General features: G+C 32.7%; 4 protein-coding genes and 1 long non-coding RNA gene across 9 annotated transcripts; 4 read left to right on the forward strand and 1 right to left on the reverse strand.

Annotated features, from left to right (window-relative positions):
• Positions 1-28,073: 28,073 nt before the first annotated feature.
• LOC105790876 (uncharacterized) lies at positions 28,074-29,425 on the forward strand. Of its 4 annotated transcripts, none has more exons than XR_008198544.1 (3): positions 28,074-28,330; positions 28,424-28,500; positions 28,877-29,425. XR_008198544.1 is itself a non-coding variant. In XM_052634426.1 (2 exons), the coding sequence occupies exons 1-2, from the start codon at positions 28,479-28,481 to the stop codon at positions 29,212-29,214; spliced, it is 309 nt and encodes a 102-aa protein (XP_052490386.1). In that variant the 5' UTR covers positions 28,074-28,478; the 3' UTR covers positions 29,215-29,425. The 4 variants fall into 4 exon arrangements, 1 of the variants encoding a protein (XP_052490386.1); XR_008198543.1 differs by having other exon boundaries at positions 28,074-28,314; XR_008198542.1 differs by having other exon boundaries at positions 28,074-28,500.
• Positions 29,426-31,608: 2,183 nt separating this feature from the next.
• Positions 31,609-32,787, forward strand: LOC105790873 (non-specific lipid transfer protein GPI-anchored 6). Its single transcript, XM_012618664.2, has 3 exons — positions 31,609-32,091; positions 32,181-32,276; positions 32,453-32,787. The coding sequence occupies exons 1-3, from the start codon at positions 31,686-31,688 to the stop codon at positions 32,578-32,580; spliced, it is 630 nt and encodes a 209-aa protein (XP_012474118.1). The 5' UTR covers positions 31,609-31,685; the 3' UTR covers positions 32,581-32,787.
• A 4,102-nt stretch (positions 32,788-36,889) lies between these two features.
• Positions 36,890-37,966, reverse strand: LOC128042849 (uncharacterized). Its single transcript, XR_008198313.1, has 2 exons — positions 37,515-37,966; positions 36,890-37,422 (listed from the first exon to the last, which is right to left on the reverse strand). It is a non-coding gene; the product is annotated as an uncharacterized LOC128042849 (long non-coding RNA).
• Positions 37,967-48,549: 10,583 nt separating this feature from the next.
• LOC105790874 (uncharacterized) lies at positions 48,550-51,261 on the forward strand. Of its 2 annotated transcripts, none has more exons than XM_012618666.2 (2): positions 48,550-49,155; positions 50,188-50,490. In XM_012618666.2, the coding sequence occupies exons 1-2, from the start codon at positions 48,652-48,654 to the stop codon at positions 50,254-50,256; spliced, it is 573 nt and encodes a 190-aa protein (XP_012474120.1). In that variant the 5' UTR covers positions 48,550-48,651; the 3' UTR covers positions 50,257-50,490. The 2 variants fall into 2 exon arrangements, with proteins under 2 accessions (XP_012474120.1, XP_012474121.1); XM_012618667.2 differs by lacking the exon at positions 50,188-50,490 and adding an exon at positions 51,036-51,261 and having other exon boundaries at positions 48,563-49,155.
• Positions 51,262-57,098: 5,837 nt separating this feature from the next.
• On the forward strand, positions 57,099-58,804 carry LOC105790877 (probable polyamine transporter At3g13620). The gene has a single exon (XM_052620343.1). The coding sequence runs from the start codon at positions 57,206-57,208 to the stop codon at positions 58,604-58,606; it is 1,401 nt and encodes a 466-aa protein (XP_052476303.1). The 5' UTR covers positions 57,099-57,205; the 3' UTR covers positions 58,607-58,804.
• The last annotated feature ends 2,144 nt before the right edge of the window (positions 58,805-60,948 follow it).

Genomic DNA, 60,948 nt, shown 5'->3' on the forward strand with positions numbered 1-60,948 from the left:
GTGCGACCCTATAAACCTCGAACTGAGCTTACCTTTCCTACTAAAATGCATAACTTTCTTCTAGGGTGAGACCTTCTAAAATACTTTATCATCAGTCTAAAGCTCGATATCTTTTCTTTTCAAATCAGCATACGTTTTTTGATGGTCTGAAGTAGCTTCCAAATATTCTCGAATAATTTTGGCTTTATCCTATGTTTCACATATAAGATCGGTCCCTACCAACTTTTTCTCGCTTAGCTTAGACTAGTACAACAGAGTTCTACACTTTCGACCATACAAGGCCTCGTATGGTGCCATCTTGATACTCGACTGATTACTGTTATTACTAGGCAAACTCAGCTAATGGCAAAAATTTCTCCCAATTACCTTCAAACTTGATTACATAACATCGTACATGTCTTCGAGTATCTGTATTACCCACTCTGAGTGCCTTTCTGTCTAATGATGGAATGTCGTACTGAAATTTAATTTTGTACCTAGGGCTTCATGCAATTTACCCCAAAACCTGGAAGTAAATATCAGGTCTTGATAAAAAATAATGGGTAGTGGCACACCATGTAATCTAATAATCTTAGAGATGTACAACCCAACTAATCTCTCAAGTGAGCAATCTATCCTAACGGATATGAAATGTGAAAACTTAGTCAATCTGTCAACTATTACCCATATTGTGTCTTTCTTTTTCGGTGATCGAACCTGATGCTTGGCTTTTACTTGCTGGCATACTGAACATTTTGATACAAACTTAGAGATTTCTCGCTTTATTCCCGATCGCCAATACAACTGTTTTAGATCACAATACACTTTAGTGCTATTTGGATAAATTGAATAAGTTGAGCTTGATACAAAATGTCCTATTTCAACCATGAACCATTCGACACACACAAGCTATTACAAAATATAAACTATCATTATCACCAATGCTGAAATTGTTAAACTATGCCCAAAGACCAATCATGAGATTATTGTAATCACATACTCGTTTTACCTTGTTTGTTAATATAAGGCATTGCCATTGTTATTACAGTTTCTTTTTCTGTGTGTGTAAATAAACTGATTGATAAGAAAGTCCTAAAAATGATATGATTATTCTTAAAAGGTCCTTAGTTAAGTATTATTATGGGCTTGGACAATAATAATGTATTGAGACTAATGTGTAGTTAATTGATGACAAAGTGTTGTTGTTGAAATAGGGATGTCAAAATCAATACATGAGTATGTGTTGGAGAACAACATACTAGATTGACCCACTATGAGTATGTTTCTTAGATTATTATGTAATAGTTACAACATTACTCAGAGTGATAACTATGTATATGATCCTTAGACTTGAGATCATCATTGTCCCAACATCGTGAGTTGTATATTTTGATACAGTCAAACGTCTACCATAACAAGTTGTACTATAAAGACTGATATTGGATATGCCACAATCTATGTAGTGGGATATGATTGAACAAGATAGGATTTGTCATTCCTACATAATGGGAGCAATATCTTAGACCACTTGATGGAGTGATACTAGAAATGCATGGCCATGCTCAAATAAGTTGATATGAGATATCACACTTATTTGTTTATTGTAGTTTACTTAGAATATCAAGAAATATGATATTGGACTATACAAGTGTGACTATTCCATAACTTGCGTCCAATCTAGATATAAAGGATAAAAAGGATATGATACATAAAAATTTATCACAGAAAGGTTATGTCGATTCACGACTTCTTGTAACTTGGGTAGCAATGATGCATTGCTAGATGCCACTCACTGCTTGTAACATTAGAAATGTTTTAATATTACTACTAAATTTAGAAGAGCCTACAGGGAAACACCTTATGGTTAAAGTGAACAGAATCCAAACAAAATTGGTGTTATGTTTAGCTGTCACATGATTTAAATTAATTATTGGATTAATTTAATTTGACAGTTAAATATTGAACATATTATGTGTACAAACTTGTTGTACAGAATAGAGAACACAATTAAAATTAATATATGAATTTGATTTATATAAAATTTAAATATTAACTAAATATAGCTTACCAAAATTATTAAAATAAATAATTATAATAATTTTGGAAAAATATTAAAACATGGAAGTTAATATCCTTTTGGAAATATATAATGTTTTAATAACTTTTCATATGTTTCTGTAAAAGGATAATTTCGTTTTTAATATGTGATATTAAATAAAAGGAAATAAGATCCTGATTGCGTGTTAGGGTTTTATAGCAGAATTGAGTATAGGGTCTAGCAGCCGTTTTTAATCTCTCTGAAAAGATTTGAAGAAAATTTCATTTGATGTTTGTTCTTTGACTAGGTGGACTACGTAGTGGTCGATACACTTTTATTGCAGCTTGGATTGACATCATTCAGAGGGATCCAATCAACAACATTATTCGTCGTTTTTTAGTTTCAAAAAGGTATATTTTCAAAAATATTTCAACCTAACTCATTTATCGTACATGGATCCATGGTTGATGATCGCCGGAATATCTTTTTCGCTACACCACGGGGTATACCAGCATTCCAATAGAAATTGATTATCTGACCACTTTCAACCAGTTTCCATTTATCTAGAAAATTTAGATAATTTTTCTATGACTCCTGAATTTTCTGTAGAAAACAAGTCTAGCTCTCATTTCGACTATGATAGAACTCTCACATTCTAGTATCAGGTAAGTATTCATTGCTTTCATAGCAAATAGAGATTTCTGGCTCAACACATCAGTAACCATGTTAGCTTTGCCCAGATGATAGTCGATAATCAAATCATAATCCTTCAACAGTTCAAGCCATCGACGTTGTCTTAGATTCAATTTTTTGCGTTAATAAATACTTCAAGCTTTTGTGATAAGTGAAAACGTGACATTTCTTTCCGTACAAATAATGTCACCAGATCTTCAAAGCAAACATGACCGCAACTAACTCTAGATCATGCATAGGATAGTTTTTTCTCATGAACTTTAAGTTTTCGAGAGCATAGGCTAGCACTATTTCATCTTACATCAAAACACATTCTAATCCGTCAATGGAAGCATAACTATAAGTAACGAATTCCTCTATGGATTCAGGCCGAGTCAAAATTGCAGCTTCTATTAGCATGGCTTTCAATTGCTTGAAACTTTGTTGGCACCTTTCTGAACAAACAAAATTGACATATTTTTGCAAAAAAAATTGTCAACGGTAATGCTATTGTCGAAAAGTCTTTAACAAACTGTCGATAATATCTGGCTAAATCTAGAAAGCTATCTACCTTACAAACAATGCTAGAAGGCTTCCAATTCATGATTGTTGAAATCTTGTTCGAATTGACATGAATACCATCAGCCGATATTACATGTCCCAGAAATCTGACCTCTCGTAGCCAAAACTCATATTTATTGAATTTTTCATGCAACTGTTTTTCTCACAGAGTCTACAAAACTGTTCTCAAATGCCGAGCATGTTCAGATTTATTCTTTGAATTTATCAGAATGTCACCGGTAAACACAACAACAAATCTACCTAGATATAGATAAAATATTCAATTCATCAAATAGATAAATGCAACTGAAACATTGGTTAAGCCAAACAACTCAAAGCTCATAGTAACTAGATCGGAGGTCAATCTTTGAGAATATGGAAGATGCTTTCAACTAATTGGACAAATAAGTAATATGGGGCAACAAATATTTATTTTTAATGGTGACTTTGCTCAATGGACTATAGTCGACAACCTTGTTTAATGGCCTATAGTCGACAACCTCATTGTTTCGTATTTCTTTTTCACAAACAAAACTAGCGCACCCCAAAGTGACACACTCATTCGAATAAATCTTCAGTCCAATAGTTCTTGCAACTGTGCCTTCAACTCTTTTAACTTAGTTGGAGCCATTCTGTACGAAGCAATTAAAATCAAAGTTGTTTCGGGTGCCACTTCAATTACAAACTCAACTTCTCTGTCTGGCAATAACCCTGGTAACTCTTCCGGGAATACATCAGCAAATTCATTAACTATCTTACCTTATCAATCTTCGATTCTAATTCTTTGTTTTCTAAGATGTAAGCAAGGTACCATTCACAACCGTTTCTGATAATTTCGATAACAGTGATATAATATTGGTTGCACAGTCTGTTCTGTCAACTTCAACATTAATTAGTTTCCTAGTCATGCATCTTAGTATAATTTTTTTTTGTCTACAATTAACAACTGCATCATAGAAGGTCAATCAGTTTATGTCGAGAATGATGCCAAACTCATCAAATGACAGTAACATCATATTAGTAGGAAATTCACAGCCCTTAACTCTCAATGGACAATTCTTGTATATGTTGTTAACTAAGACACACTGACCCAATGAATTTGTTGCTCTGACAACATATTATGTCAACTCTACTAGTCAATTCTTTTTCGTTACTAATGCAATGCATATATAAGAATATATTGACCCAGGGTCAATCAATGCATATACATTAATATCAGAAAGAGAAAAAGTACCAGCGATGACATCTTGAGCAAAAGCTTCCTTACGAGCTCGAATTGCATAAGCCCTAGCTAGTGCCCTGATCGTACGGTTGTATCTCTTATTCTGCTATGACCAACCGCAGTGTTATTGTTATTTCCCAGTCATCGTCCTTTCAAAGGAATAGTCACAAGTTTCACATTCTGTTCTTGGACCCAATCCGATATGTTTGGACAATCCCATTTCTAATGATATTTCAAACCATACAATAAACGCGCCCTACTTTTAACTCGACATTCGCCTATGTGGTTTCTTCCATAGTACACACACAACGACCTATCCAAATTGCGGACACTGCTAGTACTGGCCACTGATATTGCCTGGGGTTTTGTATGGCTCTGTCTTGACTAATCTTTTCTAGAAAATGATGTCGGCAAAGAAAAATGACTACAAACATCTCTTGACTTCTTTGGTGAGGGAGTTTGAAATGGTCTCGCAATGTTTCATTTATTAAAATCTCAAAGCTTCGATTCATTCATTTTCTTTTCATTGCAAATATCTTCAATTTTCTGTTCACGCTTTGATAAAACGAAGAACTCCTTTAATTCAATTTCCCCTACCAAAATTTGAATATCGCCATTCAATCCCTATTTGAACTGTGTACACATTTCAGCTTCTGAAGGCGCGATCTCTCGGGCATATTTGCTCAGTCAAATAAATTCTTATTCATTTTCTGCCACCAACTTATTCCCCTACTTCAACTCTAAGAATTCTCCCTTTTTCCTTTCTCAATACAGCTGACTGATGTACTTCTTGAATTCTGATTGGAAAAAGTCCCAATTAACCCGGTAATTCGGTACTACCGCTGTCAAAGTGATCCATTATTGGTATGCTTCGTCCTTCAATAATGATACCACACATCTTAGATAGCCCTCGGGTGAACACAAAATTTCCTCAAAAACTCACTAGGTATTCTCTAGCCGAAATTCAACACTGGCTGGACCATCATTAATTTTACCCCAAAACTCTTTAGCCCTTATAAACTCTAAATTATATAGATTTTTTATAGTTGTTTATATCACCTTTTTACTTAGAATTCATGTTAATCCCTAGTTTTTGAATATTTAATTGGATGATTTTTGTTCATATTGAGACAATGGGCATAATTTTAGTGGATTTATGAATTAAACTTTGCATAATTTAACTATCTTATGTTACATAGTAATTTATGTGCTTTAATTGTTGCAGTAGGACCATTGAAATAATTGGTGTGGGAGCTTATTTAATCATACTTGGACATGAGTTATACTCCACCTCAATTGGATGACAAAGACAACAAATTGAGTCAAGAGAAGTCAAATAACTTTAGGTCACAAAGACAAAGAAAGTGTTAGTTATTTGGGTCACAAAACCGTCCAAGTAGGGGGAAAAGTAGTCCAATTCGGCTAAGGCATCAAGAGCAGAACAAATTAGCTTTAGGATAATTAACTTGGAGATCCCTACACTTATGAAAAAATATGAAATCAACCCCTAACTAATACCCAAGAAACTGTCTAACCCCTTGCATGATTCATGCATGAAATCAAGCATAAATCAAGCAACCATCAACCTCACTCTCCACATTTCATGGTTGACCAAGAAAAAGAGAAAACAAAGGGATCTCCAAGCTATATTTAGCAAACTCCGATGTCATGCTTCTACTATAAATACCACTCCTCACTTCACATTCAATCATCCCTCGTTCATCTCTCAATTCACATTCCTCTCCTATTTTCTTCCCTCTCTTCCACGCATAAGCTGTCCATTTCTTCACCTTCCTTAGCTAGCATTTCCCTTAAGGAAAAACATTCTTGGCCAACCACATTAAGGAGCATTTTGCGAAGGAGCAATCACGAAAATCGGAGGAAGCCACCACGATCGGTCTTTGGGGAATCACTGAAATCATCAAGAGTTTCTTCTTTCCTATTCTTTAATTTTGTTCTTAGTTATTCAACATGTTTGGAAATTGTTGTGATGTGTTTTCACTGACAATGATGACTTAATTTTGTTTAGCTAGAATAATTGCGATGACTGGATAAAATTCATTTAATTGGAATGTGCATGCTTAATTTATATCCTAATCAGAATAAATTAAAGGTTCGTAATAGACTAAGAGAACTTATTACCTTACATAACTTTAGGTTTATGTGATTAAATTGTTTCAAACCCAATCCATCCCTATTATTTCACATAAATTCTAAGGAAACCTTAGTTAAATTATGACATTAGTTTATGTATTTTTTTCTAAGTATAAGATTCGGTTGAACATATATGAGATTCCCAGTTAATGAATGATCAAGTTGCCATTGAATATTTTCTGAACATTGTTAAACATGATAAAAATGAATTGTGTCAAGTGTTGGAATTGTTCTAGCTTATTCATGTTATTTTTGTTGAACTTGTGAAATTGCTGCTAAACCATCACCCTGTATTTTATTTCATTTCATTTGCATTTAGGATAATTTGCATCTAGTTAATTATTTTAATTATAACACCTATCACTTCAATATTTTCATGTTTTCTTTACCAACTTGTAAATTCATAATTTTGCAATTATTTGATTAACAGATACAGTCCCTGTGGAGACGATAACTCTTTTACTTATTACTTGATAATGACTGTGTACACTTGCCCAAACCTACGCACTACAGCCCCACACTTTTGTATTTTATCAATCAGAGGCCAAAGAATGGTATGTTATATGGTCAATGTGAATCTCTTGTGATGCCATTCGGGTTGACGAATGCACTTGCGATGTTCATCGATATCATGAATCATATTTTCCAGCCTTATTTGGATCAGTTTGTGGTAGAGTTTATCGATGATTTTTTGATATGCTCAAAGTTAGACGTTGAGCATGATAAGCATCTAAGAATTGTATTGCAAGTGCTTCGTGAGAAGTAACTTTTTGATAAGCTCAATAAGTGTGAGTTTTGGTTATTTGAAGTGTTCTTTTTTGGCACGTTATTTTGACCGAAGGAATTCGGGTTGATCCCAAAAAGATAGAATCTATCCTTCAGTGGAATCATTGAAAAATGTATCAAAGATTCGAAGCTTCGTTTGCTTAGTCGGATATTGCAGGAGATTCGTGAATGGATTTTCCAGAATTACTATGCCAATGACAAGACTCCTGTAAAAGAATGTGTCATTTGTGTAGAATAGTCAGTGTCAAGAGAGTTTTGAGAATTTAAAAATCATGTTGATAGAAGCACTGATCTTGACCTTACCTAAATCGGGGAAAGAATTTGCGATATTCAATGATGCCTCGTTGAATGGCTTAGGTTGTGTCCTAATGCAGGATGGTAAATTAATTGCATATATGTCCCAACAGTTCAAAATGCATGAACGCAATTACCTGAAGTACAGTTTAGAGCTAGTTGCTTTAGTGTTTGGTCTAAAGATCTAGAGACACTATCTGTATGGTGAAAAGTGTCATATCTATACAGATCACAAAGGTCTCAAATATCTTCTGTCCCAAAAGAAGCTAAATCTAAGACAATGTTGTTGGATCTAATTGCTGAAAGATTATGATTGCGTAATCAATTAACATCCAGGAAAAACGAATGTTGTTATTGATGCTTTGAGCCAGAAGTCAACAATTTAATTGAGAGCAATGCTTACCCAATTAGGTATTTGCAATGATGACAGCCTATTAGTTGAGTTGAAAATTAAACATGTGTTGCTTGATTAGATAAAAGAGGCACAGTCTACTGATGATAAGTTAGTGGAGAAGTTAAGGCTTGCCCAGGAGGGTGATAACAAGAATTTCAAAATTAATGTAAATGGTTGCCTCTGGTTTCACAATCGAATGTGTTCCGTATGATTTTGACCTAAAAGGAATGATTTTGCTCGAGGATCATGATGCATCTTTTGCTATGCACCCTGGTAGTGCGAAATTGTACCATGACTTGCGAGAATCATATTGGTAGCCCGAAATGAAAAGAGCGATTTTTGAATATGTGGCTAAGTGTTTGACCTGTCAGTGAGTAAAAGTTGAGCATCAAGTTCCCACCAGGTTGCTTTAGCCCATCTTGATTCCAGAATGAAAATGGGAACAAATTGCTATGGATTTTATAGTTGGTTTACCGATATCACCAAGCAAAATAAATGTAATTTGGGTGATAGTGAATCGATTGATGAAATCTCCTCATTTTCTGGCTGTTAAAATTGATTGGTCACTCCTGAAGCTGGCTAAAGTGTATATCTGCAAGATAATTAGACTTCATGGTCTACCTGTGTCTATTATCTCGGATTGAAACACTTGTTTTACCTTGATATTTTGGAAGCAGTTGCATGAATCATTGGGTACGAGGTTGAATCTCAGCATAGCTTTCCATCCTCAGTCTATGGTCAGTCAGAGTGAGTTATTCAGGTGATGGAAGATATGTTGCAAGCTTATGTTATTTAATTTGAATCAGGCTAGGAACATTACCGCTAGCCAAATTTATGTACAATAATAGTTTCCAGTCGAGCAATCAGATGACTCCATATGAAGCATTATACGGCTCATACTGTAAAAAACCCTTATGTTGGTCAAAATTAAGTGAGAAGAAGGAAATCAGGCTAGAGTTGGTTCGGGAAGCAAAAGATATGGTAAAGCAAATCAGAGGCAGATTGAAAGCAACCTTTGATAGACAAAAATCTTATGTTGATCTTAAGCGAAAAGATATCGAATATGTTGTAGTGATAAGGTATTTTTTAAAGTCTCTCTATGTAAAAAGATCTTGCATTTTGGTCGCAAGGGAAAGTTGAGTTCTAGGTATATTGAGCCTTATGAGATCATTAAGAGAGTTAAACAAGTTGCATATCGTCAGCTCTACTGTCAAAATTACAAAAGATTCATAATGTGTTCCATGTATCTATGCTCTGACAATATCAGTCTAATCCATCTCAGATTATACCAGTAGAAGCAATTGAAGTTCAATCTGATCTATTGTATGAAGAACAACTGGTAGAGCTTTTAGCTCGAGAAATAAAAGAGTTGAGAAATAAGTGCGTGCAATAGGTAAAAGTCCTATGACAAAGTCATAGCGCGGAAGAAGTGACCTAGTAACCGGAAGAGATAATGAGATCTCAGTATCCCCACCTCTTTCCATGTAAATTTCGGGGATGAAATTTCTTAAGGGAGAGAATTGTAATTACCTAGGTTCTAGCGGTGTTGAAAAATACGATTTCGAAACCCCATTTTCATAAATGGAACCCATTTTCATAAACTAAGTCCATAAATATTAAATAGAAATATTTAAGGGGTTAGTATAGAAATATATTAAAATTCAGATTAGAAATTTAGCTGAAAAATTGGTTAATTAAGGCTCAGGGACTAAATTGTAAAAGTTTAATCGCTACAGATTTTTAATTAGGAAAAGGATTGGGGAATTAAATAGAAATTATCCAAAGGAATAATATGGCTAGTAGACCAATTGTAAATGGATAACAATGGGATGTGATGTTGAATGTCATTAGATTAGGCTAATTAAAGATTAATGGTTAATTATAATTATAATTGATCTAAGTATATATGTATATATATGGAATGTTGGCGGAAAAAGATGATAAACATCATCATCTTCAATCTTTCATACCGTCCTCTATTAGAAAGAAAGCTTTAACCCAGTTTGAAAATTCGACCATTAATTTAAGTAAGCATGTAACCATTTTTCTTTGGAAATTGAATCATGAGAGCTTGATTTAGCTAGCCCATGTATCAATTTGTTCAATTAGTGAAATTTTTATAAGTTTACATTATAGAGAATTGGATGAATTAGGTGTGAAATTTATTGAAATTAATCTTAAATTATGAAAAAGACTAAATTGTAAAGTTTAACAAGCTTGATTGTAAGCTTGATTACATTAGGGACCAAATATAATAAAATGAAAAACTTGTTATAAAATTATGGTTGGAATAGAAAGTATAAGGTCCCTAATGAGTAAATGTGAAATTGGATTTTAATCCAAAGCTCTATATCGAAAGTTATGATTGTCCCGAGTTTAGGGACTAAATTGAATAAATTGAAAAATATGATTAGCTTTGCATTTGAATCTGAATTGAATGAAAATTGATATTCTATAATTTTTTAATTATTATTCGTAACTAAAGAAGACGTCGGGTTGTCGAGAGGGAAAGGAAACGCGAGTGCCGACGTCGAGTGGTACGAAATTTTGGTTTGTATTTCTATGATTCGGGATCAATTTAATTGTTGCATATTTGTAATATTTTGCATAATATGACATTGAGGTGAGTTGACAATGATTATTTAAATGGAATTGCTGTGTTTGAGATTGAATATCAAGATAGTGGACTAAATTGAATAAAATAGAAATTGTATGAATTACTTAATATATGTGATCTGATATGGAAGTAGGTTGAAACATGTTATATAATATATTGAAATAGTGAAATTGATGATGTACTGAGAAAGATAGAATGTGAATTGAGCTATATGATGAAATTGGAAAATTGGTTACCCTATTAACTGTTCGGGCAGAGTCAAATATAGTTGGCATGCTATAAGATAAATTGAGTACAAGTTATTTCGACTATATGCCGATGAGCATTGGGCGCATTTTTCTTCCAATGTTTCGACGAGTGTTAGGCACAACTATAACTGCAACTATACCAATGAGCGTTGGGCGTAATCTCCTTACTTTGGACGTTCTAATGAGGCACTAGGTTCCAAATTGGTGTGTTGGTTGGGATTCGTGTATCCTTTCAAGACTGAGTCAAGTTAATAGGGGATATAAATTATGAATTGCTCAAATGATGCTTGAAATGAATTAATTTTATGAAATTTTACTGCAGGTACATAAATGCGATATATGATTATGAAAGCATATGAAAGACCATGCGAACCAGTTAAACGAGCCTAAGGGCCAATATGGAAAGATAACGAATGAATTGTAATACCCCAACAATTTTTACAGTAAGATATTATCTTTGATATAATAAATAAGGAAATAAAGTGAAAAAAAAAGGGAAATTTTAGAGCTATGTCAACATTGGGAAGTATATTATGACATATTAGTTCAAGAAATGATTAAATCGCAAAAGTGAGAAAAGTTTTGTTGCCCAAGAGTAAATACTCAAAATTTGAGGGGTTAAAGTGTAAATATGAAAAAGTTAAAGGACCAATGGTGTAAATATTTTAAGAGTGGAATGATCTAGAAACTAAGTAAAATGGATGGATTAGGACCAAATTGAAAAATGTGAAGAATTTTGAAGGACTAAATTACAATTTTACCAAATTAAATGATGACTCAAGGATGGAATTTTAAAAGATTATAAAGGGCAAAATGGTCAATTAAAGAGAGAGAATTCTAGAAGGTAGTGATGATGTTGGTGATATTTTTAATTAATTAATTAGATAAATGTTATTTAATTAATATTTTATTAAGATTCTTAGTATTATTTTATTATTAAATGATTAATATAAAAGGGAGGAAAGATGAAAAGAATTCATCATCTTTCCCATGCACCAACGTGAGAAGAAGAAGAAAGAAAGAAAGTTTTCTTTTCTTTACAATTTGGTCCTTTTTACAAAAAATCTACCATTTTCACTTAGAATTCAAAGAAATTTCCGTAACCACCAGGAGACAAAATTGATAAGGAGACTATGGGGAGCTAGAATATCAAGTTAGATTCAAGAAATAGGGGCTGGAGGAGAGAGAAAATCAAGCTAAAGATTGAAATCAATAGAGCAAGGTAAGAACATCCAGATTTCAATATATTTTTGAGTTTGATATTATTGAAAAAGTATGAAATTGATGTTAATGTAGGATTTTATTATATGAGGTTCTATGTTATTGATATGTTAGTGAAGAAAAATAAAAGAAAGTGATGGGAAATACTATAGAGAAAGGGAATAAGGGTGTTATAAATTTAGTAATCAACATTTTGCACAAAAACAGTTTTGGACAGCAGCAGTAGGTTAACTTTGAAAAAGCACCATAAATCATGGAAATTGAATTAGAGGATTAAAAAAATATGGAATTAAAGATTATTTTGTCTAGTTTCTCATAGAAGAAACGGTGTAAGTAATGGAATTGTAAATCATGAGATATAATGAATTTTGTGAGACAATGTCAGAATGAATTCGGGTTCCCCTGTTCTGACTTTGGACAATCATCAAAACTTGCAGAAAAATAATTAGGGGTTAAAATTTACATTATTAAAATCCTTAATGAGTATATTTTTAATATAAACAAATAGGAACATCATACGAATCCCGTATGATGAGATAATTAATTTTTAGTGAAGAAGGGTCGAAATTGTCAGACAGAAGAATAGGGATGACTTTAAAGAATAAACTGTACTTATTGGCTAAACTAAAAATTCTAAAAATTTTATGGTAAGAATATATGTGAGTCTAGTTTTGGGAAAATTATCGGATCTTAATTTGGAGTTCCGTAGCTCAAGATATGAATAATTTAGTGGTTATTACTCAAGTGGACAGCTTTGAACGAATATATAAATAAATGGTGAAATTATAGATAATGTTACATATAAGCATGTTATATACATTAAGGGTGTGGAATGGAGAGGAGGAGGAGGAAAATATATGATTATTCAACTAGCATGAGTTTTCATTAAAAATGGCCAATTTACCTATTTTAGGTTCAGGGACTAAATTGAACAAATGTGAAACTTTAAGGGTAAATTTGTAAAAATGTCAAAAGTGATCAAATTGCATGAAATGAATTGTTTTATTATTTAAATTAGTAAATTGAATGAAATATTAATTTAGATCAAGATTGGGTGGAAATTCGAGAAAAATAGAAAATTTCCAAAATGTCCCTGAATTTTGCTATTTCTGCAACTTAGCCTGGTAAGTTCGTATGAACTATATTTTGTATAATTTTAATAGAAGTGAATGTTATTTGGTAATGGATATTATATATATGTGTGTTTTATTATTGGAATTGAATTATTACTAGTAATAGGTATAATTATTATATGTTTTGAAATAATTATCGGAAGCTCGATTGGGTTGGAAGCTTGTTGGAGATATATCACATTATCCGTTGGTTCTATTGGTAATTTTGGATGATTTGATTCTGGTTATAATGACTTGTATAAGTTAAATTGGTTAATGATAGCTCATAAATGTTTTGATTTTGATTGATTATAAATATGAATGCTTGATGAAATGAAATGTCTGAAAATTAATTTGTAAACTTCGGTAATGCTCTATAACCCTATTCTGGAGAAGGATACGGGTTAGGGGTGTTACATGAATTGATTCCATTCAGAAATGAAAAGAGAATATGATTGGATGCATTAAATTGAATAGAAATGCAAACAGTAATTATATTGGTATGATATGTTCATCTAGCTTGTGAATCGAGGCAATGTATAGTTGATCCATTTGACGTAATTGATGCATTTGTGGTATATACATGTTGATATGCTGATTGAGGATTAGCATGAATTTTATATGAATTGATTGATATTAGAATTTGGAATTGGATGTATTCAATTGATTGAAACTTATATTATAACGACTGAGCTTTATCGCTCAATGTACAGTTTGTTTTCTCCGTGCACAGGTATAGGTGAATATCGAGAGTATAGAGATGATTCTAGTACCCAGGAAGCAATCATCGACTCAGAAATGTTTTTATAGTCCTCGTTTGCCTAGTAATTGAAATGTTTGTCATTGAATTTGTTGAAATTGAAATGTTTAATTATTATTTCAGGTCATCCAAACTTGTACCAAAATGGACCTTTTGGAAACAGAGATTTACGTTATGATGATATACTCTCAACGTCACGACGAGACCTAGTCAGTGGGTTGCGTCGTGATGAGCAACCCCCCATAGTTGCAACGTCAACTCGATACTTTGCAATCTTTACTATGTGGTCCTATTTCAATCTCGGGTTAGCAAAAGAGCTTTTGTAAGCTCGTATAAGACTCGAAACTGAACACATATCATATTATACATATGTGTTACGCATCTTTGAATGTTTAATTGTATTAAATTGAATATAATTGATCGTAGTTGCTCAGACCCGATGATTGGGTCAGGTATTAAGGTGCTACAGAGCTAAACCTAAAAACCCAATCGAAACAAATTGATATCACTCTTACATGTAACTAACTTCATGGTATATTATAGTATATACAAGTAGCATTATATAATTAAGGTATATTAGTAATAATGTGTAACCCTATATGGCATATGCAACTATGTTATTATTATGTGCATTTTTATATTAATGATATGTAACTTTAAACCCTATATGTGCAACTAACCTTATGGTATACTATTGTTATACTTATATCCTTACATCAATTTAGACCCGATTGGACCCTCCATTAGGCCACTTAGAGTCCAATGAGTGGTATAATTGGGCAGGAGCCCCCACTTGCCTATATGTAACACCCCAAAATTAGCCTAAATGCTACGGTCGGATCTCAAAGGTTACACTATGTACTCAAAAACTAGATTATTCACTTTCTAAACCATTGCTTATTATTTTTTTTACAGAAACCCATTTCTAATTATTTATTAGAAAACTTAACTATAGTCTAAAATGTATTTTTCAAAACATTCATCTATTTCTACAAAACAAAAAAGTCGTATCATTAATTTGGTTACCTTTTCAAAAACTTAATTAATAATTTGGTTTGTAGTAGAAAATCTATCATTTTTTTATTTTTGAAAACAAACGCCAAATTTATATTCCAGGAAAACATATAGTTTGTTTAGGCCAATTGCTGAAAGTGCCAAAATAAAACCAAAAAGAAATTCCAAAATTTTATAAAGCAAGAATAAAATTTATGTTAACCGACATATACGAAATACCAATCCGAGTTCCCACACAACGCCCTATACTAAGTCTGCTGATTACCTGAGAAGGGAAAATTATTAGGTGAGCTTATAAGCCTAGTGTGCAACTCAACCCATACAAACAAAACAGATAGCATAATCGCACAGAAGTCAGGAATCGAACAGAATACACAACATGGCATACTATGCAATGTAACATAATGATCAGATCAGATACAGATGGTATGGCATATCATGTAAGGCAACACATAATACAAAACAGATATAGATCCGACCCCCATCCGCTACACACCATCTTTGTCCATCCCTACACACCAAATAGGGTAATAAATACCCATTTAACCCTACACACCAATAAGTGAGCGTATGTCACTATGCAAAAAAGTGCAGTCAAAGCTGCTAGAATAATGTGGTAATCTACCAGAATCAGACAAGTGTGGTCAAGCCACCAGAATTTAAGTCAAGTTCCCAGAACAGATATGTGGTTAAACCACCAGATGAGGCAAATCATTAAATTGCCAACACTTCCTCTGTCACATAATAATCTCACCCCAATGTACACGCAACAATACCATAACCGGATATTTAGATGTACACAGATCAAACATGCTTACATATCAGAATCATGCTAATGACATACTCAGAATTTTTAGATCAGATACAAAATTACTTCAATTAACATGCTTTCAGAAAGTACTCATACAAAGGCAAAATCACAGATTCATATACCAAAAACATAAATATCACTTAGCAAACCCTACAATATTACTGACCTCATAATGCACTTCGATATGCTCCCTAACTAAATTTTACTAAAAATGGGCCCACATGGCCTGGCACACAGCCCAGAAAAGGATTAAACCTCAACTATTTTATGTTATTATCTAGAAAATCAATCTGAGCTCCCGTGCGCCACTCGATCCTAAGTTTGCTGATTACCTGAGAAGTTAGAAAACGAAGGGGTGAGCTAACAAGCTCAATGTGTAACTCCACCCGTTTATACAGAAAAGACAATAAAATCACACAGAAGTTAGAAATCGAACAAAATACACATCATAGCATACTATGTGATGCAACATAATAATCAGATTATATACAAATGGCATGGCATTTCATATAAGGCAACACTTAAAACATAATAGAAATAAATCCTACCCTCATTCGCTACAAACCATCTTCATCCATCCCTATACACCAATTAGGGTAAAAAATACCCATCCAACCTCACACGCATATAAGTGAGCATGTGTCACTTTTCAGAATAGTGCAGACAAGTTGCCAAAAATTGTGCGGTAACCCACTAGAATCATTTAAGTGTGGACAAGCCACCATATTTGCAGTCAAGCTGCCAGGTCAGATATATGTGGTCAAGCCATCATATTTGCAATCAAGCTGCCAGAACAAATATATATGGTAAAACCATTAGATAAGCCAGATAATTAAACTGCCAACACTTCTTCTGTCACATAATTATCCCACCCCAATACACATGCAACAATATCATAATCAAACTTTCAGATGCACACAAATCAACATACTTACATATTCAATTCTACTAATGGCATACTCAGAATTTTCAGCTCAGATACAGAATTACTTCAATTAACATGCTTACAGGAAATACTCATACATAAGAAAAACCACAAATTCATATACTAGAAATATGAATATCACTTAGCAAACTCTACAATACTACTAACCTTGAAACGCACTTTAAATAGTGACCCTAACTAAATTTTATAGAAAATACGACCACACGGCCGTGTGGCGTTGATAGTATACTTTTCAGCTTCGCGTTGTTCGCTATTTTTTGGAACAGAAGATACACACTTGATTGTTTTTTCGATGCCAACGCAACAACAGCAAATCTAATACCTAAATGACATCCAACGTACGAATTAGTGACAAAAACAAGTATCGATTAACAAGAAAACAAAACTTCCTAAAATTTCAGCCAAACACAGTAGGGCATTTGGCCCTAACCACTAAAAATAGCCTCCAAAATGACATTCAATTACTTACCCCTTGCTAAATCAATTCCTGAAACACTGCAAATCGTTGGAGGAGTATTTGTCATGCGATTCTCCCCTAGCAAAATCATAGAAATAAAGTCATCATAACAAAACCTCTCAAATAACATCTTCCAAACACATCATTCTTAACATAAAATGAACATTATTCTAATACAAAAACTTAACACACCCTCTTGAATTTCGAATCGCACACTCCCAATTAGCAAAATCAAAAACTAAAAATGCATAGGGCAAAACCACCGCAAAACAGACATGAAAACAATAAGGAAGGAAATATAAGGAATTGTTTTAAGAAAATCTGAAAGAATCAAAAGAAAATAGAAAAGTCAGAAAAAAAAACGTCAAGGAAGAAAAGTTTCTGTAACAAAAAAAAAGAAACAATGAAAATTTGGGGGTTAAGTGAGAGTGGGATGTGTGTGAGAGTGTGTGTGTGAGAGGAACGTGGGAGAATTTTTTCTTTGGGATATTTTTAAAATTTTCTAAAAATGAAATCCCACTAAATCCTGACCTATTAGATTTTCCAGAAGTTGACTATCTGAGTGGCACAGACAGAGATAAACAAAAAGAATTTCACTTTGCATACATAGGATTCAAACACGGGACCTCTAGGTAAGCTGAAGCTTTACCACTGAGCCAGCAGGCTAATTCTTGTTAATAGATGAGTGAAAATAATAGATAAGCTCGATATCCAAAGTCAGGGGTTGGAACAATAATAATAAAAATTCAAGGAAAGAGATTTGAACACAGGACCTCACACACACAAACCCAATACTTAACCACTGAACCAGATCAATTCACTTGACACGATTTCTCAATATTTATTTTTAAACAGGGCGTGACATCTCTCTCGGTTCACTAAGCCAATTTCTGCTAACCTGGTTTTTGGGATGTGACAACTCTCCCCTCCTTAAAAAGAATTTCATCCTCGAAATTCATGCTGTCACACCATTTACTAACCACAAAATTCATAACTCCTTATTCCAAACTGACCACCACTCTTCTTCTACACAACTTTGATTTCAATGCAATCCAGACAATACTTCTCCTCAAACCTTCAACGGACCTCCTATTCACTCACATGGACCATCTCAAAGAACTAATTACAAAATTATTGCTAACAATTTCCTTTACCCCGGATTCTCAGATACACCACTAACAGTAGGCACTTGGGTACAACTAGTTCTTAATAAAAGTAAGGTACAATTGGAAAGGATTGTAAAAGTACCTGCATTAACACCCGATGAGTCTCGAACCTCTCGACGCTTAATTGCATAAATCAATCTCTGACTCCTTTTCTGGGTTAAAGCTCATATTTGACTAAGAGAATAATGTGAACAATCCCTAACACGGTGCTCAACAGACCCACATCTAAAACATGCCCCCATTTTCATCCAACACACGTTCGGATGGTGCCTAACAGAGAAAGCACAAATCGAAACCCGATCCATACCCACAATTGCCTCAACTTGCTGAGGTTTGTCTGCTCTGACCTACTTCTACGGTTGCGAATTCAAACTAATAAGACTAAAACTCCTCTTATTCCATATTGTATTCCTTTCCTTTTCCTCGCTCTCCAAACGACCATTCTCTTTCACCATTATTGTCTCATTCGACCGGAGTCACTCAATCACTGACCCTCGGTCCATAATTTCAAATTACGCCCTGACGACCCTTTGCAAATCTCTGAACATATCTTGGGACACAACATCGTCTCTGGCATACTATTTACCGCTCTAAGAAACAAACATCTCCACAATCACACTTGTTTCCAGATTGGGCATGCTACCCAAAAAAGAGGACTCGATTTGAGTCACTCAGCTATGTCCACCACGCCCTGGCGTACCATGATCACGTGTACTCATTTTACTTCTCTACAGTTCAGAAATCTAAATTTTAGCTTAGAATATTTTTAAATCCTAAGTCTAAAGTTTTATAAGAGTTTTTACAAAATTATCACAGTCTTTAGCTAGAGTAGAATAATCCTAGCACTACAATTTACTAGTTTGTCTAGTATAGCTAAAGTAGAAGTACTTACAGGATCGACGCCGGAGTCTCAGATTCTCTATAAACCCAAATATTAGAATTAATCCAAAATCCAAATTATTTAAATCAATTTTCATGAAAAATTTTGAACTAAAAATCATAGCCCAAGTTTTGAACCCAGGCTCTGATTCCACCAAAGATTGCACTTACAAAACTTAGACTAAAACAAAATCGCAAATTCTCTATCAAAACTCATCAGCAAAATAATGATTCACTAGGAAAAACATTAACTAGGAATCAGTAGAAGAGGAACAACGATTGAACTTGCAAATATGAACCAAAACAAATGAGGAAAAAAGAGGGAAATGGGAGAAAGAACGATAGAGGAAATTTATTGGAACAAAAGAAAAATGGCCAAAACAAAAAATTGGAAAATTGGAAAAAATGGGACGGCAAGTTAGTAGAGAGGTTTTAAGAGATATTATTTTAAAAAAACAAAATAAAATCTAATCTAATTATTACCCTATCAGGTAGCTAGGAATTAAAATTCCACCCAGACTCCTCCACTTGGACGACACAACTAGCAAGAACAAAAATTAATTCAACTTTGGCAACAACAAGATTTGAACTAGGGACCCAAGAGTAAGCTGAAACCTTACCTCTAAGCTAGTAGGCTCATTCTTGCCAACAAACTGAAAAGAATAGATTATAACTTACACGGAAAGAGCCAGGAGTAGGAATAAAAGTAATACAAAATTTTCAAAGGAAAAGGAACACCAGACCTTACACACACCAACATAATACTAAACTATTGAACCAGATCAATTCACTTGACGCAATTTCTCAACATTTATTTTTAAACAGGGTGTGGCCTCTTTCTCGGTTCACTAACCTAATTTCTACTAACCTAATTTAGGGATGTGACATTTAAAGCACGCTCGACCACACCATAAAAAAGTGTTACCAATCAACACCACAGAACAAGATGACAATGAGAATGAAGAACGCAAGCAATGAAAACTAAAAAGTAATCTTTAGGAAAACAAAGGAAATCGGCACAACCATTGCTTTATTGTAACAAAAAAAAGAATTAAAAAGAGGGAAAAACAAACGTGAGATGGAGGGGGAACAAACTTGGGACTACAAAAGATGAGAGAGGAAGAGAGTGGGACGATTGAATGAGTGTTTTGGAGAGAAAAATTCTCCAAAAATAATATTTTTTTTTTTAAAACCAACCACTAAATTTGATAGTTATCCTTATCAGATTTCCTAGGATCCAAATTCAACCCACTTTCAAACACATGAGCGGCACAGGGGAATAGCAAAAATAATTTCGCTTTTCAGGAACAAGATTCAAACACAAGACCTTTAGCTAAGCTAAAGCCTTACTACTAAACCAACAGACTCAATCCTGTTAATATATGAGCGAAAATAATAGATAAGCTAGATATTCAAAGTCAGGGGTTGGAACAAAAATAATAAAAATTCAAGGGAAATGATTTGAACACAAGACCTAAGCACATACACAAAACACTTATCCACTAGAACAAATTAATCACTTAACATAACTCCTAACTAAATTTAAAAATAAAGCGTGACCATTCTCAGTTCACTAACTCAATTTCTACTAACCCAATTTTTGGGATGTGACACTATAAATACCTCAGGGATAAGGGGGACTCCTTTTCAGCTCTTGGCCCTAAAACGGATGAATCGGTCTTCTTCGGCATCGCCCTCTCTCCTCCTTCTCTACTTCAATTGATATTGTGTATCAACGATTATAATATATATAATTAGCATTATATAATTAAGGTAGATTAGTAATGATATGTAACCCTATACAACTAATTTATTTTAATGCATATTGTTATATTAATGATCTTAAACCTTTAAGTTCAAATCTTGTTTTGGGCCCCAAAATTTTAATATTGCAATTTTTATTTTTTTCAGAACAATCATAATACATGCTCTAGATTCATTTATACATTCATAAAATGAACTAAATAATTAAATTAATATCATAATCCTCCACAAGACAATTTATAAAATCATTTTAAGTTAAACTATTAGGTTGATAAATCACTCAAAGCTATTAAAAGGAAAGTTAATAATACATAAATCATTCATATACCTAATGCTTTCTGTATCATTTCTTTTAATTTGTTTAATTAGTTTCTAGCTTTAATTATTTACCATAATGACTTATTTGACCCTTCAACTTTGCAAAAAAGTCATTTTAGCCCTTCATTTCATTTTTTGCCTCTTTTAGCCCTTAAACTTATGTTATTTGTCAAATCACCTTAAAATGGATAGAAAAGTAAACGTCTGCTAACCTTGCTAATGTGGCATACACGTGGATGCCACGTTAGCAATTAATTAATTTTTTAAAATTTACAAAATTAAAATTATTAAAAAATTATAAAAATCATAAAAATATTTTTTTATTTTTTAAAAGAGTAATTAATTACTAACATGGAATACACATGGATGCCATGTCGGAAAGTTAACAAAGTTAATTTTTCCATCTATTTTGAGGTGATTTGACAAAAATACAAGTTTAATGGCTAAAATAGGTGAACAATTAAATGGATAGTTAAAATGACTTTTTTTATAAAGTTGGAAGACTAAATAAATCATTATGCCAATTAGTTATAAGCGAGTAATTGTAATCTTCCATATAATGGATTAAATTCATACCTATTAAATATTGACAACTTGTAAATAATTTTTTATAAATAAAATATTATAAAGTTTAATAAACTATTTTTCTAAAATTACAATTATGCTAATTATTATATTTAAGAAATGGTTCGTTTACTCTAATATAAAACTACACTTTATAACCTTTTTATAAAATATTTCCATAACTTTAACTTTTAACTTATTATATGATCGTATCCGGTTTTAATAATAATAATAATAATAATAATAATAATAATAATAATAATAATAATAATAAGGAGGAGGAGGAGGAGGAGGAGAAGGTTAAATGATTTAGTCCATATTCTATTAGGACTATTCTTTTAAAAATATTTTTTTGTTTGATTTAAATGAAATGAATTTCATATGAAAAAATTAAACTTAAACTAAAATGTATGATGTGAGTGATAACTTTAATCTGAAACTAAACTGAACAATCACTACACCAAAACAGACTTTTAGCGGCGTTTTTAGTGGAGTTTGGATAAAAAACTCCGCTAAAAATCAATCTTTAGCGGCGCTTCTAAAAAAACGCCGCTAAAGATCGAGTATTAGCGGCGCTTTTCTAAAAACGCCGCTAAAACTGAGTTTTAGCGGCGTTTTCCAAAAAGCGCCGCAAAAGCCTAAGCCCAACGACGTCGTTTTTGTGAGTTTTTTGGGACTTTAGCAGCGTTTTTTTCAGAAGCGCCGCTAATGCTCAGGGTTTTAGCGGCGTTTTTGAAAAAGCACCGCTAATACTTGGGTCTTTAGCGGCGTTTTTGAAGAATCGCCGCTAATGCTTGGGTCTTTAGCAGCGTTTTTGAGGAAGCGCCGCTAATGCTTGTGTCTTTAGTGGCGTTTTTGAGGAAGCGCCGCTAATGCTTGGGTCTTTAGCGGCGTTTTTGAGGAAGCGTCGCTAATGCTCAGGGCTTTAGCGGCGTTTTTTAAAAAGCGCCGCTAATTCTCTATTTTAGCGGCGTTTTTGGAAAAGCGCCGTAAAAAAATATTTTATTTGTCTATTTATTATTTAATTGATTTATTTATATTAATTAAAATTCAAATTATTTTTAATTGAATATTCAAAATCTTCAAAAAAAACAATGACACGTAGAAATAAGTTGAAATAAAAAACATAGAAAAATATTTGTTTAAAATGGAAAAATTAAAATACTATTTTTAAAGTTTTTGGGTACATTATTGAGTGTTTTTAATTTACATATTAAATAATTTCTTATATAATCGTAAAAGAGATAGTATTAATTTTAAAATATTGAATTAATTATCACTATAGTTTAAGGTTTTGGTTTTGGTATATGGTTTAGAGTTTAAAGTTTAGGACTTACTATTTTAAGGTTTATGGATTATGGGTTTAGGGGTTATGATTTATGGTTTATGGTTTTAAGGTTGGGGTTTAAGGTTTAAAGGTTATGTGTTAAGGGTTTAGGGTTTTAGGGTTTAGGTTTATGGTTTAGGGTTTAGATTAACTAGTACTGCTTTCTAATTGTAAAATAGATAATATTAATTTGGTTCTTTAAAATCGTGTGAAGATTTGGTTCTTCAAAATCGTTTTGGTGTATTTAAAACCGTTAAAGCTGCATTATATTTGTTGAGGAATAATAAAACAATAATCTTGAGTTTTAAATATTTTCAAAGAATTTGACATTAAATAGTTTCTAGCGTTTTAATAAGTACGAGGTTAATTTTCATTCTTATTCGCTCGAGGATATCCCTTTTTTAATATGATTTTTACAATATTTTTTAAAATTTTCATTTTAAACAATGCCACTTAAGGCTTGACATCTCATTTAACTATTAAATTAATGATTTTAGTAATGGAGGGACCATATTGATATAACCTCGTTAGTTTAAGGATGTAATTAGAATATTATAAAGACTTGGGAACCAATTTAAAATGAAAATTATAGTTTAGGGATGCATGGTGTAATTAACTCTATTAAAATTTAATTTTAACTAAAACCTAACTTGAAGAGATCATAGGTTACGTTTTGTAGGACCTATGTATTCTATTAACATGCATTATATTTGTTATAGCCTAGCTTAACTTGAAATACGAGTCTTAATTTTTACCTAAATTTTGTCTTTATTTTATATAGCTAACTCAAATCCATTTTAGACCACTCGTATTATTATTAATTTAATATATATTAATTATATATATTTTCATTTATTAAAATTTTAAACATAGACAAATTAATACATATTTTAAAAACTTTTCTAACTTCAAGCTCGTTTTACCGAATCACCCATTCCATTGTTTAAAAACAATACAAAATAATTTTATATTTAAATTTAATTAGATCTAGCAAAATATACGATATTTGTTTTCTAACTTAATAACTTGGTTTTTTATAAAAATATAATTTATAAAAATAGTAATAAAAATATTTTATAAAATCACTTAACTAATAATTTTTAATCGACAAAATAAGAGATTTTTAGCAGAACAAAACGACGTCGTTTTATTCAAAATGAAATGAATAGCGGCGTTTTTATAATAAACGCCGCAAATAATAATATTACTTTGAAAAAATCCCGCCATTTTATCCCCAAATTTCCCCCATGAAACCCCTAATTTTCCCCCTAAAACTCTTCACTTTGCAAACACGCCGTCTGTCTTGCTTTCTCTCCCTCCCTCCCTCTCTGCGACATTATAAAAAAAATCCCAAAAGAAAAATTTAACAAAAAGCGATTATATTCAAAAAGAAAAAAAGAAAAGGAAAATGGAGGCACCAAAGACCATTCGGCATGAAATTGGAGGAGCCCAGAACGGCGCGCTGCGATTCGGTCTCCACGGCGTTAAAAGCGACCTCGTCGGATCTTACCCTCTCCAATCTGCTTACGAGTAAAATAATCATTGAAGTATCAGGTATTTCCAAATTAGGGTTTAGCATTGGCGAAGTCGGAAGTAGAGTTGTCAATCTTTGTAATATTTTTTTTATTTTTTAGTGTAAAGTTTGGGTTTTCTTCAAGGAGAGACTGGAATTGAAAAGCTGGAGTGTTGGCGATTGAGGTTAGTCTCTATTATTTTCTTCTTATGTTTTTGTGGTTATTTTAGCTGTATAGTCTACACAAAGCATGGATGTACAGAAGTGATGCATGATGAATTTGATGCAGAATTGTTAAAAGGGAAAAAAGAAGAAGATACAAGGCAGTATTTAACACTCTTGTTGGAGATCTTTACTTATCTTCTATTTTAAAATGATCCATCGACATGACATCGAATCAAAATATTGGATTTGTTTTTACTGGTGGTTAAGGATCTGGAAGCATGTCTGACTTGTACATGTATGAGGTAAGTTTCTTAGTATACCTTTTAAGTTTATTCATTTACTTTCATTTTCTAGTGGTGAAGTGCTTCAATTTCAATAAAGCTTGTGGATGCAATATTTTCAGCTTGAGTTCTGGTTTTATTTTCAGTTGTTTACTGGATTTTATATGTCAACAAAACTTAAAAGTTTGATAGTGAGGATTACCGCCTCTTCTATTTTGATATTAGTGGATGGAGTTATTGAAAATTAGAAGGCGTGATAGATTTTTATGAACAAAGGATCTTAAGTACTTCAATTTTGAAGATTTTTAGTTCCTTTATTTTTCAGGTTTGTTGTGGTTATTTTGATTTTGTTGATAATTAGGTTACTAGGGTTCAATTTGCTAATTATCTTTTTGATCTGGCTAGGTCTAAGTCATATTTAATCATTAATCATTAATCACTTTTCATGCTATGCTTTACCATATAAAATGTGACACGTAGCTTTTTTTTATTTTCAATATTATCATGTTGCTCATATATCATTTGTCAAAATGGCACTCTATCTTCGATCCCTTTAAAGGTGAGGTCAGTCAATGACAATGTAGCCAACTCAATAATACATAACCTTCTATAAAATTTGGTAGCTACACTAATAAAAATTTCATTTTCTTAGAAACGGTGTCGGATTGTCCAACAGAATCGAGGTAGCTACTGAAGAAGTTCTAAACAACACTATCTGTAAAGGTTGTATCCCTTTTTTAGTGGTAATTTGCCAAGTTGCAAGAGGCCCCGTGATGCCTTAATTTTATTTAATATAATTTTTACGTTTATTAACTGCAAATTGTTGAGATATATATATATAAAAACATTATTACAGGTAATTATTCGTTCAAGGCACGTTTGAATAATCAAATTTCCTTTTGCATCGTATTTGTTTTGTCTAAACTTGATCGTGGTTGGGATCGAATTTGAGTCGAGTCAATATATAATTTTAAGTCTGTTTTTTATGTTCAGATCTGATTAAAAAATGGACTTAAAATCTAGTTCAAGTTTAATTTAGATTATATTTTTTTATATAAAATCTTTCACTTTTTGAATAAATTTTCGAGTCTGAATGACCGACCCGAATCATGATGAAGTAATGTATATCCCATTCTACAAAGATATATGAGGATGAATTGTTTAGATTATAGGAGTAACTGATGTTATGGTAAGGATGAAATTTTATTAAGAAGAGAAAAGAAAATCGTTAGTGCGAGAAGCGTCAAGCATGGATTGTACATTTTATGCTCTTTATCTTATCGTTTGTGCATATTTTAATTCTCTTATTCTTCAAACAGTTTAAATTTGCATGAAAATACGTGAACCTATTATCAGAATTGTGTGCAAAGCAGTTATAATTTCTATAGTGCTATCAAATTGTGTTGCATGAAAATAAGAAAGTTTTTTTTTCTTTAATACAAAATTAGCTTTTGTTGTCTTTTTAATATCCAGACTTGGCGTTAGGGTTTCTACTTTCGGTTCATCTGATTCTATGATACACTATTTTATATTAATCATATCTCCCTCCTTTGTTTTCTCCATTACTAATTGAAAGGAATTCTATCAATTGATCGGTCATTTTGCATGTAATATTTTTAAAATTTATTCCTTAATTACATTTTTAAAATTAAGCTTTTATAGTTTTACGTTTGATTAACGTGATTAAAATTATGGTTCTCATCGTGAATACTTCCTTCATCGTATTTTACTTTGATTACGGTTTCATGTAAATTTTTGTTACTTTATTTGCGAGTTAATAGCTTTCCACTATGGGGTTTAAAAGGTTTATAAATGCTTGATGGATATTTTCCTTGGTATTTCTTTTTACTCATTTTAATCCCATGCTATAATTGATTTATGTATGTGTATAACATAAAGCGTGGTGATTTGGAAAAAGAAATGTAACAAACATGCGGTGCAAGTATATTTTCTTACATCTATCGCACATGTTGATTCACAATTCTAAAAGTTGTTGCTATCGAGAACTCTAAGGATGTGGACGCGATTCTGAGATTGTTTTGTCTCGAGATTCGCCTTACCTATCTAAACGAACCGGGTGGTAGTTCTTCCTCACGGAATCGGAGCCCTCCTGCAAGCAAATGAAGGTAGCTTTTTTATGATTTTGTTGTAGACTTGTTTTTTCGCATTGTGCTTTGGCAATTTTGCAAGTTTGTGGAATAATTAGTTGTTATCTCTGTATGTTACATATTGTGGTTTGAATGAATCGCCTTGCATATTGGAGCTTATGCATTGATCTATTCACTGTTTAATGTCATGCATATATTGTTCATTGAACTTGCACAAGTAAAGCAAGTAGCACATCATCTTGCACTTCGTTTTTCATTAACATAATGCATAAAATTTTAGGGAGTTCGATGTCCATCCTATAGTCACCATTGTGTATTAAAGTTTATTGTTTGAGTACTAATGTTAGAGCGAAATTTGCCCGTCTGCTTCATTTTTCCACAATAAGGTAATAATTCAAACTGTTTCCTTGTTGTGGGCAATCAAATTGCTTGAATCTTGGCATCATTTAGTATATAAGGGCTCCTTTGGTTTGTCATTGCATACCGGTGAGGTGCGATTGGGGGAGGAAATGGCAGCAACCTCACTGGTCACCCTTTGGTTCAACATGCCATCCGGTGAGAAGCACCTCCACCACGCTGGTCACCCCAAATCAATGGCGATTTTTGGTCCGGTAAGAATTTAGCAACTTCAGTTGCTTTTTCTTTCCTCTTTACCCATATTATTTATTTTGTTTCTTTTCCTCTTTTGTTTCTTCTGATGTTTGGTTACCGTTCTCCCCTTTCCCATTCCCTTTCCCTTTCCCCTTCCCCTTGGGTTGCAAATCAGTTTGGTCAAGGTGATTGTGGTGACTGTTTACGGGTTAACATGCATTTCTCCTTTTGCAGATTTCAACTATTGCTGGTGAATTGAGATACACCGATGCCATGAAACTGCAGAATCAGATCAGCTGGAGAGCCGCCTTCACCTAGGGTTGCTCACGCTGCAGTCGCGGTTGGCACCATGGTTGTGTTTCAGGCCTGTAAAACAGCAGAATCATCACTAAAGATTGCCGCATTTATATCATTTTATGGTGTATTGGTTATTTTATTGGTTTATTTGTTTCATTGGCTAGGGTGGAATAGGACCAGCTGGTCATTCTACTGATGATTACGTGCTTGATCTGACCAATGATAAGTTTAAATGGAATCGGTGAGTTCCAGTTCTTTAGTTTTTGGCTATTTCTCATCGCGAATTGCTGTTGTTTTGATATAATCTAATTATATTTCCAATTTGGCGGTTTATTTTTGGCTAGAGTTGTTGTGCAAGGGTAGGGACCTGGACCCCTTTATTTACAGTTGATAAATTTCTCTGTTCTTTAGTTTTTAATATCTTAATTTTACCATAATTAATGTCACGATCGATTCTAACATGTTGATTTGCTTTTCTGGGTTTCTTTAATTTTAGAAAAACTAAGATTTTTTAGCAGATAGTTAAAAACAAGGGAATCGAATACTAATAAAAATTAAAACTACTTTTAGGCATTGCTTGATCCTTCTTTATCATTGTATTATTGTCTATGGCGCAGCCGCATTCGGAGCAGTTTAGCACGTAATATCCATTTCTCTTCTTGGTATAGTTGCAATAACTATGGCGAACACAATTGCTGGTGAAGAAACAGTGCATAAACTTGCTTCACTTTTGCTCATAGTTCTTGGTGGTAGCTATATATTGTTGTTTTTGTCTGGTAAGGGGGGACACAGTCATTCTCATAACCAACCCATGGAGAAAATGGCCGTCGCTGGCCTTGTCCTCTTTCCAGCATTGTCTCCTTTTGCAACCACTCTTCCTGTGTTCCTAGCTGTCGAAAATTCGTCTTCCATGATGGTACTTGCCATTATAGTGTTGCTATTCAGGTATACATGACAAACGACTTTGAAAATTTGAGAATGGCTTATTCAATTTTGATTTTTATATATAAATAGTTAGTTGGCAGTTTAGTTGAAAGAGAGCTTATTTTCATGTGTTTCCAATTGGTATAGCATCTTCAGTTAACTATAGACTGGTGTTAACATACAAGTACTTTGATGTATGTCTTCAACTTTTATCATGCATAGTGATTTTAATCTTTTTCTTCTTTTATGACTCTTCAATGGTCTGATCAATAAGCCTTTGTTTTGAATTGTTTTCTTTTGTTGCAAAGGATGGTGCACAGGATGAATTCAATTTTATGCTGTATTTTAAAATGCTATGTTGTATGTATGCTGATCTGCATTTCATTCTTGTCTGGTGATGTTCAAATTGTCAGGGATCTTGTTACAAATACTTTTTAAAATGTCAACAACATTCTATTTTAGCGTATACCTTTTTTTTATTTTTGCTATGTCTGTTTTTTTACATTCTTGCTATGTCAACAACAATAATCTTTCAATAATGAATTGAGCCCCTATAATTAAATATATGATTAATTTTGGAATATTAAATAAAATAAATTTTTGAATTTTTTCTACTTTTATTTCATTTTAATTATTTATTATTGAAAATAAATATAATTTTAATAATTTTAATCATTTATTAATTTTGTAATTGATAAATAATTTTAAAACTTCTATTATATATCATTTTTAATCTAATGTCCTTAAAAGTCATTTTCTATTTTCACCTCACATGCACAATTGCGTTTGAATTCAAACACACACTTTGCATTTGTTTTTAATTTCAACACTACAAGATCCAATCTCACCTCTACAAGAACTAATCTCACCGCCACCGCTGTTTTTAACCTCACCGAAGCTAAACACACCGCCCATCCAAACGGAGCCTAAGTCTCCTTCTCGGCACAGAAGGTCTCACAGGGATCATTCTTTGGAAAGAGAGAATCATTCTAGCTCCAAAACATGCTAGTTCACGTTATCCTTCCCCCAGGACAAAGAGGTTGAGGAGACCACAGGCTGAAAAGGAAGTTGAGAAAGTGGAGAGGGAGTGAGAGAAATCATAGCAGGGGTAGTGAGAAGAGTACACATAAGGAAAAAATTGAACATACTCATCTCAGACATGCCTTCATACCCATATCTGACATGTCTTTTCATATACTGACACCTAACACTCATACCTAAGTCCGAGTAACATGGTTCTTTTCTTTTTCAAGTTATAAATTGTTTAACAATAGGTTCTTTGTTTTCTTAAGCTGGGATGATGAAGATGATTCATTGCCAAGATGAAGGCGGTGAGGAAGCCTTGGAAGCAAAACAAAAGTAACAAATAGCTTGTCGCTACTGTTCTTTTTTTTTATCATGTTTTATAGTTTTGTGACAAATTGTTATTGATACTCAAGATATTTATGCAAAATTACCCTATGATTCTATTGTATTTATCTTGCATGGTGCACCATGTATTTCTTAACTAGTTTGATAAATTTTATGTGTGGTGTTTAATTTTTCGTTATTATCATGTAACTTGCGGCAAAAACCTACATTTGAGCTATCTTTTCATTGTTTATTTTAGTTTTGATTCTAAATTTTATTTTTACTTTAATATTTACGACAACTTGAGTTCTAACTTTTGGATTTTAATTGTGTTATTAATTTATTATTTTAAATTCTAAAACTAAATTCATTAATTTTTATATTTAGTTTTAAAGTTAAAATTTTCATAAAAATTTAATTTAAATAATATTTTTATTTATCCTTAAAAATATATTTAAAGTTCAAATTTAAAAAATAAAACATAATATAATATTTATCATAAAAATAAATATTATTTGATTAAAATAACTTTTTTAAAGATTATGTTTTAGCGGCATTTTTGCTAGAAGCGCCGCTAAAGGTCGTGGTCTTTAGCGGCGTTTGTGGGAAAAGCGCCGCTAAAAGTAATGGTCTATAGCGGCGTTTGTGATAAAAGCGCCGCTAAAGTTCTTGGTCTTTAGCGGCATTTTTAAATAAAAAAGCCGCTAAAGTTAACGACGCGTTCTTTAGCGGCGCTTCTCAGAGCGCCGCAAGTACTTTTAGCAGCGCAAAAAACCACTAAAGGCCTAAAAAAGCGCCGCTAAAAGCCTGTTTTGGTGTAGTGAATACAAAATTCAAATAGGACAAAATACATCAATTTAAATCAATTTTTCAATTTTTTCAATTTTCTCAATTTCTTTGTTAAACCTTGCATAATACCTCATAATTGTCTTTGTGACGACGGCAATAGCTTACTTGCAAGAGAGTGCGTATATAACAGATAAGGATTTGCTCAATTAAAACAAATAATGATCACAGTTGAAGATGAAGACCCTTGTGGAAGAACTTAATGAATTATTTGTACCATAATAATTTCAAACTCCATCGCCACCAACCACTTGTCTCTCTCTCCTTTTCACAACTCTCATTCTCTCACTATATAGCCCCTGGATAATGGAAATGTGTTTAGCTTCAATTCCTTTCTTTTTCTTCTACTTTCCCTTTGCCTTACCACTGAAAACAATGAAGGAGTCCAAACATGAGGCTTTCACACTCTTTTTCATCCTGCTTCTCATGCTGCTGGGTTTGGCATCCGGTGATGTGAACCAAGACAAAGCGGAATGCGCTGATCAGCTAGTCGGGCTTGCTCCATGTCTTCCATACGTTGGTGGACAGGCCAAAGCCCCCACCATGGATTGTTGCGGTGGGCTGAAACAAGTTTTGGTTAAGAGCAAGAAATGCCTGTGTGTGTTGATTAAAGATAAAGATAACCCCAGTCTTGGCCTCAACATCAATGCTAGTCTTGCTGCAACCCTCCCTCACACTTGTCATGATACTGTTAACCTTACGGAATGCATCTGTAACTAAAACCTCTTCCACTCTATGCTATTTCATTTCATAACCTTTGATTTCTCCCTCATTTACTGTTTTTTTTTTTCTTGATTTCAGCCCTTCTGCACTTGGCACCCAATTCCCAGGAAGCTAAGTTATTCCAAGGATATCAAAAGCTGACAGAGAAGCATTCCACATCCCCACCTGCGAGTGGTAACATATACCTCGATCTCTCTTTACTATTACCACATACCATCTCATTCTCATTTTTTATGATTTTCGAACATCTCCAAATATATATATATAAAAAAAAAAACTTAGAAAAAACCATATAGGACACATATTAATGTTCAACACAGTGATACAGATAAATATATCTATGTACGTAGGTAACTCCACAAGCAGTGCTGCAGAGAAGAGTGATGGAGGAATGGGAAAGAAGCGCGTGGGAGTAGTAGAGATAGCTGTCGGAGTTTCACTATGGGTTTTCAGCATACACCAAAACTTTGTCGTGTGAATGATAGAAGTTTACACATTATATCCATAATTTAAGAGTGTGTACCAGGATCCAGTTATGTTTTTATCTTAAAATCCTTTCTAGTTTTTCTTTGATTTGATTGTGTTTTTTCGCGACTATATATTCTTATATTTAATGTATTGATATTCATGGTGAGTAAGCACATCATTTTATGATATGAAAAAGTTTTTGGTTTGCAGTTTTTAACTTTTATTTGAACAGAGGTTGAGAGAGAACAAAATTGTATAAGATTATTTTATTTCTAACTTCTATTATAACAGAAAATAGGACAGAAATCACATTATATTTATCAATGCAGTTGGATTCACAAATTCTACATTCGTGAGTTGAACCTAAATAATTACAAATTACTTCCACAAAATACCTCACAATATAATGAATAAAACTTTCTAAGAAATACCTAAAAGAGTGCTAAGTGTAATAGCAAAATAAAGCACAAGAAGCTTATCAAAGACATTCTAAATAAGCTCCTTTTGTTGTTCATCCGACCAATTTTGATAAGCATCTATCAACTCCTATTTTAATCAAATTTAAGAAATAATCTTCCAATTAAACTATGTTTATTTGTTTCAATCAAACTCGATTAGTCTAAATTATTTTATTATTATTTGACCTATGAATTTAGCCTATAAATAGACTCTTTTACAACCTTAGAAAAAACACCCATTAGATATTAAAACTAATAACACTTTTGGAGAATTTTGTGTTTACGTTTTGAGGGTTCTTTGTTTTTTTGGGTTTCGAGGTTTAGTTTTTATCTCTATCTTTGTACTCTTCTTTCTTTTGTCATTATAGTAAAATTATCTTTGCCTGTGGTTTTTTATTCTCTTTATAGAGGTTTTTTCACGTTAAATTTGTGTGTCCAATTTCTCAATTTCTTCCACTATTTTAACTTGTTTGTTGCTTAATCGAATCGATCCCTAACAAGTGGTATCAGTGCTAGTTCAATTTTCGTAAATCTGCCCATGTAGAGATGGCAACAACAAAGTTTGACATTGAGAAGTTCGATGGTGTTACAAATTTCAATCTATGGAAAGTTCGGATGAAGACAATTTTAGTTCAGACTGACCTGAAAAGGTCGTTACTGGGAAAAAGCCCGAGAATCTAAATCAGTTAGAATGGGAAGAGCTTGATGAAAATGTCTTATCTGCAATTCAGCTGTGCCTCGCAAATAGGGTATTGCAGGAGGTATTGATGGAGAAGACCTCATTCGCCTTGTGAAAAACGTTCAAACCTCTTTATGCGACTAAGTCTCTAGCTAACCGTTTAGGGTTGAAATAACGTCTATTTACGTTTCGTATAAACGAATGTGAGCTTCTTAAAAGTCACATCAGTCAATTCATTACCCTTTTAAATGATTTAAATAACGTTGAGGTTTAGATTGATAATGAAGATCAGGGTATACTGTTATTGTGTTATTTACCCCTTTCATACAAGTCTTTCAGAGAGACCCTAATTTATGGCAAAGACAAACTCTCGTTCGAGGATATGAAAGGTCATTTGTTGAGTAAAGAAAAACTGACTCGACGATGAGTTTGGTTCGAATAGTAAGGCAGATAGGCAAGCTTCCATTTTGATAGCATCAAAAAAACCGAGACAAAAGGTGTCGCTATTGTAAGAAGTTAGGTCATGTCAAAGCAGATTGTTATAAACTATGAAATAAAAGGGCTGCTGAGAGTAATGAGGAAAATGTAGCTGGTGCTAATTTGGCCAACAAAAACGGTGATGATTTCTTGTTAATGTCAACGATCGAAAGCTTCGAGCTTACAACCGAGTGGATCCTAGATTCGGGATGTTCTTTCCACATGTGTCCCAATAGAGAATGGTTCTCCATGTACAATTCGGTTGAAGGTGGAGTTGTGCTCGTGGCAAACGATTCATCTAGTAAAGTAATTGGTATTGGTAGTGTTAAAATTAGGATGCGTGATAGGACGATTAAGACACTCTCAGATGTCAGGTATGTACCTAATTTATGATAGAATCTCATCTCCTTGAGTATTTTAGACTCGAAAGGTTGCAGAATCAACATCGAGCCGAACGGCATTAAGGTGTCTCATGGGGCTCTCATTTTGTTAAAAGGTAAAATAACTGAAAGTGTTTATATTCTAGAAGGTTCTACAGTGACAGATGAAATTGGACGTCTCTCATCCGTTACGGAGTCAAAGTCAACTCATTTGGAGCAGAGGCAACTTGGTCATAGGAAGGAAAAATGTTTGACCATTTCGTTGAAGAGAAATTCTCTTTTGGATGCAGGTTTTGAAAAGTTAGGGCATTATGTTCATGAAAATCAAACTCGGGTTAGTTTTGATTTGGCAGTGTACAAGTCAAAGGCTAGAGGTCTTCCAGCTTCTAAGCATAGATTCGACTCAGTTAATTCCCTGCATAGTTCAAGATAGGCCTGTGGCGGGTTTTGGCAAAGATGGCGTTGTGAAAATATGAGTTAAGGTGGAGATTTGTTGAGCATGACTCCTATTTTAGTCAAATTTGAGAAATAATTTTTCAGTTAAACTCTGTTTATTTGTTTCAATCAAACTCTGATTAGTCTAGATTATTTTATTATTATTTGACCTATGAATTTAGCCTATAAATAGACTCTTTTACAACCTTAGAAAAAACACCTATTAGAGATTAGAACTCATAACACTTTTGGAGAATTTTATGTTTACGTTTTGAGGGTTCTTTGTTTTTTCGGGTTTCGGGGTTTAGTTTTTATCTCTGTCTTTGTATTCTTCATTCTTTTCCATTATAGTAAAATTATTTTTGCCCGTGGTTTTTTATCCTCTTTGGAGAGGTTTTTCCACGTTAACTTTGTGTGTTCAATTTCTCAATTTCTTCCGCTATTTTTACTTGTTCGTTGCTTAATCGGGTCTATCTCCAACAATCATAATGTTAAATGTTGGTTTTATCTTCTAAAATTATCTTGAATAATTATGTCATAAAAGATTTCATAAGAATAAGGATAATAATCTTCAACATTTTAAACTTCTTCCTTCTCCTCCAAATGAGTCGATTGAAAGATGATGATCATAACATGCATTAACATGAAATTACTTGCTTACTTGCTACTCAACAATATTAAGTTATAAGTTATGTCAAACGTGTCAATTCAAAAAATTTGACTACACAAGACTATTGTTATATGTGTTGTTCAAACATGAAGAGAGGCGGTCCAAGTTCTTCCATGATATATCATTATTATATAATTAAAATCGCTTAAATTAGTATTTAATGATTATGATCATTTTATTTACCGAGAATACATAGTAGATTAAAATAAGCTTTAAGTTTATATACTTTTTGTACATTTGGAGTTCAATTGATCTACTTTTATTTATAAAAATTAAGTCCAAAAATTATATAATAAAAGAAATGAAGTTGTAATCAACCTAAAATTAAGAATAAAATTTCAACGAAGCTGGAACTTATATTTTTAAAATCGAAATTAAATAGAAATGTTGGCTTCAAAGGAAATCCAGGGACCCACATGGATTAATTGGTATGGTTGCATCAAAATCAATGAAGATGAGACATTTAAATTCCAATTAATACGACAGCATGGTGGTGGGTCTACCGGAATTCGTTGTGTTGAGAAATTTAATAAGCATTAACTTTTCAACATGCTTTTAACTAATTATATTTTGTAATTTTTAACCACTTTGTAGCAAAGAGTTTATTTGAAAATATCTTATTTTTTATAAAAGATTTTACTCATATTTCTAATTACACACTTAAATTTATATAAATTGTTTTAAAACACATATATTAAATATATATTTTATTCCTATTACTACTCTAACAACCAAACCTCCATGTTTAGTCCTTGTAAAGTAGTACACTAACCCAACAATTATATAATTGGAAACCCCACACACACACAAGGTAAATCATAATTAATTATTCAAATAACTCAAATTATATAAATTCTATAAATAAAATAAGAAGGTTGACAAGGGTCATATAGGGTATAATAAATTATTAAAATATATATTTAAAACCACATGTTAATTTTTAAAATATATACCAAATATTTGCCCTTTCTTTAAATTAATGAAAAAACTTAATAATTTAAAGTGTTAATCAAAATAATTAAATCAAGTAAAGATTTTCCTCACGCTGAATAATATTGTATAAGGTTGTTGCATTTTTCAAACATATTTAAATTTTAATGTAGTAGAAGAATATGACGTGTAAAAAAGCCTGGTAGGGCACTAAGAGCCGGCCATTACAATTACATTTGCCTACGTGCGTGATAAGCATAAACAACTTAAATACCAACAACACATGAACATGGAAAAAAAATTTAATGCTCTATATAGTTGTTAATAAATCTTAAAATTGGATAGAAACTAACAATCAAAGTTTCTATCAGCATAATAAAGAGAGAAAAAAACCTTGAAATGATGATTGAAGGTGATGGATCTAAGTCCCATTTGTCTGATGATCGATTTACAAAGAAAGTGCGCCTTAAGGATAAGGATATTGATTTGGATTTGGTTATGGCCGTCGACTTGGTGGTTGAACCAACGATATCTTGGAAAGATAAATTGGTGAGTAAAGGCCCTGGTGGTTCGAATGGGGAGATCGAAGTGTTAGGAGCGAAATTGGTAGAGGAGTTTTATTTTCAAGAGGGAGATATCACAAGCTCGATTGTGAATGGTATCCCTTTGGTTGTTTTCTCGGAGACAGTCTACCATTTTTTTATCAAACACATGGCTAATATAGTGCTCATCAAACTATTTGGTAGGACCACAGGGTTTGCTGCTTTGCAGAACAAAATCTACAACATGTGGAAGCCCTCTATGCCGATCAAAATGATGGACACTGAAAATGGTTAACTTTTTGTTAGATTCCAAAGCAATGAGGACTATGAAAGAGTGCTTTTACAAGGGTTGTGGGTCATTTTTTGTCAGTACCTGACAGTACAACCGTGGTCCTTGGAGTTCAACCCTGCATAGCCATTCTCGAGCACTATCATGGCTTGGCTCCGCTTTCCAGGGTATATGTACAAACAAAAGGTATTATGGGAGATCAGAGAGATGGTGGTAAAAGTGACGAAACTAGATTTTAACCCCAACAATGGAGCACGGGGGCGGTTTGCCAGTATGGCAATTTATGTTAATCTAGATAAGCCTTTGGTTCCCCAGGTACTGATTAACTGCACATTCATAGAGTTGAATATAAGCATTTGCCATCGATCTACTTTTTGTGCAGACGTTATGGGTATAGGAAAGGAGTCTGCACTAACACTGTTCGGGGTCCCGTGACAAATATGGCAGTGGTGGAAAGTGGTGGTGCAGATGGTCCAAGGCATATGGCCCGTGGATAATGGTGGGGAGGAAGTAACGGCAAAATTCTAGAGCGGATCAGAAAAATAAGACGGGTAATGCGGGGAATAAGATCGTTAATTCTAGATTTAACATGTTGAATTCAATTGGTGGAGAGGAAAACGATAAAGATTTTGGGGGATAAGATTTTGTGGATTCTAGAATTATAAAGGAGGGGACTCTTGAAAGGGGTAAGGGTAGTGGTGAAAAGACAGTTTCTACTGCAGCTAGGGTGAGGTCTAGGTAAGGCCTTAAAGTGGGCCAATGAGGTAGAAAGGTGTATGTGGGTTCTGGTGTTAATATGCAGGCTGGGCAGGAGAGTGCTTCTTTGAAGGGTGTCACAAGGGATACTAAAGGCCCAAGGAAAGGGATTAGCTCAAGTGAATGAATTGGGTTTTGTTAATTTAATTAAGCTGGGAGATAAGCAAGTTGTGTTACCGGTTTCTTGTGGCCTGGAGGGTCAAGGTGTTTTGGCCCAATCTAAGATAGAACTCAAGAGAGTTCGAACACCAAGTGATTCATAAGAGACAACCATGCAAATAGAAAGTCTAGCTAAGCGTTTGCTAAATAATATGTTATGACAATTCATAATCAAGGGTTAATTACACTAATTGGCTACCTAACACTAAAAGGACCAAATTGTAAAATCGTAAAACTACAAAATTAACAACCCAATAAACGAATGTAGTTGGTTGACTTCTATGTTGTTGATTAGTCTTTTAATTAAGGATCTAAGAATCCTAAATTTCTAATTGGCTCAATTTTACTTTTCGGTCACCATTTTACCAAATTAGACTATTTAGTCTGACTTATCTCTCGACCTCACCAAACTAACTCAAGATAAATCAATTTATGTTTAATAGGATCTACTCTCAGTCTCACTATTTATATCCTCCCTTAGAGTCATCAATTTAAAGTTTTGAGGTGTATTCAATTTACTCAAGTTTTTTCAATTTAGTCATCATACTAAAAAGTAACCAAACAATATTTTCATCAACCAACCACCATAGAATTCACTACTCATCATCATTTTCACACAAACAACATCCCAACACATAGTCAAATAATTCATTAAAATAAAAACAAATGAGGGTTAAGGAAATCTTAGAGTTTTCTTGATAGTTGCTTGAAGAAGATGAAGGTGGCAGCAATGGTGGTGGAAAATAACACTAAAGTTTATATTTTTATCTAAGCAATAAAAATGGAGCTAATCTATATTAAAAAATATAGATTAAACTAAAAATACAAATAGAGTGTCCTCTTCAGAGGAGAAGCTTAAGGCCCAAGAACAACGCCACAAAATAGAGTTGGAAAGTCTACGCTAGCCTAGCGAAGAAGCTTTAAGGAAATACCAAGAGGATACAAGGAGGAATATGACTGAGGCTCTGCCAAAATTGATATCTAACCTGGTTCTCCACACCCAAGTGGCTGTGGGCCCTCTTAATTAGAGTCAGGTAGATTTTAACTGCCTTCAAAAAGTCTCTGCCGAGTTACTGAACTTCAATGTCTACAACCCTGAGAGCGAGGACTGTATCCATAACGTTACATTAAAGTATGAAACAACGTATAATGTTACAACATAAAACTTTGTTACAAGCAGACTCTTCATGGCATAGTGTACTATACGCCAAACTCCTATGATGCCCACTGTATGTATAGTATCACAACTCAAATTGCTTCTTTGGCGTAATCCTGGCTTAGCCTCTCCTAGCGTACTCACTCTTACAGCAGAACCTAAGATTTGAACAAACATTGGTAAGTTCACATCAACTTAGTGATTATTAACCCAAATTACCTTGAAGCCTTTCTAGTTGAACTTTTCATCTTGAAGATTTTGGACTTCATCTCTGTCTTTGGCGAATACGTTTCTATATTGGCGTCTACATATTCACCAACTTCCATACTTGACTAATCTATTCACAAATCACTCTTTGGATGGATTCTAGATTTCATCAATCAATACAAATCTCATTTCCTTCACAGTAAATGTACTTTTCAAAAGAATATCCATATAGAACCTACCATCCATAGTTTCCTCTTCAATTAGCCGTTGAATACTTTTCCCTAGGATGGTACTCACAGATACTATTTTTGGCTGATAATTAATCTAATGGATCTCTTAAGATGAACTCCATACTGACCTTACCTCTAGTGAATTCTCATATTGGTTCTAGTAACTGTCACGATACCAAAAAGATCATCAATCAACCCAAACCAAAACTTACTTAATTCATGATACATTCTAAACTATCTCAAGGAATTCCAGACAACCGTGTGATATATCATGAGTACGCCATCTTGGCGGACAACTTATATTCCAGACAACTCTTTTTCTTTATAGCGTATAACACTCAAAATGACGGATACCAGATAATTTTGATACTTCCTTTCATAATATAAATAAACCTAGATCTGATGAACATATAGACCATCCATATCTACGATTAAACCAATTTCTCTATACAGACAAATTATTATGGCGGATTGCCTCTTTTAGAAACACTGTTGCGAACTCTTTTTAGGAAGCACCCCTCAAAGCACATTCAATTTCTTCAAAATTCTAACCAAACAAAGTTATCTTTAGACTTATCAGATCTTTATCATAGATTTAATTAACGAAGAGCTTACTTAGATCTCGCCACAAAGGCAGTTAACTAGATTTGCCACGAAAGCATCACCTAATACACCACATAGGTATTACAGAATATGCCACAAAGGCATTACAAAGAGTTACATTTTTACTATCCCAGTGAATTTTCTCAGAAGATGCCATGGGTTTCACCCTCATTGTCTTATACATATCTTTATGTCATGATCTGTCAGTTTGATTTACATCTCACTGAAGGCATCACCATGAGTATTTTCATTATTATATAATGCCATGGGTCTCAGCCACATGGTCTTACACATCCTCATGTCGTGTTCTATCAGTCTGGTTTACATCTCACTGAAGGCTACACCATAAGTATATTCGATGTCAATGTGATTTGCCTGTTCGATTAGCAATGTACCTGCCTAACCGGAGGCATCACAAATAGATGGTTTACTCACTTAACATCAATTACACTTACCCAGATTCATTCACTCACTTGACTAATGCATACTCTTCCATACCTGCATTCACATGTGCACATACAATACATCATCTTTTTCATACAACAACTCATATTACTCATTTATAAACATGCAGAGCTTTTTACGATGCTTCACATATACATACTTTCATCAATTATCCATTGAGACATCTACATATGATTTTCCAATATAAATTATTACTTATGAGTCAAGTTAAAGACTCACCTGAAACTCATATTTACTGTAGCTCAGAGTTCCAAACTACCATCAGCAACTGCTTAAAAGAACATAGAATTACTATTAAAACTCATTTACAGACATTTTGCTATCATCCCAATTACAGACGACTCCTATGTAGGGCCTCTTATTCATATCTTACTATTTATATACTTCTTAACATTCTTACTCTTTCAAAATCCTAACATGTAGAGTTACTAGACTTAGCAGGAGGTTGAAACAGCCATCGATAACCCCAGAAACCTTAGTTTCCAATTTAACAAAGAAAAAGAGAATATTTAATCTTTAAGAAAGCTAAAGCGTAGAACGGAAGGAAGAAAAACCATCTAAATATTCCCTTTCTTACCATATATATACTCAATACCTCATAGTGGATCTTAACAAGTGTCAAATGCATACAGAATTTGTCCCCTAAATATCCTACAAAAATCAGAGAGAGTATATAAAGAAGATCCGATGTTGATGCAACCCACACAAATTAATAACACGATTTTCACCACACTCAACTGAGCATTATAATGCAACCTTCATCAATTAAACCCAATTTTCGAAATGAAATAGCCTTAACAACATCGAGAACATTTACTCTTGGACGAAACAACAACTTCATGACACCTAAGTCGCTGGAGGAACACCAATCGTTCCTTGATCTTCTTCTAGGAGCACACCGATATCATTGAAGTTAAGAACTTAATAAAAAAACCACTTATCTCCATAGAAAACCCAACATCTAACATCAGCAAATAATAATAAATAGACTATTCTCTTTCCCGATTGAAATTGAAATACCCAAGGGATTCACTCCACACTCACACAAGAGTTAAACAAACAAAAGAAGAAAACACCAAGCTACGAAGAGAGCAATTAAACGAAGAAACAATTAGCAACAAAGGTGAAAGTCCAAACAAGAAAGCAATAGAACAAAGAAAATATTTGGAAATAGAAAGGAATAGAAACGGACATAAAGAAAAAGTCAAAAAGAACTTGAGAGACTAAGAGACGTGGGAGCAGATTTAGGAGGGTTTTTGGGAAAACAAAACTAATATTTTTAAAATAAAAATAACAATATAACTAAAACACACTAACCACCTCCATTAAATCTAATCCTCATCTAAACAGATTTCCAAAATCCAAATATGACCCAAACACTACTAAATAGGTGACACAAAGGAAATTAACAAAAATAATACATGTTTGTACGCGCAAGGGCTCGAACACAGGACCAAAAAGTTGGCTAAAGCCTTACCATTGAACCAGTAGACTCATCATTGTCAAAAGTTACATGAAAATTAATTTAAGTTGAATGCTCAAAGATAAGGGTTGAATAAAAAATTAAAAAAATTCAAGAGATAAAATTCAAACCCAAAACATCACACATACAAACACAGCACTTAACCACTAAACCAAATCAAATTACTCGTCAAAAATCTAACAAATCAAAAACTTAAATTTTTTTGAGGCGTTACAGTGTGAGAAGCGTAATCCTAAGGTTTCAGGTGTGGCATGGTCATGTATGGAGTCGTGTAGTCCACACAAACAGCCCACACGCTTGTGTGATAGGTCGTGTGGTCTAGACTAGGTTCAGTTTTACCTCGATTTTCTCGTAAAAGAATACATACCTGACTTCTCGGGTCTCGAACGATGATCTTCACGCCCAAGTTTGGCTCGGGATACCTACAATGGGTCTTTCGATCAACAAATACGCAAGAATTAATATAGACTTTCAAGATTTATCCAAATTATTAAGATTTTTGAAAAAATTCGTAAAAGGTTCGTAAAAGATCATTTTATGTACCTTGAAGTTATTGAGAACATATATTCTATAGATATTCGAGATCTAATTATCAATATTTGAAATGTTCTTACCAATCGTGGTACATTTAAAGATGAAATTAACGACGTTATGCTAAATCGATACAAAGAACGAATTGAACATGACTCAGTTTCAAACTCAGGATCAAAATAAAATTTCCAGCAAAAGAAAAGAGAATAATTGTAAAAGAAAAGATGAATAAAGAATGGGGAAAATAATAGCGAAAAAGTTATCAAAATTTGGTTTTGATTTGGAAAATTACTAGTTTTCAAGTATAATTAGGAATGAGGGTTGAATTTTTAAGGCTTCAAAACTTAAGGGGCTGTTAGGTATATTCCCTTAGCTATTGAAAATAAAAGAAATGGAATAAGGTATTGTTGTGGTTCAAACCTATTTGTCAAGGGGAATGCAAGGCCTTACCATCTAAACTGTTGCCCATTCTTGGTCATTTTCTACCACATTTAATATATATACTAGATTGATTTTGTTCCTTAGTTGCTAAAAATTCAAAGAGGAAAGACTAATCGAGTGGGGCTTGAACCTTGGCTCTCTAAGGAGTTTACTAAGCTCTTTACCACCTAGAGTAAGGCTTCTTTCTTGATGGTTTTATTACTTCTAACCCTATGGTTTTTTGTGTTACAAAAATGCCCCTGGGCATTGTATTTTTATTGCTGTTGGTGTTGGACAAAAGCTACCCCTGCAGTCAATTTTTCTCTTTGACAGGCAGCGAGATCGTGATACCCAAGCCTTGGTGTCACGATACCCAAAGATTATTGAAATTGGGAGTCTTGGGTTCGCGGTGTCGCGATACCCATCCTTAGTATCGCAATAGCATTGGAGTTGGCCTTAATTTTTTTTCACTTTAACACTGTTAGGGGTATTATGACTTCTATGGCCTCAATATCACGATACCCCCTCTGAATGATTATTTCTTCGAGTTCAGGTCATTATCAACTTCCTACACCACTCAATCATATCGTTAGGCTCCCATGGCGCCATTTGGCCAATTTGGGTCTCAAAAGGGCATCAAACTAATAAAAACCATTTATTAATGACAAAAGCTAAAAATCGAAAAAAAATAAAGAAAAGACATATAAATTGCTTGAGAATAAGCTCTTCAAGTGTAATGGAGAGCCTAATTTGACGTATCAATTTACGGCAAATCAATAGCAAATGTATTTTCAACCACATTTCAAAGTCTTGAATGCCTTAAATTAAAGTATCCACAAGCAGTTTATGATACATGTGTTTGGCACCATTCTCTCAAATAGTATCATACCCAAAGGCGAATCTAGGAAGGCTGACAAAGGCCCCAGCCCCCCTAAAATGAAAAATTACTATTTAGTCCTTTAAATTTTTTTTAAAAATTTTAAATTAGTAAAGGTAAAATTTCACTTTGGCCCCCCTAAAATTATAAAAATTTGATTTAATCCTTAAAAAATTATAAAGATATACACTATAAAAAATTAAAATTACATTCGGCCCCCCTAAAAAATTGTTCTAGCTTCGCCTCTGATCATACCCCGCGATATGATATAAGGAAATCTTTTGTATTTGCATAATTAGCATAAACCTTATAATTTTTGGATTTACCGTTCAAATAATTAATAGTTTTAATTATAAAAAACTTATATAAACTTAATTTGGAGAAAGACTTATCTTAAATTATATCCCTTTTATAATACATAAATTATGTAAAAATAATATAAAATTTATTAATATATAACCTTTATAAATAAGGTTTTATAAATTGTCCAATTATAGATAATATAATTTTTGCCATAACTTTAAAAGATATTTTTTATAAATAAGTTATGATAAAAAAAACTATAACATTTTATATGAATAAGTATTTTATTTCTATTATATATAACATGGACAAATAAATAAGTTATGTCCGTACTTCTTGGCCATAAATTTTTATAAATAATTATATTATAACACTTTATAACATAAACTATAAACTTTTTGGCCATAACCTTAAAAATCTTTTAGGATTTGATAGTATTTATTTTGTTATAACGTCACAAATTGTTTTTATAATATGATTTTTAGTATTTATAACATAAGATTTTTTCCATAACCATCACAAACACTCATACATGTTCATGTTTATAATATGATTTTATAACTTGTATAAGAATATTTTTAAAGATTGAATTTGGATGTAATTACATGCATAATTACTCTCATCCTCGCCTTTCCCATCAAAAATTGGAAAGTGTAATTGGGGTGCTTCAATTACACTAAATTAAATGAGACCCATCAATTACAATGATTACTCAAACATGTCATTTTGTATAATTAAAAGCAACTACACCTAAATTCAATTACTATATGACTTTTCAAACACTACCTTAAAATGTTAAAATTTATAAAATTTATGAAATTATAAAAAAAACAATTTTTTTTGTTAAAACTACGATATCTACTGTCAATCAAAGTGACTAATGACAAAATTAAAAAATTATAAAAATTAAAACAATTATTTAAAAAGTATAAAAAAGCAAATAATCACACAAATCTTTACCAAACCCATGACCCAATAATTTTCGATGCAAAAAACTCAAGAACTATAAAATAACAAATAGGAAGAACATGTCATTAGGGATGAGTAAAGAAATGGAGAAAATAGAAAAATAGATTTGAACTGATGTATTGGATTCAGTTGGATTTGGTTGGGTTAGAATTCATTTTGTGTTATCACTCAAACAACACAATTCGGTTTGGTTTGGTTTTTACATGAAACTTGTTTTATTCAAATCAAACCAAATATATATATATATATATATATATATATATATATATATATATATATATTTTAAAGGGTAGTTCTAATAGAATAATAAATTCATCATTTCAATATTTATATAAATTAATTCATTTAACTCTATTATTATTATTATTATTATTATTATTATTATTATTATTAACAACTAGATAGGACTATACAAAAGATAAAGTTATGAAACTATTTCATGGAAAAAGTTATAAAATGTAGTTTTATATTAGATTAAGTGAATCATTTCTTAAATAAAATAATTATAATTATAAGCATTATTTTAATTTTAGGAAAATAGTTTATTAAACTTTATAATATTTTATTTATAAAAGAAACAACTTTTCACAATTATATATGTTTGATTTTAATTAATTAAATGGCATATTGTAATCACTCGTTATAACTAATTAAAATAATTTAAAAATGACACTGAAAAACATTAGGTATACTAATGATTTATGTATTTATTTTCCTTTTAACAACTTTGAATGATTTATCAACTTAATAACTATTAATTTAATTATTTAATTGACTTTTTAAATGTATAAATAAATCTAGAGAATGAATTATGATTGGTGTGAAAAAATAATTAAGAATTACAATATTATATTTTTTAGGCCCAAAACAAGATGATGTTATTTTATTTTAAGCCTAAATTTGATAAAAACTGTCGAATCGAATCAAACTATAATTATCACTTTCAGATATTTCAATTTCTACTCTATACAGTATCAGTTTCAAAAGTGAAAAATCGAAATTTTTATCCAAAAACCAAACAAACCCGAATTGAATACACCCCTACATATCAACAACAGCACATGAGAGAGTTAAATTAGCAAACCCAATAACAATACATTTCATTATCCTTCTTTTAATATTCAACTAGTTTTGGGCTATTCTCTAAAACTAAAAATTGTAACGGTGGAAAGGTGAGGCTTAACAACATGTGATCATGGCTAGACTTTCTTGCTCAAGTTTGAAGTTCCATTCGAAATTTGAACGAAAAGATTAGGTTCGTAAAATGGGACTGGACAAAAAAAATTAGGCTTTTTTAAAATATAGGTTGGGCTCGAGTTTAAACATTTAAGGCATAGACCCAATCTATTTTTCTACGTTTGTAATGTTTTACATTATATTATTTTTATATATTATGTAATTTATAACACATAAAAATTAAATCTATAATAATATAAATATTACTATAATGTAAACATTAAAAATGTTAAGATGACTATATGTAAAATTTTAATAAATAAAAATATTAAATTATTAAATAATATAAATACATATTTTTATTCTTTAAAAATAATATGGACAAGTCTAAGATGAGTGTGGTTAAATATTTACAAATATGAACATATTTAAGTAAAATTTTAAACTCTTATATCAGACCAAAATAAATTTAAACAAATATAAAATATGTTAATATTATACTTAATTCGGACACGAGCATGAACTAACTAAGCTTTAGTGGGGACCCTACTTTGAGATATGAAGTAGATAAATAAGGAAGGGAGGGAAGTATTGTGATCAACTTTGTTTGAAACGAAAAGAAAAAGAAAAAGAAAATAATGGAAGCGCTTGTTTATATTATAATATAAAAATGAAATTTATAATTTGTTATAATTTTAATTAATTATATTTATTTATATTTGTTGACGTGGTTGGTTAGCGCAGTTGTCCTCTTTTTATAATTTTGTCATCAATTGAAAATAACTGTTTAATTATTTCTTTAATGAAAGCTTGTTGGACTACGTAATGATGCATTATTTGATTCATTGCTTTTTCTAAGCATAATAACTTTTTATTTAAAAAAAAAAAAAACAACCACATAAATGTGGATTACGCTATAGAAACAAGAAGGCCACATAAATCACAAAAGAGCCAAACCTTCCTAAAAATCCTAACACACAAGAACACTTAAAAAATACCATGAAGATCCCTTCCCTATATTACAAGCCAGTTTATATTTTGTTTCTTTTACTGAAAAATGGATAAATTAGTCCCTATACATTAAATTAAAAGAGCAAATTGATTCTTTCTATTAAAAATTTCATCTATTTCTATTGTTAAAAATTAGCATGATTGACGAAATAACCAGATAGTTATACGTGATGTGCTATATACACATCAAGCTAACGTATATTTGTCCTTTGATATTACATAGAGAAACTAATTTTTTAATTTTTTTAATAAAAAATACTAAATGTAATATGACTTATGTCATACTTTTTGCTGAAAACAATGAAAAAAACATGGCGGCCAGCATGCAACTCAATTCATTACCAATTCAGCCAAATCTTTCTACCACCAAACATCTCAAGAACTCCATCACACATAGCCCTTACTGTCACAATGCATGAAACCACAGGAAATGGATGATTATTAAAGATACAAAATATTATGTGAATGTTTTTAGTCAATGAGTGAGATTCGATATATAATAAAAAAAATTATAAAAGCTCTAATTCATAAAAACTTAAGTGGAAGCAGGTGATCCTAAGCTTTAGTATTTTATAAAATGGAAATCCTATATCAGTTTACAATAGAAAAAAAAAAAAAGTAATTTTATCAATTTGGCACACCACCCGCTGTGCTATGGCAGATTTTTCTGTCTCTTTAGAAAAATCATACGCGGGCTTCAACTAGCATATGAGATGGGCTTGCAGAATGTAGCGGCAACGCTTGTTACTATGCTACGGTCTTCGTTAATAGATTTATCTCTACTAGGCTCTATATTAGATGAAAAAGGATAGACAGAGACCACAAACTCAAATATCTTCACTAAACTTTCGTTTCTTTTCTTCCTTCTTCCATCCATGGCGGCTAACCACTTCAACTCCCATCTGGGTTTAGCTCTAGCCTATCTAATCTTCCTCATTTCAATCCCCAAATCTCTATCAGTCCTTGAGCCTCAGCCTGCTCCTCCCTCTGTCTGGGATATCCTTCCTAAATTCGGTCTCCCCAGTGGGCTTCTACCAAGCACTGTCACCGATTACGTCCTCCACGATGATGGGAGGTTCATCGTCATGTTGGACAGCCCTTGCTACATTCAATTCGAGTACTTGGTCTACTACGAAAAGACCATCACTGGAAAACTGGGTTATGGCTCCATTACCGATTTGGAAGGCATTCAGGTGCAGCGGTTCTTCTTGTGGTTCGATGTGAATGAGATCAAGGTCGATTTGCCACCCTCCGACTCCATATATTTCCAAGTTGGATTCATCAACAAGAAGCTCGACGTTGACCAGTTCAAGACCATCCATTCTTGCCGTGATGAGGTTACGGGCTCTTGTAAATATTCTTCGGAATCACTTCTTCAGGTATACTCTATTTTTTTTAGTTTGTTTTCTGTATCTGGATTCTTATAGTTAGGCATGTTTCAGCTAAACTTCCCCACTCACTCTTAGACTCCTTTCCTTTCTTATGGGAGTTAGTTGAAGGTGTTGCAGAACTATTGGGAGGATTCCTTACTTTTTTTTGCTTTAGTCCAAAGACTATCTTCTAGTTAGTATTAGTTCAATCTCGAACTAAGGCAACCCTATAATCGGTATTTATCTTGTTTCATTTGTCATATTTAGAGTAAAGTAAATAAGGAAAAAAAAAAACATTTCCCCAAAAATAAGCAGCCCCTCAAAACTCTGTAAGATCAGCTGTAGGGTGATACTATGTTTCAAATTTTTCTATGTTTTTCTATCTATCAGGAGGGTTTTTGAAGGTGATATTGATATATTCATGGCTCCTTTACCATCGAGTGAGTGCAATATTAAGAGATATTGCGGAGACGTATGTTTGAATCTTAGAGATAATATTGTTGGGGAGCAGTCACAAACACCGAATATGAAGAGTAAAACAGACATCAAAGATTGAAAAAAAAACAAAAACAAATCACATCGTCCCCTTTAACAATTTTATTTCATTGAACTAATTAAAATGGCATGGGTTATTACATAACAATTTTACAAGCATTGACTCTTCCTGAGTAATCAAATTGTTGGCAACTTTAGTTTTCCCTATCTCTACTTCTTGGAGGAAAGTAAGGGGAACATGAGGTAGGCAAAGAATAAAAGTATTTTTTGAGTGAGTTGGTGTCCCTTATGCTTTATAGTCTACAGTATGAGACAATGATTGGTCACCTACCTGGTAAGCTGCCAGGCAGTATGAAAATGTGTCGAAGATACCCTAAAAGAAGATGAGTTTTAAAGTATTTTAGTCCTTCAAGTCTTTCATCAAACTATCTTATTAGGTTTAAAATTTAATTGTATACTGGAGGCTCCTTAGATGGAGGACCCATCATCCAAGTCCAACTAAATGTGGCTATCTAATTTAAGATTCAAAATTCTTTTTCTATGTAGCTTCATGAAGATACAAGGAAAATTTTACCTGAATTCAAGTTACCAGTCCTTTCTGGAGTTGTATCATAATGGGACATTAAAGTCAAAATTCTCATCCTTTTATTTATTTTCCTTGTATCTATGGAATATGATTCATTGTTCACATCTACAAAAAGCTATTTGGTTGTCAATTTTATGTCTTGAAACTTCTTTTGCTCCTGGATGTTTTATCTATGTCGTCAGTAGATATACGAGATGATTATGCCCCATGAATCATGGACAAATGGAAAATGTTGACATGAAAAAAGTGTATTTTTTAGCATATATTCTTAATGTGGTATTAGTAATGCATGAACAAGATAAGAATGGACATGAAAGAAGTGTTAAAATGGCAGTCAATTTCTTCAAATATTTATCTACATATACTTGATCCTTGGTAACCCACCAATAAAGGTCATCATGCTATGCGCAATCTGCATGCATTAATCTAGATTCAATGCTTCTCTATTGTGTAATTTGAGAAGTTTGATTTCCTCCTTTTTGCTTGAAACACCATTCACTAGTCCACACTTTAATGAAGGTGTTTAATTTGGAACTCAAGACATCAAGCATTTCATCATAATCTTAATTACTTATTTGTGTTCACAGGGCAGCTCAGGCCATGATTATGGTCTTTTTAAGGGAAAACATTAGTTGTAAACTATACTCAGTTTAATGCTGATAAATCAAGAAATACCTTTTCTTTCTTTTTTTCCCTTTATGCTCCTAAGAGTTCCTTTCGGACTCTGTTTCTTATTATTTGTATGCTCCAGAGGCTTGAGATTTGAGTTTCCTTGTGGTTTAATGTCCAGTGATGTTTGTAATTTCAGCTTCCAATGCCTAGAAACGAAATTGAGGAGCTAATTACGGAGTAGGTGCCATGGAATGGAGAGAGGTAATGTGCAGACTCCAAAAGGATGGGTCTGGCATTAGAATGTGTTATAAGTAGATTTTGTAAATAATGGACTTACGTATTTTTAACTGTAGTTTTAATGTGTGAGATCTATATTTCTTTGCCTCAATTCGCAAGGCATATAAAATGGTGTTTCAGTTTTACGATGTGCCCCTTGTTTGAATTGGGCCAGTTGGTTAGGTATCAATTTGGATAGTGGTTTTGAACCATTCAGATCGGAAATTAATAACCGATTGAACTGATTAAAAATATTTTTTTTAATTTAATTTTTTAATATTTTTAATTGATTTAGTCAGACCAACGAATCCACAGTTTAACCAATTTATCGTTGATCTAAACATTAATTTTATAAATTCTTTCGAACTTGAAAATATTATTTAATTAAAATTTAAATGCATAACCGTTAGTGAGATAAACTCCTTTTAGGGGTATTGATAGCTAGTACGCTTTAACTCCTTTAATCTTTATGTCTTTGGCTCAGGTTAATATTTTATGAGATAAGAATATTTTATAAATATTATATGTCAAAGAAAAAAAAAGCTATGAGTATGATTAGGTGAATAAAATTATATAAAATTTATTAAGCCAAAGGTTTAAAAAGTTCTCGTAAAAAATAAAAATAATAATAATCGACTTCTTATAATTAAAAATTTTAATTAGCTCTTTTAGAAATTATTAGTTAATTGGTTTAATGTTAATGATATTAACGTGGCTTACAGAGCTAACACGTAGAATGCTATGTTGATAAGTTACTGATGTGGTGTGTTATACTAACATATATTTTAAAAATGTATAAAAGACCTTAGAAATTATAAAAAAAACTAAAATTTAACTTTGAATGAATTTAGACAACCATTTGTCCAGTTTATTTTGGACGTAAATTCGACTATTGCAAAAAGAATATTAAAATGGTAAAAATTATAAACAATCATAAATAATTATTAAAATTTAAAAGTACAAAATTATAAAAATCCTTAAAATTTTAAAGAAATTACTATTTTACACATCTAGAATGAACCTAGAAATTACTATTTGAAAACTCGATAAAAAATTCAAATTTTGAATTAAATAGTTCAAGTTATTCGAGTTATTTGAATAAACTCGAATAAAAAAATCAATTTTTTCAATTTAACTCAAATATGAATTACACAATTCGAGTTATTCGAAAATCCGAATAAAAAAAAGGCAAAGCTATGTAATGTTTACCTTATCTAACATTAAAAGTCAAAACCATTAACTCGTCAGCCATACTTTGCTTATACACTTCCCTTCCTTTCCTTCCTGAATCCCTATATCATACTTTTGGTATATCATTTTGTTATCTTGTATAAAGGATAGTTCTTAACGCATAACTATGCATTATCTTGACCCAAAAATAATTATTTATACATATAATTGTGGATTGTTGTATACATTTCCTTATCGCTTTAAACCACCCATACGGCAGGTAGAATAGGATTTTGATGTGTGTCAAGTCCTTATAAGGAAAAAGGTTGTATATTTAGATAATCTGAAATTGGAGAAGGGGAGTTTTTCCTCTTTCTTTAAGAAGTATTTCTTTGGTCTAGATCTAAAGCAGTCAAGAGTTCTTCCTCCCTTCACAAAAGCGGAGGTGCTGATCTGGATCTTTACCTATGGGTGCTTTATGCCAAGGTAAGATTCAAGATCTTCCATGCTATGTTTTATAAGAATAAGTTCATTCTGTCGGGTAAGGTTAATGACATAAGTCTCTATTTAAGGGTTTATGGGTGGACCTTAATGGGTCTTCGTGTTCTGTAGTAGTGGTTGAAATTTACTATTCGAAAGAAGCCTAGATCTAGAATTCGGAGCTGAAAAGGGGGTATAAGTCAGGTGAGTCCCTAAACTGACTCTCGCATTTATAATATGCCTTCTAGTAATTTCAATGCTAGGTGATAAAATGGTGAAAATGAAACTAGTAAAGTATGATGTAATAACTCTGATACGAAATGAAAAGTTTATGGTCCTGCATGTATGGATTGTATGAAGTTTGATGGACTAAGTAGAGGACGTGAATTTGAATAAGTATGGTATGTATATGAGTCTGAAGCATGGATATGTCTGTCATGAGCATGCCATTGTATGATGGGTCAATGCATGGTGAGTTTGTATCTATCTCCGAAGTCGTTTAAAGGGGTCTGTTGGGACTAAAAACACGAATCTCTGAAAGGACAAGCCCATGGCCATGGCACTCAAAGGATCATATCATGTAAGACCATATTTGGGCTATGGCGTTATATGGAAAGACTAAAGGAAGGCTATTACCTAATGTGGTTTTTTGCATGTCCTAGGACAATGAGGGGCAAACCTTACGAAATGTGAGTTTAGGCAAATCCATATTGTCTAAAACACCAGTGAAAGGAATGTTTTCATGGTAAAACTCTAGAAAGGTAAGCCTTTGTGGCGAACCTATTAAAAGGACAACCTTTTAATGTTTGTAATTAGTTACGTATGCCCAGACGTGATCTAGCAAAGTAGCCCTATTAAATAAGATGTATTTTGTTGAAATTTTAAATGTTTAGACATGAATAAGTCTATAATAGGAAATGTAACACCTGAGATTTGGATTCGACGAATCGGATCGGATTGAGGGCATTACAAGCATCCTAAGGTGCATTAACTAAAACTTGTTAATTTATCGTGGAACATCAATTGGATCTAAGATTAGTTGTGTGTCATGAGTTAATTCCTATCTTAACAAGTTTAAGATTTGTTCAATTGTTAAAGAGAAATGATAAAGAATGCGGCAGATGAATGCGAAAGCAGATCATAAAGTTTGTCAAAGTCACAGATTTGACTTAGGGCTCTAGACGTTCTGAAAGAAACTTGGATTTTGAAACAACCTGAAACGCAAATGAATCTAGTAAGGTAAAAAATAAAGAGAACAATTAAAAATAAATAATCAATATGAATAAAAGTAGGATAATAAGATCAAAGATTAGAATAATAAAGAAAAAAATAAAGAAGATAGATGGAAAAGATAGAACGTGATGTATAGAAGTCCTAAGAAGCCTTGGAAATAAGAAGAATCCACAACCCCCTTCAAGCGGCTCTAATTTCCCTTCTAAGATAGAATCTTGGTAAAAAAAAGTTTGAAAATGATTCACACAACCTATAAAGATTGTTAAAACTCTTCTAAAAGAAACTCAAGAGAAATTCTTGAAAAGAAAACTCAAAGAGAATTTATTAACTCAAAAGAGAAGTTGAATAATAATGAATTATTTGCTTTGTGTACAATGCAAAGGCGTATATATAGGCTAGCTAAATAAATCTAAATAAAACTCTTAAGTATACTAGAACTCTAATTAATCTAAACAGGAAGTAGTTTTAAACTAAACTTTCTTATTGATATAAAACTCCTAAATAACTTAAACTACTTAATAATTATTAAAATTCGAATAATAAAATAATAAGAGCTGATAAATACAATATCGGGCTCATATATAATAAAAATTAAGCCCAAAATTCGAATCCAATATGATTTAAACTCGAATTAAAAGCCTGAAACTCGTAATTCTTGTCATAATCACGTCCAAAATTTCTGCTCATTTAGTCTTTATTAAAATGGTCATAACTTGAGCTCCCGAACTCAAAATAGAGTGATTCAAAGTGAATTTCGAAGCTAAGAGATAGATCTTCCAATCTCATGAAGACATCTCAACCCAGAAATGTCTGGATCCCATCCAAAAATTCGTCACAAGTTTGATGGTTTTCGAAATTTGAAAATTGGCAGCTTCGATGAATGGAATTTAATAAATTTCACCCTATTTGTGCATGAATCATTCACCCTTTCCTCGAAAAGGTTCGTCCTCGAATCTTGTCTTTGATCGAATCTTGATTTGATTTGCTTTCCCTTTGACATTGTTTTTGGGCCTTGAGATAGTGTGAGCCCATCACATCAATGGGTTTAAAATTGGACTTTGAGACTCGCATAAAAAAAATCACTCATTTCACTATGTACTAGTTCAAATCCACAAGATACTAGTTCTTAATCAACTAATTTCGTTGTTGCTCTTCTCACGTTTTAACTGGAAAACCTCTCCTCTTTCTGATGTTTACAAAAATTTCAAATTACTTTGCATTAATGGAGGATTGTTGGTAATGCAAAGGATTGTGGGTAAATAGGTATATCCCACATTGGTTATGTATAGGCTTTTAAGAGGGTTTATATATAGCCTTGCTTCTTACTCTCATTGAGTAATTGGGCTATAGGCCTAACACACGTACGTTGCTGCTTGCCTGGCTCGGCCCGTATCTGCAAGTGTCTTCGACATGTATCGCGTGTTTCTTTTTGGATAAAATTATTATATTATTTTCAGAAAAATGATTTATTTAAAATAGTTTTACTTTTTCCTGTTTTTTACTCTTACGAAAAATCTGGAACAGAAATATTTTTTGATTGTTGTATGGAAATAATGGGTCAATTTTGTAACTAGCCCTATTTTACTCTTTTGCCCTTGCATATTTACTATTTACCCTTCTGTTACTAGTATAAATAGAGAGTTGTTTTTCCTCATTTTTCACAACAGAAAGAAAAACATAGCAATCAACAACTCTTTTCTCTCTCGCCTCTTTTTTATTCCATTTTAAATTATGTCATTTTTCCCCAAATCACATTAGAGGAAATTTTGTCTAGGAGTTTAGGTTTTAAGCAGGACTGACTGTGACCCCTCCAAACTTTATTGGGAATTAATCCTACAGTGATTTTCCTGAGAAGAGCAATATCAATTGAGTTCCACCTTCCTTATTCGGGTGTACGGATATTGAAGCACTGTGTTAACCTTGTGGGACAACGTCCACTACACGATTACACTGGTCAGGGCGAATTCGTTTCTAAGGTAGTGGTTTTTTCGTGGTGCAGTAAGTTTTGATTTCTTAATTCTTGATTTATTTTTTCATTCAGTGCTAACAAATTTGTTTTGCAGTAGTATATTTTTCTAACAAATATCAGCAGATTGGTATTTGTCGTGGTGTAACAAATTGAGCTGGACGGAGCGGCTCGAGAATGTTTAGTGGAAATTTTACAAAAAAGAAGAAACGACAGAAAAATAAAAGAAAAGAAAATTAATTAAATGGACAAAAATATCGGGGGAGAAAAGTCAAAAAGAAAAAAAAGTAAGTTTTTTTAATATTTTAGATTATGACATCATTATGATGCCATTTATGTCACGTATCACAATATTATTCCGTTACCTATCTTGAACTTAATGACGTTAGGCTCAGGTATCAATTTAGTTGATAGAAAAAAAAATTCAAGTATCAAGACGAAAACCCATAGATACCAATTTGGGAGAAGTACCAAGTTTAGATTTAACCTTATAATTTTCCTTGATTATTCGGTTCAAACATTCTTTTTCAAATTATTTTATTACTTTAATATAAAGGAAGATATAAAGCATGCGGAGCTTATGTAGCTCCAATCATCATGGAGGAGAGATAAAATAGGATGTGGGGTTTGTGCGTTATCAGATGTTATTACTATTAAAAAATGGTTTTTTCTTGTTATATAAAAGTTGATATAAGGAAAATCCAGTTATAGTTTAAAAAAGTAAAAAGTGTTATACAGAATTCTTTTTACAGACCGTAAACTGGATCGCATGTGACTCCCAAGTCCCAACTTGGTGGCCCTGCCCCAGTTTAAATTAAATGCTCCACCACTCATTTTGCAATATGATAAGGAATGGTGGTTGGAGCCTGGAGGTGCTGCTGGTTTATTTCATCTTTTAATTGTATAATTTACTTTCAATTATGAGAACAAGATATAAGCGTTTTGTTTTTTTTTAGAAAATACCTAAAATGAGAAAATTAATTATTATTACTAAATGAATTCTTATCTAAATAAGGAAATGCTGATTAGGGCTACCATTTCTACACCTTAAAACATAAAGGATCTAGCTACTTCATCAATTGGCAGGGGAAAAAGAAAAAGGTTGGGCCCAGCGTTGGTTAGCAAAAGGCAAATGGCAGGCATTGTTTGTCCTACTATCACCATTATATAACTCAACAGTGAATATTCAAGATTCAAGAATCCAAACTCAATCCCACAAAACTTGAAAATTTTCTCTTATCATGTTGGAAGACTCCGCCCAAGACTCCCTCCTCGACCAGGAAGAAACTCTTCCAACCACCACCACCGCCATCCATAATCCCAAAAAGCTATCCATCATCCCCCTCATCTTCCTCATCTACTTCGAGGTATCCGGGGGTGCATATGGCGAGGAGGCTGCTGTGGGTGCCGCTGGTCCCCTTTGGGCCATACTTGGTTTCCTTATTTTCCCTTTCATCTGGAGCATACCTGAGGCCTTGGTCACGGCTGAGCTGGCCACCGCCTTCCCTGGTAACGGTGGCTACGTTATCTGGGCGCACAGGGCTTTTGGGCCATTCTGGGGTTCACTTATGGGCTCTTGGAAATTCCTCAGTGGGGTTATCAACTTAGCCTCCTACCCAGTTCTTTGTGTCGATTATATCAAGTTAGTTTTCCCACTTCTCTCTTCGGGGCTGCCTCGCTATGCTGCTATACTCTTCTCTACTTTGTTCCTTTCTTTCTTGAACTACACAGGTTTGGTCATAGTGGGTTACACTGCCGTGTGTTTAGGTGTTATTTCACTCATCCCATTCCTATTATTGGCTTTGTTTTCAATTCCCATGATTGATCCTAGCAGATGGATTAGTTTGGGTAATCAAGGTGTAGAAAAAAATTGGTCATTGTTTTTCAATACCCTCTTTTGGAACCTCAACTTCTGGGATAATGCCAGTACTTTGGCAGGTGAAGTTGAGCAACCCCAAAAGACATTCCCTAAAGCCCTTTTCTCAGCTGGTTTGCTCACTTGTTTAGCTTACTTAGTGCCTCTTTTAGCTGCTACTGGGGCTACACCACTCAATCAACAAGCTTGGGTTGAAGGGTATTTTGCTGATGTGGCTCAAATCATCGCAGGCAAATGGTTAAAAGTGTTTCTTGAAATTGGTGCTGTTTTATCCATCATTGGACTATATGAAGCACAGTTGAGCAGCTGTGTTTATCAGCTTCTAGGAATGGCTGAATTAGGGTTTTTGCCACAATGTTTCTCGGTAAGATCCAAGTGGTTTAACACACCTTGGGTGGGAATTCTGGTCTCAACTTCCATAACTATTGGAGTTTCTTTTATGAACTTTACTACCTTAATTTCTTCAGTTAATTTCTTATATAGTTTAGGGATGTTGCTTGAATTTGCATCATTCCTATGGTTGAGGAGAAAGTTGCCAACAATGAAAAGACCATTTAAAGTGCCGATGAAGTTGCCTGGTTTGGTAGTGATGTGCTTGATCCCTTCTGGGTTTTTGGTCTATATCATGTCAGTGGCTACTGGAACTGTGTTTTCAGTGAGTTGTCTGGTTACACTTGTTACAGTCGTATGGTACTTTGTAATGAGATTTTGCAAATCCAAGAGGCCGACCAATGTGGAGGATGAAGGTTTGGAACAGGTAGGGTGAGTAGTGATTATTATAACTTATATCACTATTCTTTTTTTGCTGATGTAAAAATTAGTTTATTATCAATTATTATGTTAAAGAATATGATTATATCCCTATTCTTTTAATTGTTGCTTATGTAAAAAATGTGTTTACGAAAGCTATGACTAGAAGTGAAAATATTTACCATTGAGGTAGCGATTCAAAGTTGTGAATTAACTTTTGTTTTTTCTTCTTTTGTATTAATGTGGGACCAAAACAAAGTTGATGAGTGACGCATCAAACAACTCAATCATTGACTTTCTCACACCTTTGCTTCTTCCAATGGACAACTAATCAAGTTGAACTAGGGATAGCAAAAGCTTAAGAATAAAACGAAACAAAGGGTTTATGGAAATATTCCTCATTTTTATTTTCACTTTTAGAAAATAATTTTTATCTTCAAAAAAAAAAAAAACCCTATGGCAAATAGAAATTAAAATGATGAAAGCACCCCCTTAGGCATGTGTCAGGCTTAATATTTTTGTTCAAAATATCTTAAATTTGGGCGGATAGCGTGGTCCATAATAATTAGATTAAAAAGAAATCATGGAATTTAGAAACCTACTAATTCTGAAACTTAGCAGCAACTTCATGAACTAATAGATACTTGAGGACGAAACCATGGATCACCTATTCTGCATATGCTCTTTCACCAGAGCCATATACTTTGGAAGTATCCACCTGAGTGTTAGCGTTTGTTCTTTATATTTACATGTTTTAATATTAAAATTGTTATTATCCAATTTTTTTTATTTTTTATTTATCTTTGCTCTATTTTAATCCATAAATGTAATTAACTATTATTATATTTAAAAATATAAATTTAATTTGATAAATTTTATTAATGTGTCTTTTTTTAAATTATATTTTAAGCTTAACAAATTAATATTCATTAACTTTAATATTATAACATTAAAATTTAACTCAATTAAGTAAAATATTAAAATAAAAAAATTAATTTACTTAAAATCAACTTTATATTTCACATATAAAATTTTCAAACAAAATGTATGAAATAACTTAAAGAATTAAAATGTATGGAATAAAATGATAATTTGCCCAAATTGTAAAGAAGCACTTCAAAATAATGTCATGTGTCAAAAATTATAATGTAAACATGATTATTATTTTTATTTCCTTTTTATCCTCATATTGCTATATTATATATATATATATATATATATATATATATATCACTTTTAAGTACAAGGACTCAATTACTCAGGGAGACTAATTTGTCCAAAATCAAAAATTGATAGGGACTTGAGAGGTGTTTTTACAAATAAAATTTTGTTTCCAAAATAAAAATATGAAAATACGTTTGTTTAACTTTTTTCACATAGTGGAATAATGAGAAATAAAATAATTTCTACATTTATATGTATTTAAACCCCACTAGAAATTTGATATTTTGTGTTTGTGTCCATTCATCAACGTTAAAATAATTGTTTTAATTTTTTCAATTTACAAAATAATTTTAATGAAGGCAATTAAAACAAATATTTTTCATTTTCTAATTTTTGAAAAAATTCAATTAAACATGTTTTCTCTATTATTATTTTATTTTCTATAGAAAAATAAAAATATCTCTATTTCATAAAATTTATTATCTATATTTTTTCCTTTATTGGTACCGTACACTCGTTGAAAATGACACTTGCAAGTGGATAGCATTCATTTGAACAAAAATAATTTGGGTGTCATCCCCACATTAACTTTCTACATGAGCTGGCTTCCCACTTGTGGGGTACCGTATGCAATTATTACCTATAGTTTATAACTGATTATAAAAGCAATCTCAAAGCTATGGGATTGCTTGATTTGAATTGGTGCTCCCTAGCAAGCCAAGCCGTATCAACATTAATCTTGAGCTGCTCTCCACGCGAGATTTCCCTTCACAACCCTCGGCCTCCTAAGCAGAATGGGTGTACGAATAAGGTTGTGAACCCTCAAGTCTCTATAAAAGGTTCGAACACGAATAACAGCATCTTGCGGGCCATTGCCTTTCCTTGAGTAATATCAATGTTCCTACCATTTCAAAAATGCTAAAAGACCACCAAAAGGCTTGTAAAGGCCTCCTTGTCAAGCTTCCTCATGAAGAACTCCAACCAACCAATGGCCCTACCAAAAGTAACATTTAATAAGCTATCTGTCAAAACCATTTTTAAAATTTGATTTGAAAATGGGGATCGACTTTGAAAATAAAATGGGAGTCGCCACCGATCTTTTATTGAGATGTGATTGGATCACCTTGAAAATAATTTTATGTCTGCGAATTTTGAGAAAACAGGTCCGGGGGTCGGTTACGCACGAGGAAGGGC

The sequence above is a fragment of the Gossypium raimondii genome, chromosome 8 (genome assembly GCF_025698545.1).
Source record: "Gossypium raimondii isolate GPD5lz chromosome 8, ASM2569854v1, whole genome shotgun sequence".
Lineage (NCBI taxonomy): Eukaryota > Viridiplantae > Streptophyta > Magnoliopsida > Malvales > Malvaceae > Gossypium > Gossypium raimondii.

Bases quoted from the DNA above. Each gene is read 5' to 3' on its own strand.
- LOC105790876 (XM_052634426.1), top strand. From the start codon at position 28,479: ATGATAAGTTTAAATGGAATCG. The intron at 28,501-28,927 runs GTGAGTTCCAGT...TTCTTGGTATAG, and splicing joins GATAAGTTTAAATGGAATCG to TTGCAATAACTATGGCGAAC.
- LOC105790873 (XM_012618664.2), top strand. From the start codon at position 31,686: ATGGAAATGTGTTTAGCTTCAATTCCTTTCTTTTTCTTCTACTTTCCC. The intron at 32,092-32,180 runs GTAACTAAAACC...TCTTGATTTCAG, and splicing joins TAACCTTACGGAATGCATCT to CCCTTCTGCACTTGGCACCC. The intron at 32,277-32,452 runs GTAACATATACC...CTATGTACGTAG, and splicing joins CACATCCCCACCTGCGAGTG to GTAACTCCACAAGCAGTGCT.
- LOC105790874 (XM_012618666.2), top strand. From the start codon at position 48,652: ATGGCGGCTAACCACTTCAACTCCCATCTGGGTTTAGCTCTAGCCTAT. The intron at 49,156-50,187 runs GTATACTCTATT...TTTTCTATGTAG, and splicing joins CTTCGGAATCACTTCTTCAG to CTTCATGAAGATACAAGGAA.
- LOC105790877 (XM_052620343.1), top strand. From the start codon at position 57,206: ATGTTGGAAGACTCCGCCCAAGACTCCCTCCTCGACCAGGAAGAAACT.